This window comes from Urocampus carinirostris, chromosome 1, assembly GCF_059441175.1.
Source record: "Urocampus carinirostris isolate Australia breed hairy pipefish chromosome 1, RoL_Ucar_1.0, whole genome shotgun sequence".
NCBI lineage: Eukaryota > Metazoa > Chordata > Actinopteri > Syngnathiformes > Syngnathidae > Urocampus > Urocampus carinirostris.
In genome coordinates, this window is record NC_142349.1 from 62,365,264 (window position 1) to 62,437,352 (window position 72,089).

Sequence of the window (72,089 nt, forward strand, 5' to 3'; positions counted from 1 at the left end):
CACTTGCTCTTTTTAACCTTAAAGGGGACAAAAAGAGCTAATGGTTGGTGTCAGTCTGTTTTAGTGGTCCAATTAAAACACAGACATCTTAATACCGTGCTAAAATGTCCAACCTGAAGTCAGCGCAATGCTATTTTCTGGCACTAAACCTAAAAACTGTACTTTCCTCTTCCATGCTCCTGCAGGCTTCCCTCCGTCCCCGTCTTTCTCCCTCTCTTTCTCTCTCTCTGCTGCCTGCTGGATGGGAGGAGCACTTTGTTGCTCTCTTAGTATAAGAAGTGTGGAGCGTCCGACTCGGGGCTTCACTCAGCAACTCAGGAGAAACGAAATGATCTGCCCTGGAGACGCAGCAAAATGCTGGATGGACACCTACTCCTGGGATGGTTATCGTTCACTCTGGTAGTCCTCGTCTTCTGCTCGCCAACGCCCAGCACGGCCTATTTCGGGTGAGTGGACCCAACGAGTCGCCTTGATTGATGCTAATTAATTGCATAGGAGCGGTTGTTACATTTTGATAATAATAAAGGATTAATAGGAGAAGAAAAATTTATTTTTTGATTAAAAAAAATACTAGTAATCTTAATATATACATGTATTTTTTTATTAATTAAAACAACGTTTTTTTTAATCAATATTCATTAAAAATTCAATGGCTGGTTTGGACATAAATAAAAAAAAAGAAAAATAATAAGGAATCAGAGAATTGTCTATGTAAAAACAGGGTTTAGCGATCACAAAATGTAAAGAATGCTCTAAAACTACTGAAACAGTTGCAACAACGTGGGCACGCACTTGACAACACGCTGGCATTCATTGGCCGGTTCAGAAAAATCGTGTCATTATCTCAGAGAGGCGGGCGGTTTGTTTTCGCTCGTAAAGACCAAACAAAACTGGAAAGCAAAAAGGTGAGCGTACGTAAGTGCCCTGCCTCCGAAAGCAACAGCTGGTAACAATAAAGCCATCCAACTGACTGCACAGGACTGGTGGTGGCCCAAATGTCTGCTGTTGGGCTTGCGCGAAAAAAAAGAAAAAAAAAAGAGAGAAATCCCCACCGCCGACATCCCCCCCACCCGATCCAGCATAAACATCGCACACCTCAGGCAGCGGGAACTATTTTCTTTCTCGGCCGTCGCTCAAAAGAATGAAAAATAAAAGTCAGGGAACGTTCACGTCAATGTTTGGTGAGAGGGCGAAGGTGAGCGTCCGAGCACGAGGGAAAGATTGGGACCTGTCGTGACCTCTGATTGAGCACTTACGTGAATTGAAAAGCTGGCCAAAAGAAGAAAACCACATTACTGCGCAGAAGACCCCCGGGATATGACATTAATCCCTTCTGCAAAGGAGAATTGCCATATAGCGGGGGAGGGAAACCTATGGTAATCACATGAGAAACTCAGAAAACCCCAGATAAAAACATTGAAATAACTAAACAAAATACAGTGATAATAAACCTTAAAAAAACAACTCTGCACCTATTTACTCACAGCGAGACAATATTATCAATCTACGATGACATCTTCTTCTGCTACTAGTGACCGAGGTAATTGGGATTAGGAGCAAAATGGGCAAGATCAAACAAATTAACAAAAAAACAATTTAAATGTTATTTTCCTGTACAAAACAATTTGAATTTAAAAATCGTGTATATAACATTAACTAAAAAAGAAAAAATGGTATTGTATTTAACTTCAGTGTAATGTGACTTGAGCTGGTCCAGTGGAGTAGTCGGTGGATGCAGAGGTGGAAGGAGATGGCGACAGGGGATTAATAATGAAACTGATTCAAAACTTGCACTTTTGACGATTGTCGTTGCCTTAATCAGTCATTGGTTATAGCCATGTAACAAGGTTAATGATATGTGTGACTTCTTCAATTTTTTTGAGAATCGCAAGCTTTGTTTCCATGGCTATTACTGATCTGCTTATCAGTTTAGCATCACTTGCAAGCCTTGGGACCCATAACAAATAAATACTGTAGAAAAAATACAACATTGTAACGCTGGCGTCCAGTCTTTACGAAGAACACGCAATTCTGAACTAAATGAAAAAAAGAGATGAAGGCATTGTGGGAGGTAGTTCATCAAATCTGCATTTTCATGATCCTGTGACGCAAAACCACTAGCGAACCACCGATTTATGAAGTCGACCAGTAGCAGACAGGCAGGTTAGAGATAAAACTGGTCATACACACAAACACCGTAAAGTTTGAATTTGATACATTTCCGGGCACGTGAAATAATCTGTTGTTGATGTCGTATAGTGGGGAAAATTTAGTAGAGGGGTCGAGAAAAAATCGTATTCTGCACCTTAGAGTGAAAACAAGATGGTGACGCCGTATCCCAAGGGTCTACTGTACTTTGGAGACCTTGTCACTGCATATTGAGATTGTACAATTGATTTGTGCAGCTCAGGAACATGCCTCTTACCGTTTTGTTCTTGGAGGATGAAGGTCTTAAATAAGCGGTGATGAAACTGGCCTCACCTAAATCCTGCGGAAAAACAAAACAGTAAATTAAAAAGAAATTCCAATTGCAACATTTGTGTACAATATGGTAGTCAACATATGGTCCATGGGTCATATATGGCACATGTTTTTTAAGGTTCTGCTATTGAACTGTGCCTGTTTGACATATTTGGAGCTTATTGGATTGGCAGGTTCACTGCCAATGACAGTTATATACGTCAAATGTTTTAACAGGTCTAGCTATTATCACAGTATTTGTCTTGGACACGTCATAAAAGTCAGAATTTAGATGGACTGTCAGGACCAGAACGGAAACAGGACCCACTTGCGTGATGTTTACCACAAGTGTTTTTGAAAGAGAGAGGAAGGGCTGCGCCCACGATCCGGTGTTCGCTAGGCGCGGGAAGCAAGTCGCTCTTGTACTCCGGTTGTGATCCGAACACGGAAGTGGATCTTCCGTAGCGAGCGATTGTGGTGTCAAGGACGGGAGAGCAGGTCGATAACCAGGACAGGCGAGCAAAAAGCGGTCGGAGTCAGAAACGGGTCGTAAGTCTGGACGGGAGAGCAGACGTGGTCGGGATCAAGACGGGTCGTATGCCAAGGAGTGGGCACCTGGTAGGCTAGATTCCCGCCTTGATTGTTGGTAGGAAAGTGTCGCTTGGCAGGTTCTGCATGCAGTAAATAAGAATGAGCTCAGATGCCAAAAACAGGAGAAGCGCTCCCGATATATATATATATATATATATATACATATATGTATATATACTTACATGTATATATATTATTATATTTTACTGTTTTGCTAAATTAGCCAAAAATATTCCTTACAGGGACAGTGTGTAATAGTGTCTCGTAGTGGTACAGAAAAACCTTCATTCAAAAAAACAAGAAACATTGATTTGAATATTTTGCAAAAATACATTAACTATCCTAACAATGTTAATTTTTATGAAATAAAATATATCAGAAGTTGAGCAATTTGTATTCCTTAAACATAGTGGAATGCCGCTATGTTCTTCTTTCATCTTGCTGCTACACTGTGCTGTGTATCACTGGTTTTTGTTCTAATAACACAATACAGTGCTATCTTGTGGTCAAATATTACATACTGGGGCTTAAATTTTTTTCCAGTACTGCAGAATTTGAGGAATGTTTAAGTTATTTTAAACGTATTTTGTAGTTGGAGTATAAAATGTATTTTTTTTTGTAGAAATACATTTTTACTAAATAGTTATTTAAAGAGTAACCATTTTCTAATTTTTCAATATTAAATGTAACATTGCTTTCATTTAGAAAAAAAAAATCCAAAATATTTTTTGTGAAATTAGTTTTCTTTATTCTTCTGAAAAAATCTGCACATTTTTAACATATATGAAACGTATTCCTATAAAATATTTATCATATTAAAATACATATCATATATATATATATATATATATATATATATATATATATATATATATATATATAATATAAATATTTTCACAAAGTTGCTCATTTAAGTGATTATTTTTTTTTTATTTTACTAGAAAAAAATGTGATTAAAATAGTAGAACAAGGACTGATTTCCCATCGGGTATCATTAGTAGGAGCCCAGGACACACATAGACACACAACACGCATGCATACATAGGAACAATTTGGAGTCACCAATCAACTTTCACTACATATTTTTGAAATGTAGACGAAAATCGGAGTGCCCGGTAAAAACCCATGCAAGCACGGTGAGAACATGCAAACTGCACACAGGGAGGCCGGTAGTTGGAATTACACCCAGGACCTCTGAAATGTGAGACCTACGTGCTAACTAGTCATCCACCATGCCCATATAAATGTTATTATAATAAATATGTTTTTTGTTTATTATATACCAAAAATCAAGAATTACAACAAATTTTGCCGGACTAGTAGATTAAAGAGAAAGAAAAACAGAGATAAAGAAATAAGCGAAAAAGGGAGGGAAAAGGAGAGAGGGCGGGACAAAGAAAGAAAGAGAGAGAGGGAGAGAGCGTTAGAAATAAAAGATAAAAAGTCGTGAGACAGGGGAAAAAGAAAGGCAGAGGAAGAAAGAAATCCAAAGAGAAATAGAAAGACAGAACGAGAGAAAAGAGAAAAGAAAGCACGAAGGGTATGAAGAGAGAAAGAGAAAAGAGAGAAAAGGAAAAAAGGAAGTTAGAGCAAAAGAAGTTAAAAAGTCACAGAGAGAGAAAGAAACAAAGAGCAACAAAGGAAGAGAAAAAGAGAGACACAGAGAGTGACAGAGTGGGAGAAAAGGGGTGGAAAACAGAGAGAGAGAGAGAGAGAGAGAGAGAGAGAGAGAGAGAGAGAGAGAGAGAGAGAGAGAGAGAAATACAAGTACAGTGTCTTTGTGAGAGGCACCTGGCTTTGGCAACATCAAGTTGACATATTTCAACCTGCAGTTTGTTTTTCTCTTGCGCTTCTCTGAGTGTTGTCTCGCGGGCCGGATTCAATCCCTTAGCGGGCCAGATGTGGCCCGCGGGCCGCCTGTTTGACACCTGTACTCTACAGTATAGATCTTCATAGAACTTTGACCAGTCCCACACGTTTTTGACTCTAACTGACTCAAGTAGTCAGGAAACCAGTGGAGGTGAAAGGCAGATGTAGCAGTGTGATTCTTAGAGACTCCATTCTCATTAACTCAGACTTCTGGGGAGTGTTTGGTGGTGGGTCTGGCATGTATGTGGTCTTACCCGGGTTTAGCAGTTCATTACGGGCCTGCTCTCCTGTCGTCATCTTTCCGGTGGGTGTATGCCAAGGAGTGGGCACCTGGTAGGCTAGGTATGCTCCATGGGTCATATATGGCACATGTTTTTTAAGGTTCTGCTATTGAACTGTGCCTGTTTGACATATTTGGAGCTTATTGGATTGGCAGGTTCACTGCCAATGAAGGTTATATACATCAAAAGTTTTAACAGGTCTAGCTATTATTACAGTATTTGTCTTGGACACGTCATAAAAGTCAGAATTTAGATGTATTGTCAGGACCAGAACGGAAACAGGACCCACTTGCGTGACGTTTACCACAAGTTTTATTGAAAGAGAGAGGAAGGGCTGCGCCCACGATCCGGTGTTCCCTAGGCGCGGGAAGCAAGTCGCTCTCGTACTCGGGTTGTGATCTGAACTTGGAAGTGGATCTTCCGCAGCGAGCGATTGCGGTCTCAAGGACGGAAAAACAGGTTGATAACCAGGACAGGCGAGCAAAAAGTGGTCGGAGTCAGAAACGGGTCGTAAGTCGGGACGGGAGAGCAGACGTGGTCGGGATCAAGACGGGTCGTATGCCAAGGAGTGGGCACCTGGTAGGCTAGATTCCGCCTTGATTGTTGGTAGGAAAGTGTCGCTTGGCAGGTTCTGCATGCAGTACAGAAGAATGAGCTCAGATGCCCAGGACAGAAGCGCAGGTGACTCAGAGCCAGACCCCCAAACCCTCCGACTGCCTAGAAACCCGACACCGGTGTCATACCGGCTCGCTCCGGGACAAACAACCTGCAGGAATATATATTCCTCCAGATGGGGGCCTCCCCCCCACCGTCGAGTACTGATTTACTCCAAAATAGAGGGTCAACGTTGCATACCCAATTTCCAGAGTGCGGTGGAGCGTAAGTGAAACATAAACACAATCGTCTCCCGGCCGCGGAGGGCGGGGAGGGATTCCTGGCGTAGTCGGGCGCCCGCTTAAATTGTCATCCTTGGCCGCAAGAATGCGAGAGTTCCTTTTTTTTCTGTTGTGGCAGGTGCTGCCTCTCCTGCTAAATCAGTTATCATTTGCAATCAAAAAGAAGTACGTGGGGGGTTCATCGCTGATGGGAGCCTTAAAGATGTCTGGTATTGGTTTAAAAGTGGAGAAAGCGATTTTTTTGTTTTCGTTCTGTGGTCTTGTAAACTGCGCTGGATTGCAAAGGAGGCTATGGTTTGTTTTTATTTAGTCCATGTGAGACGTGTTAAGAGAAAAATCCAGCCACAGCTGGAATCACCAAACACAATAGGGCCACAAAAAAGTTTCGTTTACTTACGATTTCATGACCTTATTGCATTGGAGTTGATTTTTACTGCTAGTTCATGACAAAAATCCCGGTTCTAATCAAGTTTATCGGGGATTGTTTGAATGTGAACATTTCCGAGATGGGAGATTTTCTAAAACATTTTCTATAGAAATGAGAACTTTGGAGGCGGTGTTGTGAAATAGTGGTTAGCACGTTAGCCTAACATTTCAAACTAATCGATTAATCAACAAATAATCAATTGTGGAAATAATCACCAACTATTTTAATAATCGATAGTTCATTTGGATACCTCTTGGATTCAGAATTCTTCATGTTCTGGATATAATTTATTACAGAAGACTGAAAACAAATTATTGACAGTTTTGAAGGGTCTCGTTAAAATATCATTGTGGAGGAGGATTCTTTCGGCCAGACTCCAGTAATTTTATTTTTAATTGAGGAGAAAAAAAACACATTTTTGCTCTTTTTCTGATGGTTGAGCGACCAAACTGTTAAATAAACATATAAACATACATTTTTACAGTAAATCTTGTTTTGTTTTAAACACAGACTGATATAAAACATTATCATGTCGTCATAATATACATTGTTATATGCTATATAAATATATATATATATATACACATATATATATGTCATGGTTGCCAAATTGGCCCCGCCCGTGTGGCGCAGGCTGCGGCTTGTTGACAGATTGGATTCCCTTCTATTTAAGCTCCGTGCTCTCACTCGCCCATTCTCAGTCCGTCAACGAACCTCTGCCCCGCAAGACGTGGGTTTTTGACTCTGTCCGGTTCCCTGCCTGTGTTTCCTGTCCGGTATTGTTCCCGTCTATTTTGTCCTGTTTAATATTGATCTCCTGTTTCGTTCCTGTCTAGATTGTCCTGTTTAATTTCGATATCCAGTTTTTGATATCAACTCTGTCCGTCCCGTCCTATCTGGTATCGCTCCATCCGTCCGATATATGCTCGAGCAACTGGTATCGATCTTGTTGGCCTCTGGCTTCCTGTCATTCCACGCCAGACTGCTGCCTTACGTCTTCTGCCCAATGATCGCCGAATCACTGGCGGTTGGGTTAATGTGCATGATGTCCCCATTTCCCGTAAAATAAAAGCTTGTGTGAGAAACGTCACACATTTGGGTTCTCCCCCTGTTCTGGTTCTTGACAATATATATATATATATATATATATATATATATATATATATATATATATATAATATCCAATTAATAGAGAAAATAACTAATCAATTCTTTAAAAAATCAAATCTGGCGGTTGGGTTAATGTGCATGATGTCCCCATTTCCCGTAAAATAAAAGCTTGTGTGAGAAACGTCACACATTTGGGTTCTCCCCCTGTTCTGGTTCTTGACAATATATATATATATATATATATATATATATATATATATATATATATATATATAATATCCAATTAATAGAGAAAATAACTAATCAATTCTTTAAAAAATCAAATCTTGTTTACAATTACAAGAGCAAAGGGTAAGCAACGCCGTTACACAGATTGTTTCAATATTTTACATTAAACAAAGGATGATTTAATTCATGCCACTCAGCATATTCAACTTACTTGTTTCCTCTGTACTCTAAAAGTGTGCCCCATTACTGCGGTATGACTTGCCAAAGGACTTACACTTTATATGGATGGATACAAGTGTGACACCCACTATACAGTGTATGGATGGGTACAACAATGGCATTTTTCGCGGTGGCGGTACAAAATATAAAGGACTTGTTTCGGAATTTGAGTGTCATTTAACCATAAGTCCCACAGTGCTTTGCGGCATAAAAATATCCTGGATGAGTGAAACTACATGTGCACACAAGAAATCGGATTAGTTGAATGCTTGCACAAGCACAAGTAACAGCAATAATACGTGCAGTCGGACTAAGACCTTAATTGGATTTCTGTGTGTATTTACATGGCTTTACAGCTTTTTCAGGAGGTGCGACTTATACTATGTTGCGACTTATTTGTGCAATGATCAACACATTCTTTTATCATATAGTTTTAGATTTATATTACCGTTATTGTATATCGTTTCACATATTATCTTCAAACTAAGCAACAAGAGGGCGCTCTAGTTGTGTTGATAATTTCAACCTGCTGTGTTGTACCAAGAGCAGTTAGGCGGAGGGCATTACACGCATTCTTTCAATTTCAAGTTGACCAAAAAAGGCCAAAAAATAAGTCAAGATTCCGTAGTACTTTCATCACTCCTCCAGAGCATTTAAAAGTCACTGCCGTGTTTCATGTTGCCATTTAATAGCCAACACATAAACTTTTGGCTGGCAGCGGTTTGGCGGGGAGCTCCTGAATGATTACAGTTCATTAGGAGCGGCGCTGTTGCTGGGTAGACGGCGGCGGGGCAAGGAACGTGCTCCATAGGCAGGGATTTCCTAACTTGATAGGATATCCTGCGGTTGCAGCCCCACCTCCAGGGGTATCGCTTTACCCGGCAGATAGGACTCTCGCTCAGCACTATGGTTCTGATGTCACACGGACGTGAGAGCTTTTGATAGTAGGCAGATTTTTTTTTTTACTTTTGGACACACGTGGGTTGGCTTTGGATTTTAGCCAAACGCAGCAAGAGCATGTTAAGCTAGTCAACAGTGGAGGAACTCGAAAAGTCAAGATGATCATTTTGTTAATGCTATTTTCCAGTCAAGTCATGTTTATTTGTATAGCCCTTGATCACAAGGTGTCTCAAGAGGCTCCACAGACCACAGGTGATGACAAATCACAGACTATTATAACACCATCCCCTGATCTAAATTCTACATGAGGGAAAGGAAAAACTCAAAAACCTCAACATGAGGAAAATGAAAAAACCTTGAGAGGGAACCACACATTAACAAACAATACACAGATATTGTCAACATGAACTCTAGGTCATTCATAAGCTATATGTGTCACGACCAGAACGGAATCAGGACCCAAATGCGTAGCATTAACCACAAGTTTATTGATAGAAAGAGGAAGGGCAGCGCCCGCGATCCGTTGCCGCTGGACGCGGGAAGCAAGCCGGTCACACAATCCGATTGTGTTCCGAATACGGAAGTGGATCTTCCTAGGCAGGAGATGGAGGACAGAAAAACAGGTCGAAAACCGGGACAGGAGAGCAAAAACGTGGACGGGATCAAAAACGAGTTGTAAGCCGGGACGGGAGAGCGAACGTGGTCGGGGTCAAAGAACAGGCGTAGCCGGAGACAAAAGGGGAGATCAGGAAAGGACGGGTGGAAAGACGGGTGCAAAAAGCGGGACCGACGGGAGTCAGAGTCAAAGTGCTTGACTTGTAGAAACAGAGGTTCGCTGACGGACTGACAACGGGCGAGTGAAAGGACTTGGCTTAAAAAGAACAGGGAACCAATCAGGTAGCCCGCAGCGGCTGGCGCCAACTGGGCACAGGTGATACTAATCAGTCATCATGACAATATAAGCTTATAAGAGACCCCTTAAAACTGCTTTAAAATAGCCACATACTAAAAACAAAAATCAAAATATTAATAAAGCGTGTACCTAAACACCCATCATTATTTAATAATGCTTTTTGTAAAAATAAGGATTAATACACTGATTAAAAAGCTAAAACTATTCCATTTTTAGACCATTTACTGTACCTTCCAGTAGTGTTTAAATCGCAGACACTCCTACACAATTTTCGTTTTTTGTAATCAATCCTCGTTCTTCCCCTTATCGCTAACTTGCTTGGTGGCAAAAAAAGGAAATAAAACACAGACAAAAAAAACATACTAAAGTAAGATGTGGTCCCTCTCAAATGTGCCAATTGACTCAACAGGAAGAACTGATGGAGAAAAGCATTTTGGGCTTTTTGTTTGCATTTTTCATTTAAACATTCCATTCATGCATACAAAATGCCAAACATGAGTGATACGTCTCATTAGACCATTCAACATGAGTTTCTCATACACACTATAAACAAGAAAACCATGTATTCATTCATTCATTATCGGCACCACTTATCATCAGTAGGGTTGCGGGGGTGCTGGAGCTCAACCCAGCTATCTTCGGGCAGTGGGCAGGGGTCACCCTGAACTGGTTGCTAACCAGTCACAGGGCAACAAGAAAACCAATGTAAACATCCATCCATCCATCCATTATCTGCACTGCTTATCCTCAGTAGGGTCACGGGGGTGCTGGAGCCCATCCCAGCTAATCCACCCTGAACTGGTTGCCAGCCAGTCGCAGGGCACAGAGGGACAGACCACTCACTCGCTCATTCACACCTAGGGACAATTTGGAATGTGGGAGGAAAAGTGCCCGGAGGAAACACACGCAAGCATGGGGAGAACATGCAAACTCCATACAGGAAGGTTCGATCTTATGACATCAGAACTGTGCCGCACACGCGCTAACCACTGCGCCGCCGTGCTGCCCCAATGCACACATATATTTTTTAATTCATGTGACCCCTGTGATTTCTTCTCGGCCAATTGCTTCTTAAAGGAGTGCACCTCAAAGTTTGCCCAATTTCTTGACTCTGTTATTTTAGTACTTTCTTTATTTTACTAGAATCTTTTTTAATTATTTTTTTCATTCAGAAAAATAAAACACTCCATTTAGCATTATGTTTTCTTAATCTAATAGTTATTCGGTGAAAAATTTGAAAAATACTGCCTAAAATGAGTGAATTATTTTACAAAAAAAAAAATCAGTTAACTATACAGTAAAAAACGAAGAAAACGCAAAAATGATTTCTAAAGGAGTGTAATATTTCACTGGAACATTTTATGAAATTTAGATAAAGGTAAAAAAAGAAAACATAAGTCACAGATAAATAACCAATAATCCTTAAAAGAGCATAATATTTTACCAGAAAAATCTTTAGTAAAAAAATTAATGAAAAACGCACAGTAAAAAATGAAAATTAAATTAAATTGTATTCATAAATCTGTTTTTGAATAAAATAATCCCTCAAATTCGTGCTTTATTTGACTCAATAAATTGAATATACAGAATGTTGATATCAAAGAAAAAATTACCGACAATAAAAACAACATTTTACCTGAAAACGTTGTTAAATATACATTAAAACAACAAAAAACTACTAAAAATAAGAAACACGATCCTTGAAATAAAAGATAGATTTTTAGATCATTTTGCCCATCAAGGATTATTATTTATTTTTGGACTCTATTTTTAAACTTGGGTTTAAATAAAAAACAATCCTTAAAGTTTGCGTTTTATTTGACTTAAAAAAAAAATTAAAAAATAAAATTAAAGAAGACCAAGCATCTCAAAATTGGAAAATAGCACCTCAAATTAGCAAAAAATTATTGCCGTGATTATACAGTTATCCTTCGGTTAACTCTGTTAATGGGGACCAGAACCTGCGGGGAAACGTGAAAATCGACCATCAAAACTTAACACAAGTGTCACACTTACCTCGAGACTACGTCTTTAACAACTGAGAATATAACAAAAATATATAAAAGCATAAAAATAACAACTATAGATCTATAAATAAAAACAAAGAACACAAAATTGCATTTGAATGAAAGGTCTATTTTTGTCATAATATTGGAATGCTTATCATTTCAGTTGAAGAAAATAATTTAGAGAGCGTCTGGCTAGCTGCATGCTAGCATCGAATACTGAGTTGAGCCAGATGTGCTGATTAAAAAAACAACCTTCCCAAAAGTAGTGGTTTTCCACGAGTTGTGGCTCCAGTTCATCCGTTTCATGGGATTTCATAGGATCTCGCGTTAGTGAGGAATAGGATCGTCAAGAGTTGCTTAATAGTTATTAGCCGAGCCATGCTAGTATGCTAGTATGTTGTAGCCTCGCTATTGGGTCCTCTCCCAAAGACGCCTCAGTCTCTTCGCGAACCTGATCATTATCCACGGAACACTCGCTGGTGATGACAATTTCTTTGCTTTCTTCTGACTTCCCTCAGAGTCAAATATAATTGTAATGTAATCATAATTATAAAAGTATTGAACGGCTAAGTGCTAGCTATCATTGTTTGTTTTGGATAGACCCATTGACGAGCGCGCCTGCCCTGCTTTTTAACTGACAGCATATACCAGCCAATCATAGTCACGCACACACCCACACAACACAATAAGCCCTACCTAACCTTCCTCCCTATTAGCATTTGCTGTGTGCTGTCTGAACATATGTTTATAAGTATCATAAAGACAATTTAATTCAACGAAAATTCTGTAAAGCAGTGAACCAGTATTCAAGGGTCTCTATATATCAAAATAGGCAAAAAATAAATTATTTACTGAAAGTGATGACTATAGGTGTTAAATTTTTTTTTTTTTTCAGTGCCATTGATGATTTTTGACGTCAGTCCACCGGGCATTGCAGTTGACATAAACAGACAATTTGTTTAATGAAGGTTATAATGGGGCAGTGAATTTAGGTGGTAAATAGTTTTGAATATGACCTTGCTCAGGGAGAAAGATGTTTGACTTTGTCACATCAGAAAAAGTCGGGCGTAATTGGTCCACCGAAGAGAATTCCAAAGAAAAAATAAAGCAAAGCAGCCCCAGCTGTTCCCAGCATGTAGCGCCCGGGCAACGTCACAAGGCATGGCACGGGAATTCCCGTTGATGTCAAACTCTCGTTGAGATGATGTTTGACACTGTTTCAAGGTCAAGTACTAAAAACTGTTAGAAAAGTCATAAAAGACAAGAATTCTTTCAACACTGCAAAGTGGATGGGTCTTAGGGCAGGTTGTAGAAACCAATGGTAATTAGCCAATGCGTTTGAAAAGCACTAAACTTGTATATACAGTCCATAGAAAACATCCTGAGCTCCCTGTGTTATGCGAAAATCCGCAAAGTAGCTCCCACTCCATTCTAATTTTGAAATTCGCTCTGCTGGCCCCCACTCGCACCAATAGTAGACTGTGGGTAATGAATTGTGGACGCACGGGTGCTTTTGATTTTAAGTGGTAAGAACGGAAAAAAACAGCCGGCACGAATGACACAATGGTCACAATTTCATGCTTCAGCTGCCTAGAATCCCCTCAAAAAATGCTCTCTGCTGGCCCCTGCTCTCAAAAATAGTTGACCGGGGATAAAAAATGGCAGCCACATCCGTGCATATCATAATGGCACATCTCGTGATCAAGTGCTGTTTACCAGTCCCTGCCCGTTGCAATTTGTGATCGGGGATAATGGATTGCTGCCGCAATAGTGCAGTTGATTTTAGGTGGAAGTACAGTAACAGCAAAGACTCAGACAAGATTGCGCTCTGCCTGTCCCCGCTTGCAGCAATATTCAATTGGGGATAGTGGATCGCGGCTGCATGGGTGCAGTTCACTTTTTGGTGGATAGAACAAAAAAAAGCGCACTGCTACTCCATTCTTGCAGAACTATGCGATAGGAGATAATAGAGCGAGTAATATGAATAGTGAGGGATTATAGTATATAGTAATTACTACCTATACAGTATGTAATACTCATACCATAGTTTAACCAGGAGGTGGGCAAAATTTTACAGTCACGGGCCAGGAGTAAAATAATTATTGATTTGATTTTGTAATTCAGATACAGAGTCTTGATGCGAAACCTGGGCAATGCATGAGGAAAAAAGCAAAAAAATGTATTCATAAATTAATTTACTAATAGCGGTAAATATATTTTACATTTCTATCTGAACTGACTTAAACAGAATTAAAACAAAGTAAAACATGATGCCCGTTTTTAAACACAAAATTTAATATGTACAAAACAAACTGCAAATTTGCTTTATTTCGCACAGCAGTCGATAAATATCTTGATAAATAAAAAGATACATGATTAAAAAATGCATATTTAAAAAACTTATACTTAAAAATGACATCCATCCATCCGATCATTTTCTACACGGCTTATCCTCACTAGGGTCCGAGGTAAAATGGTATTTAAATTATTTAAATGTATACGGAATTTTTGTAAAAAATATATTTTGTATAAAGAACGGGGCTACAAAAGGACACGGAGGAATAGAGTGGCACTAAAACAACAACTTTTTTATAATTGTAGTATTTTTTTTTTATTACTTTTTGTTCAGTGGGCCAATTAATATGGTAGGTAGTGTCAGGACCAGAACGGAGAGAGGACCCACTTGCGTTACGTTGGTCTCGGTGTTATTGGAAGAAAGGAAAGGGTTGCCCCCAGGAGCTGATGATCACTGGGAGCGGGAAGCAGGCCACTCTGAACGCGAAATTGGGACTTCCGTGGCGAGTGATGGCGATGTCGGGAACGGAAAAAGGGGTCAGTAGCCGGGACAGGAGAGCAAAAACGTGGTCGGGTTCAGAAGCGAGGCGTAAGCCAGGGAAGGAGAGTAGACCTGGTCGGGGACAAAAAAAGTCGAAAGCCGGGACGGGAGAGTAGACGTGGTCAGGATCCAAAACGGGTCGAAACCGGGGGACAGACAGGAGCAGAAAAAGGTGGGAGTCAGGGTCGAAAAAGACTTGCCTAGTGATAACGGAGGTTCTTGGATGGACTGACAACAGGGGACAGATATGAGTGGGTTTAAATAGGGGCCTGAGGAATCACTGAGGAGTTACTGAGTCAAACAGCTGCTGTTTTATTTTTAATTCTTGTAGTCTCTCCTTAGAAAACAGGAACACCACGTTCCAGTTGACGTCGTATACGTGCTTCCTCAGAAAGATCAGATTTGGGATTCGTGCTTTGGACTCCCCGCAGGTGCAGCATCCCGCAATTGTGCTAGCGCAAGCCCATTTTGTGCCACAGTGTTGAGAGTAACGCGTTACAAATGAACCTTGCTACTTTTTGAAAAGAAGATCATGAAATATAATGTCTTTCAATGTGTAGCAGTTTCTCCTTCACTCGGGAAGTAATATAGAACTCTCACTGCGGCAGCAAAACAATGCTGTATAACACAAATTGGGTGGGCATGTTTGTATCAAAATACAGTATTACTAAGTACAGCTACAGTGGCGGGCGCTGTCTCAAGCACAGAATAGATGGATGCATAATTTCTCCTAACTGATATTCGGATATCCCCCTTACTGTGTATGCCCATATTCATGCTGCATTTACAACTACAAAATTCTATCTACCCTGGTCATAGCTCTCGAGAGGGGTGACCGACAGCAAGACAAAAACATACAAAAAAAGAAAATAAAAAAGGAAAAAGAAGCAAAAAACACACAAAATGCCCAAACACCCAAACAAGTTAAGCACCTCGGCACCCAAGTCGGTCATGCTTTCGTCCCTCCAGATGAAACGGGACACGAGAAAGCGGCCGTGTCACCCGGGTCAGGGTGACACAACACACTCTTCTGTTCAACAGCAGGGCGCAACAGCTTTCATTGGTTTACCCCTGCCGCATCATACAGGTGCCCTGCCCATTCCTTAGAACGCGTCCAAACATCCCACTCTCCTTTTAAAACACTTCTCCACTCATTCCTATTACCAACAAGAGCTCTAGCTTCCACTAGATTTAGACCTCTTCCCTGCAGTTCACTCATAACACCATCGTTCCTCTTGGTCTCCTTCCATTTACTTCTGCTCTGTAGATCCTCTTCAACATTCGCTCCTCATCCATCCTTTCCATGTGTCCAAACCAACCGAGTACTCTCTTGTCCACACACTTGCTCAGTTCCACTACTACTCCAGTTCTGTCTCTCACAATTTCATTTCTCAATCAAAAATTTTTTTTAAAATCAAGGGGTCAGTTTTGAGAGCGGATATTTGGTTGTGTGTTACCAGTAGAGAATGGTGGGCAGCAGGTGGGGAGGGGTGCGTGGCTTATACAGGAACAACAGAATCAATGAGGCAAACATGAGCACACGGTAGCATTTTGTCAATATAGTATGCCTGAAGAATAAAAGAAATATAAGAGTGGTTTGAAGACAAAAGACAAAATAGATATGGAGTGTCTTGGCTGTGTTAGTTCGCAAGCCCTCAAGATTGTCACATCCAGAACAAAGGGTAGACCTAATCGCGTACCGTTTCTCACAAGTTTATTGAGGAAGGACAGCGCCTGCCAGATGTGGAAAGCAAGTCGCTCTCGCAATCAGATCATGATCCAAATACGGAAGTGGTTCTTCCGTAGTGGGAGATGGCAGTGTCAGGGACGGAAAAACAGGTCGATAGCCGGGAAAGGAGAACAAAAACGTGGTCGGGATCAAAAGCGGATTGTAAGCCTGGACGGGAAAACAGACGTGGTCAGGATCAAAAACGGGTCGTAGCTGAAGCCAAATGGGAGCAAAAACGGGACAGGTGGGAGTCAGGGTTGAAAAAGGCTTGCCTTGTACAAACAGAGGTACGCAGACGGACTGACAACAGGGGATTGACAGGACTGGGTTTAAATAGGGACAAGGAGCCAATCAGAGCCCGCAGCGGTTGGCGCCAAATAAGCGGGCACAGGTGATTCACATCGGTAATCATAACAAAGATTGCACAAGCCAAGAAATATCATAGTTTATCGCATCCATAGGTTGGTGTTCCTTTAATATGTGGCATTTTTTAAGCAGTTTTAGGGGGTATTGAAGCCAATGTGAGTATATACAGTAACTTGTAACTAGACAGTTACTTACAGAGCAACACACTACTTTTGGGTGTCTGAACTAGGGGTAACACAATTACTTTTTAAAGGAAGTCACAAGTAACTGGAACTTATTACTTTTTTTTTACAGTAACACACCCAACACTGCTGAACATGAAGGGTTTTACGGGAGAGGTTTCATAAATCACGCGGGCCGTCGCCACTCGCCCAATCTGTGCCAGTCACACAGTGACCAGAACAGAGCCGCTGACCTCACAAGCGCACAGCACTTAAACCTCTTACTATGCCATACACTCCCCTTCCCAAACCACCAGGGCCGTGGATTAAAATCCAGCCTCTGCACAGACTTCCACAAAAAAAATAAGAAATGCATTTGGGTTGGGCGTGAGAATGGTCGTATCGAAAGGAGAGATTAGCAGTGGGGGGGCCGGGTTTTCTGACGAGGAGGTGAGGACAGCAGATGACATAACGCGGGGTCACATCCTGTTAAGTCATCCGAGATAGTGGACTTCCGTTTTGTCATACTTGGTGTCCTGATCGTGACTCAACTCATTGTGACACACAAGAAGTCATGCTACTGCAATCTCAGGGTAGGTGGGGGCTGTCAAAGAAGGGCTGAATCAAAATAGATTGTTTCTGAAAAGGATAAATACATTATTCAGTTCTGAGGAAGGGATGGCCAGGAGAAATTGTCTTTTGGCAGTTAAATTTAGTTAACTGATGCTTTCCTAATCCATGGCACCCCAGGTAAAACTATAAGTTGTATATGATACTAGTAGTTACAAAATAATATTTTGTAAGTACTACTTATATGTACTATATATATTCATACGATTGAATGCTATTATTAATAAGTACACATCTAAAAAGCAAAAACACATTTTATTTACCTTTCGTGTGACATAATTGGAGCTGGTACAGTGGAGTAGTGGGTGGATGCATAAGAGGGGGAGGAGACAGCGCATTAAAATAATAACAGATTTTAAAACTTCCACTTTCAAGGGTTGTCATGTCCTTAGAAGACTTTGTTGATATAAACCCCCCCGTATTCTTTAAACTCTAAAGGGACACTGAGTAATGTTTGACCTGTAGATGTTGCTGCATTGTGTAGTGCAATTCAATGATATTATAAATAAGTACACATCTAAAAAGAAGAATCACATTTTATCTACCTTTTGTGCGACATGATTGCAACTGGTACAGTAGAGTACAGTACAGTAGTGGGTGGATGCATAAGGGGGGGAGGAGACAGCGGATTAAAATAACAACAGATTTTAAAACCTACACATCATGACCTTAGAAGACTTTGTTGCTTTAAACCCCACTGTATTCTCTAAAGCAGGGGTCAGGAACCTTTTTGACCCAAAGAGCCGTAAAAGCAAAAGTTGTTTTAAAAAAGAAATTGAGAGAGCCACATCATATATTTTCAGACAAAATTGAAAAAACTGCCAAATACGCTCTTTGAACAAAAGCCAATTATTCAGCAAATTTTATTTCACTGTGTGTCATTTGATGATTTAATCAAATGTATGAAATGATAATAATGCAAAATCCTGTGTCCCAAATATTTGTAAATATGCCATTTACAATTCGTCTTCCACCTTCAGTTAAGAGTGTTGAGGCAATTTTTTTCCATGAAATTTGTCCTTAATAACGGTTTCAAAACAATGTGCATGCAAAGTTCTTTTGTAAAAATGTCACAAATTACTGCAAACGTTAAGCATATAGTCATATTCACTTTCGGTGTAGACTGCACTGAGCGAGAGAGTAGGAAGTGCCTTGCGCTGTGTGCAGGGATCCGCCCACCCGTACTACTCACCCAATCAAAGTCGTTTGCAAGCGTTTTTATTTATCAGTTTAAATGGTTTCTTATCGAACTTCTGCATGAAGTTGCTTCGGCTTTATATGGACCAAAATCGGGATGAAATCACTCGACTTTGGAACGCCACAGAGAGATGTGCAATAGTTACATTTTATATGTACTCATGAAAAGAGCCATATATGGCTCCCGAGCCATAGGTTCCCTACCCCTGCTCTAAAGGGTCGTTGAGTAATGTTTGACCTGTAAATGAAATGAAATTATCTGCATTTATATAGCGCTTTTCAAGTCAAGACTTCCCAAAGCGCTTTACAGTGTGCTTCACACTTCCCAATAGCGGCCATGCAGCCATGTAAGGCGCTAACCTGCTTATTGGGGGTATTAGGGGTTCAGTGTCTTACCCAAGGACACTTCGACATGTAACACGGAGGAGCCGGGATTCGAACTGCGATCTCTTGATCCCAAGACAAGCGCTCTACCTCCTGAGCCAATGCCGCCCCAAAAAATATGAAATGATCTGCATTTATACAGCGCTTTTCAAGTCAATGACTTCCCAAAGCGCTTTACAATGTGCTCCACATTTCCCAATAGCAGCCTTGCAGCCATGTAAGGCACTAACCTGCTTATTGGGGGTATTAGGGGTTCAGTGTCTTACCCAAGGACACTTCGACATGTAACACGGACGAGCCGTGATTCGAACTGGGATCCCTTGATCCCAAATGTTGCTGCATTGTGTAGTGCAATTTGTCCATCCATTCATTATCTGCACCGCTTATCCTCAGTAGGGTCGCGGGGCTAAAGGAGCCCATCCCAGCTATCTTTGGGTAGTCGTGGTTGCCAGCCAGTCGCAGGGCACAGAGAGACAGACAATCATTCACTCGCTCATACACACTTAGGGACAATTCGAACCGGCCAATTAACCTGACATGCATCTTTTTGGAATGTGGGAGGAAAATGATTGCGAAAATATATACAGTTGTACTAGAGACCTCCGCAATTGTCTTTACCCAGGTATCGCATCAAGGCAGCCCCAATAAATACCAACAAAATCGATAAACATATGCTTTCGTGTGGTCTGCTTTTGTAGGGTCTCTAACGCCCTTTGGCAGCCAAATTGGGTACTGCAACTCCTGATCGCTGGCCACTCCAAGCAGCCATTTTGCTCGTCTTTTGTGAAATGAGTTTAAATAAGCTGGCGCATTCCTATAAAGAGTCGCGTTGTTGGATGGCACTTGGGTTTTGGCGGGGCGCTCTGAAGTCGGTCCAACAGTTCCGTGATTTGTGCGCCACCCAAAAGAAAGCGAGTTCTAGGACACATGTGGACTTCAATCGCTGTTTGGACGATGATGGTTTTTGCTTGGGGGAGGCTTCGTGTGGAGCCCACAGATGGGCGGGATGACCGAGGTTTATTTAGAGTAATTGAGGGGTGGGAATAAAGGGAGAGTGGTGAGGAGGTGGTATTGGGGGGGTTACTGTGACCAGACCGGATCAGTTGATGGAGACATCTTAGCTATTATATTTGTTTTTGGGGGGCAAGGCAGTGACTGATTGGTTGTTGATTGAAATTAATAAGCGCTAGTGAGTGTGTAAGGCAAGTTTCACACTGAACAGTTTAATGCTCAATTTCGCTTTTTGGGTGAAATACGAAGTTTTTGTGAGATGGTATACATTTGCAACAAAATCCGATTGGTCAGCAATCTTTTGTGACTTGTATGCGATCTCCTGTGTAAACGCCACAAGGGTCCCACATGAGCAGAAGAGGACATGTGACATCACACGAAATGCTCTCAGTGTTTGCGAAAGCACTCATGGATTTAACGGCGTAGCGCATCTAGCATTTTTAAAGTAATTGTGCTACTGGAGGCAGTGCATGTACAACTTTATCATTTTAACAAGTAGATTAAGAAAGAGAGGCAGTATTTCGACTCTGGTGTTTTGTAGGGGAGTGTCAAATACGTGTGCCCAGAGAAACATGTGTTTGCAGTGTCGCAGTGCAGGTCGTTCACAAAGCATTCCAAAAAAAAAAATGTATCGGATTTAGGAACACATGTAAAAGTGGTCTGGTGAGAAAAAAATCAGATATAAGCCATTCGGAGAGACTTTTACAGATCGATACAGGTCCCGTTTGTGCAAAAAAAACCCAGATTTTCCTGCAGGTGGGAACCTAGTTAGCCTCAGTGCTGACATATTTAGCTCAAATTTGCTTTTGTCTCTGGTGCTGGGTTGGACTAACTTGGGTTAAAAACTTGTGGGGTGGGGTCAGGGGAAAAAAATGATTGTTTTGACTTCTGATAAAGTCTCGAATCAGATTCATAGGGAAAAGGATAATACGCTTATCCAATTTTTCACAGATGAGATCAATTCACATGCCGACATCTACATGTTTATAGATAGACAAATACATCAAATTGGTTTTGAAAAACTCAGAATTAAAGAAAAATTATATATCAAAATCCCTGTTTATAAGCACACATTTTGATCAAATGCGTATAAAAATTTCCAAACGCAAAGGTTTTTTCCTTTATATGTTATTTTTTTTACCATTTGCCAGCAGTGATAAAATGCATAGATGTGTCAAACATACATGAGTCACAATGGAGTATAAGTTAAAAAACAAAAATGAAGATATGTTTAATTCACATGACAGCTTTTTAAGTCACACACTTGGATTGACATGGACAAAAGTAAGTTCAGAAATCATATCAAAATGCATTTTGTTGATGAGCTGAATTTTGCTTTTTTAAGATTGAAAAAAAAACTGTCACAAGTGATCTTGGGTGGAAACAGGCTAAACTTTTATCCAACACGCACATTCTATTCTATTCTCCATCCATCCATTATCCGTACCGCTTATCCTCAGTAGGGTTGCGGAGGTGCTGGAGCCCATCCAAGCTATCTTCGGGAAGTGGGCAGGGGACACCCTGAACTGGTTGCCAGCCAGTCGCAGGGCACACAGGGACAGACAATTTTCTCGCTCAGGGACAATTTGGACCGGCCAATGAACCTAACATGCATGATTTTGGAATGTGGGAGGAAACCGGAGTGCCTTGAGGAAACCCACCCACACACGGGGAGAACATGCAAACTCCACACAGGAGGTTCAATCTCTCGACCTCAGAACTGTGCTGCACACCCGCTAACCGCTGCGCCGCCATGCTGCCCCTATTCTATTTTATTCTATTCTATTATTTTTTTTATTCTATTCTATACTATTCTATCCTATCTTATTCTATTCTATTTTACTCTATTCTATTCTGTTCCATTTTCCCTGTCATTGATACTTGACCCAAAAAATTTTTGTTTGAAGCCTGAAATTTGGCAAAAGGTTGAAAAGTTCAAGGGGGGGAATAGTTTCGCAGTGCACAGTATGTAGCATACATAACCGTTCCAACCTACAAAATTTTATATTCTGAACTTCATGTGCTAATAAATTACAAACAAACCAAAGTCAATTGCGTGTAACGGGCTCTAAAACGAGCGGCCCTACCAGAAGTACCAACCGAGGGTGACTTCCAGAGATGACGGTGAAGGTCAACAAGGGATGGCAACGGAAAATGAACGTAGCGTAAACGTCACGGCCGATGGGAGGTGCTGACACGCGCGGCGAATGAACCTAAACAAACCGGCGAGTGATAGACCGAGGAGGAGGCGAACGGGGAGTCTGTCCAGGCAAGTGCGTGAATGGAAAAACAAAGCTTCAGCAACCTTCTTCGTTTTTAGACGTCGGTGTTATATTCCGTGTGTAACTTCTGTTGCTGGGCCAACACCTCAAACAAAAACACCTGAGGGAAAACGCTCCGGGATGTGAAAACACGGCGCCGTGTTGTGAAGATCTTAGCAGGCGGCGGACGCCACTCGGCAGCAATCACGTTAACGTGTCTCGATAAGAGGCCGAGTGTGTGTTTGGAATCGAATTTAGCTGTCAGGTTTGACACGTGGCGGCCCGTTTCGATTGTGTTTTGTTATTTCTCGTGACAGGACTGCTAATTGCGGCTGAGATTGTGTAGATTAAGAGAATAGGTTGGGCGGATTTCATTGAGTAAATGATAGCAGGGATGAAAAAGGGGGTTTTCTCTGTGGAAGGCCATCCTACAACAGTGTGTGAATAGGATTAACAATATAAAATGTTGTATTTGATATGTTTCTTGTTTACTGTTTGAATATTGTCTATTTTTCGTTCCTATAAGATGTAACAACACCATGGTCTTTGTAGCCAAAATGTGTTATATTTTATAGTGCTGCCACAATTAGTAGATGTTGTTGACAAAAATTGGAAAAAACGGAAATTATCGACAATGAATTCCTACCATCGCTCATGAACAAGAGCCCAAGATACTTGAACTCCTTCACTTGAGGCAGGATCCCATCCCCAACCCGCAGAGGGCGTGCCACTCTTTTGTGGTTGAGAACGATGGTCTCAGACTTAGAAATGCTGATCTTCATCCTGGCCGCTTCACACTCGGCATCAAACCGCTCAAGGGAGAGCTGAAGATCTAAGTTCCATGGGTCATGACCGAAAGAACCATATCTCGGATAGAAGTGGCTGGAATGAGTTTCCTCTGCAGAGTGGCTGGGCTCTCACTTAGAGATGAGGTGAGAAGCTTAGTCATCCGGGAGAGCCGCTACTCCTCCACATTGGGATGACCCAACTGAGGTGGCTCGGGCATCTGTTAAGGATGCCTCTTGGATGCCTCCCACTGGAAGTGTTCCGGCCGGGCATGTCCCACTGGCAAGAGGCCCTGGGGACGACCCAGGACACGCTGGAGAGACTGTGTCTTTTGGCTGGCCTGAGAACGACTCGAGATCCAGTCGGATGAGCTAGAGGAGGTGGCTGGGGAGAGGGATGTCTGAGCTTCCCGGCTGAGGCTGCCGTAACATAATGAAGGGATGGATGAATTCCATTGTCGACAATAGTCGCCAGACACGTTCTTCCAACAGAGATAGGCATCGCTACATATATATTGCTGTTGAGAGACGCTTAATAGGTAATATACAGAAATGACGGTGTCAACATTTAGTACGCAAACCAAAACTTGGGAGCATTTTCGTTAGAGACTACTTGCAACACAGACCTTACATATCATGGTGGTAGCTCAGTGATTCACACACATTTAAAGAGAACAGTTGGACAATTGAACAAAATGGACTCTGAAAGGAGAAGCAGTCTAAACTTTTTGCGCTTCTGTATAATGCCAATTAAGGCTCACTCACTCACTCACTCACTCACTCACTCACTCACTCACTCACTCACTCACTCACTCACTCACTCACTCACTCACTCACTCACTCACTCACTCACTCACTCACTCACTCACTCACTCACTCACTCATTCAATTAGCTGACATGGTGGATGACAGATGAATGTGTTCAATTTCAGGACAATTGTTCTTATTTTATTAAAGCAAATTTAAAAAAAATGAACCTGAGAATAAGAAAATTTATATTGAAAAATTAGTAATACTAACTAGAATAGGACTGTTGATGCATAATTACCAATTCATTTTTAATTTAAGTAACATAGGTTGACTTGGAGAGGGATGCGCACCACCAGGCTGTACTTCCCCAAAACACACCACAGGAAATAGTGCCCTTACGATCAAAATTGGATAACGGATCCAACCAACCAACTAACCAACATTTTGCGTAATAGTATTCAAAAATAAATCTTTGAATAAACGGTCAAATAAAAAAACAATAATAATTTCGATATTCTGTTTCATTACCTGCCTGTCTGCCCCTTCCAGTCCGGTATCGACCCCAACTGTCCGAGATCTGCTCGGGGAATTGGAATCGATCTCGTCGGTCTCTGGCGTCCTGTCTTTCCACGCCAGACCGCTGCCTAACGTGCATGACTCCCCATTTCCTGTAAAATAAAAGGCTTGTGTGAGAACGTCACACATTTGGGTCCTGATCCTGTTCCGGTTCTTGACAACAATACTGCAAAATACAGTTTTATAATAATACTAATTTTCTTTTTTATCTAACTATAATTTCTAAAATACAAGAAAATAATATTTGAATGAGCAAATCTTTCTTAATTTACTTTTTGAACTGGAAATTTTGCAGCAAGACCAGACAAAGACAAGTTGTCAGAATCTTGTTGCCAAAAATGTTGGCAATCTATTTAGTTTTGCATGGCTTTTCCAAACCCTACCAAGACTATGATTTTGTCACTCCATAGCAGTGCGTGACCAGGCTCATCACCTGCATGAGGTGCAGCCGTTCACAATTCTTTTGTACAGGACTGTGACTCTTGACTCTTTTTGAAATTATGGATACATCTGTCCAACCATCCCACAGCAGTGTCTGCCTAAACGTGAGCAGGTGAAGGAAAGGTCTCACTTTCCTGTAGCAAAGCTTCTCATACCACGAGAGAATTAGTTGCAAATTAGACCGCGTCAATCCTTTAACTGTAAAATACAATAGGCCCCCCGGGTTTTTTGGCACAATGTTACAAAATTTTACCCACCACACAACATCAACAACAAATGATTTCTCCATGTTCTTGTTTATGTAGAGTTACATCTCTAAGATGCCGGTCCGTTATTGGTCGATGTCATGTAAGATGCTGGTCTGCTATACTGTATTTTTTGTGTATTTATGAAGATGCCGATAAGCGATTGGTTGAATTCCCACCTAGCATCCCTTTATACCTCTTCGTTGGGTTCAGAATCTTGTGCGCTTTGTAAAGACTTGGCAAGTAGCGCAATACTGTACAGTACTGTATTTTTATACTGTATTTATTAGCTATGGGTCCCAGACTTTAAGTGATGGTAAAGGGAGAAGCAAAAACATGATAACCATAGAAAACTAGGCTTGCAGTTATCAAGAAATACAAAGAAGGCAAATGGATCTTTACCTTTGGTGAGTAATGAGGCCATAACCAATTGACGATTTGGATTATTATTATAAATAAGGAGGAAAATCTAAGGGCATACAAATCTTCGCAAGTGGAAGTTTGGTGTTCAGTTTTTATTTTAATCCGCTGTTTCCTTTACATCTGCATCGACCCACTAACTCAATTTCAGCACCTCACGTCCCATTACTCCAGTGTTAACCGAAATACATTTTCCCTCACCTGCATATGTATTAATATTGTGATATAATCATATTCACATATTATATAAGTAGTACTATATTCTAGTTTTTCACTCATGTTTAATATGTTTATTAATCCATCGTTTATCGCAGGGGTTGCGTTCCAAAAATGAGCCACGGTTGTCAAAATCCACAAAGTAGGCCCATTTATTTATTATTTAATACTCTATCATACATTAAAACCAAAGAGCAAACGCTACTTACAGGCTCAAATATTTGTTAACACATAAAAGTAACTTACACAATAAACCTCTGCACTGTCAAATTATATTTACAAAAGGGCGGAAATGATTTCAGGACACTACATTTTTACTTCAGAAGATATTTTGTTGCCATCATGTAGATGTTTATAAAAAAGGCTTCAACCGTGCATGTTGAGAAGTCCACTTTGTTGGCGATAGAAAGCATCTTTCAACTTTTGAGCCTGGTTACAATCGGTAGCTCAGGAGGTAGAGCACTCGTTTTGGGATCAAGGGATCCCAGTTCGAATCCCGGCTCGTCCGTGTTACATGTCGAAGTGTCCTTGGGTAAGACACTGAACCCCTAATACCCCCAATAAGCAGGTTAGCGCCTTACATGACTGCAAGGCCGCTATTGGGAAATGTGGAGCACATTGTAAAGCGCTTTGGGAAGTCATTGACTTGAAAAGCGCTATATAAATGCAGATCATTTCATTTCATTTCATTGTCCAGACCCCATGATCGCTATTAGAGAAATGTCAGGACCAGAACTGGAACAGTTGCGTTACGTTTCTCACAAGTTTTATTGGAGAAAGGAGGAAGAGCTGCGTCCACGATCCGGTGTTCACTGGACGCGGGAAGCAAGTCGCTCTTGTACTGGGATGGTGCTCCAAACGCGGAAGTGGATCTTCCGTAGCGAGCGATGGCCGTGTCAGGGACGGAAAAAACAGATTCAGATTCAGATTCAGATCTAGTTTATTGTCATTCTAGTACACGTGTATACAGAACGAAATGTCGATACATCTGACCCGCACAGTTTCCTTGAATGTACAGATATAAATAAAATGTTGTATTGAGTTGGAGTATTGAGTACTAATAATATACTAAATAATTATGGCTATGTATAGTATTTTACAGTAGCGCAAATAGTGCAAGAGGAGCAGCTTACCAGATGTGCAAAATGGGCGGTCAGGTAAACAAGTCAGGTAAACAGTAACAATAACACTGTAACAATAACGCTGTAAGTACAATAGTGCAGAGAAACAGATGTGCAAGGAGTGGCTAGCTATAAAGAACTGACGTTAGCCGGGACTGGTAGAGCAAGGCGTGGTCGGGGTCGGAAGCGAATCGTAAGCCAGAACGGGAGAGTAGACGTAGTCGGGGACAAAAAGAGGTCATAAGCCGGGATGGGAGAGCAGACGTGGTCAGGATCAAAACGGGTTGAAGCTGGAGACAGACGAAAAAAAAAAAAACGGGACGGGTGGGAGTCAGGGTCGAAAAAGGCTTGCCTAGTCTTCACTGAGGTTCACAGACGGACTGACAAAAGGGGACAGACAGGACTGGGTTCAAATACTGACAGGGAGCCAATCAGGACCCGCCGCAGTTGGCGCCAAATGAGGGGGCACAGCTTAGTCACATCAGTAATCATGACAAGAAACTGGAAATTGAAAAAGATGCCTGTATGTAATTGTATTGACACGCAGGTTGACAAAAGCAGAAAGGGGGTGAAAAGTAAACTGCAATACAGTGAGGAATTATTGTATATAGCAGGGGTGGCGAACACGCCGCTCTGGAGCCACATGCGGTTCTTGGCCAATAAAAATGCGGTTCTTTGCTTCATCATATTTTCTATGTACTGTGGCTCTTTTCCTCGTTTCATGTTTAGGTTTTTTTCCCTCTTAAAACACACTTGAATCCATCAGAGTTAATAACAAATAATAAATAATAATTTGAAATTAATTTGGCAGATTTATTGTTTTTATGCTGCTCCTGACACATAACTGACTGCCAATCATCTGCGTGGGTTAAGTCAAATTCCGGTCAGTGCGTGGTGTGGCTCTTTGACTCTCACAGTTAAAAATTTCGGCTCAAACTTGTTCGCCACCCCTGGTATATAGAATATGAATGGTTTTTAATCTGTAGTGCAATAGCTTATTACAAGTTTCTAATTCCCACCACTCGACAATTTCACCTTGAGGTCCCCACCTCAAAACGGATTAATGTCGTATCCCGAGAGTCTGCTCTAATGTAGATTCCCCGAAATTTCCATCAAATCCTCCGGGATCAATAACGTATCCAAACGCCAATTTCCGAACTTCCGAAGTTTATACATGCGTGCGTCGAGCCAAGGAAATGTCACCTGAAGAAGACCTTTCCGGCTCATTTAAGCGCCTACGACCATCTTACACGTTTCCCTTCGCAAGTACGCCGAGAGAGCAGCCGGTGCGAAGACGGCGCTCGCCAGGTTTCCATTTCCAAATCTGTAGCTGTCAGACACGTTACGGCAAGGCAAACAGGCGTTGTAAAAAGGAAACCGTTTGACCCAATCCGAAAGCCGATCCCCGATGCGTCGACCGGGGCGGCCTGCGTTCCCAGGCATGCGGCGCGCACGCAAGAGCCTTAAGACAATATGGCGACGCATATGGAAGCCATTAAGTCCATTGGAATGAAAGTGAGGACTCCGGGGGAAACACTTCAGTCGGTTATTTGACTTAATAAAACAAATCTCTTGTTAAAGAACCCTGGTGACTTTGGCCCAAGCGCTGATAGTCTGCTCTGAAGGGCGGTAATGACATTGCAAGTGCATCGACGCTAGAGCGTTTAGGAATAATGCGGTTGAGCCCGTGGCCTGACTTCCTGTTTGCTAGAGTTACGCGTCACTTGACTTGATGTATATGCGCCGTATGAGAACGTTTTGCCTGTAGAGATGGCAACTGAGGGACCGTAGCAGAAAAGGATACGGCTAGACCAGGGGTTGGGAAACTTTTTGAATCAAAGAGCCATCAAAGCAAAATAAATTTAAAAAAAAAACAATGAAAAAAAAAACAATGAGAGCCTCATGTTTTTTGGGACAAAATCAAAGTTGCCAAACCAAATCACCAGAAAAAAGCAGATTCTTCAGGGCAGTTTATCTCATTGTGTGATGTTTTCATTAAATACTGTATACATAATAATAACCTGCATCATATGTCATGAACCGGAACAGGATCAGGACCCAAATGCGTGATGTTCTCATACAAGCTTTTATTTTACGGGAAATGGGGAGTCATGCACGTTAGGCAGCGGTCTGGCGTGGAAAGACAGGAAGCCACAGACAGACGAGATCGACACCAATTGCCCCAGCAGATATCAAACGGATGGGATTGATACCGGGGCAGGACGGGACGGACAGGATTGATATAGAAACAGAATATTGAAATTAAACAGGAGAAACTAGACGGGAACGAAAACTGGGGAGAATAATAAACAGGACCAAAATAGTCGGGAACGAAACTGAAAACTGATATTAAACAGGACAAATTAAACGTGAACAATACCGGACAGGAACTACCAACAGGCAACAGGACAGAGTCAGAACCCACGTTTTGCTGGGCAGAGGTTCGTTGACGGACTGACAAAAAGAGAGTGACAGGACTGGGTTTAAATAGCAGGGAAGCCAATCTGTCAACGACCCGCAGCTGGCGCCACACGGGCAGGGCCAATTGGGCGCCATGGCAACCGTAACATCATATATCAACTGGAGCTGCAACTAAGGACTATTTTAATAGTGGATTAGTCACAGACTATTGTAACGATTAGTCGAATAATCGGATAATTATTATGATTCATCAAAATTTTGCATTAAGTTTATTTAATTACGTGGCAAACGATGATTAAATTAAATAAAAAAGGTGAAGGGGCAGCACGGCGGCTCAGTTGTTAGCGTGTGTGTGGCACAGCTCTGAGATCATGAGATCGAACCTCCAGTGTTGAGTTTGTATGTTTTTTTCCGGGCACTCCTCCCACCTTCCATAAACATGCATGTTAGGTAAATTGGCCGGTCCAAATTATCCCTAGGTGTGAATGAGCGACCCAATTGTCTTTCCCTGTGTGCCCTGCGACTGGCTGGCAACCGGTTCAGGTTGTCCCTTGCCCACTGCCCGAGTATGGCTGGACCGGGCTCCAGCACCCCCGCGACCCTACTGAGGATAAGCGGTGCAGATAATGGATGGATGGAAAAAAGGTGAAGGTGATAAGTACATAATATATTGAACATTTTGCTAATTCATACAAAAATACATTAAATTGCCTAAAACCAATAAGGAAAAGTTCACAGTCTCTCGAGACATAAATTAATAAATAAACAATCTTTTAAGGGCAGGCTAATAAATGATAAACTAAACTCAACAGTACTATCAAATGCCAATCACACGGATTTATTCTTTTGTCTCTAGGCATGTTATTGATTCGAATTGCTCAAAAATCCGACTTCTGATCCCAGTCGGACAATTCCCTGCATGTGATTGCAAACCTGCTTGGTTAAAACACAATTAAAACTTACTCGAGTGTATCTTTGAATTCAAAGTAGCATAAATGAAGCGTAAAAACCCCCGCAGTGGCATTCAGTCCCAACACGTGGGCCTTTGCGACTCTGCAAATCCATTTATTCTTTGGTTTCACTCTCAAAGCGCAGAGGCTGCCAAAGATTAGACATAATGAGCGTCCCGGCTGCCAATCCAGTCAGTGGCGGCGACCAAAATGGTCGCAGGGGTGAGCGTCGTGTCCCCTTGCGTGCGACCTCAGAACGTCGGTCGTCGGGGGGCCCGCCAGATCTGCGGCCGGGCTTCGCTTGTTTGTTTTTGCATACGCTTCCCTTAAATAAACTGAGAGGAGTACGAGTGTGCCACATGTTCTCCGCGCAGCTGCAGAGCGTACTGACCCCGAGCACCGTGAATTCTCCGCGTTTGTTCGGGAATTCTAAAATGAGGGTAGATCTTGCGGTATTGGCTTGTTCGAATCCAAACATCGCAGCAATGAATGCCCCCCCAACGGTATAGTAGCAACACACGTCGCATTGTCTAATCTAATTCCAAAGCCAGTGCTCAATTTTGATTTGTTTAGGTATGGTACAGAAGGATTGGCACAATTATTGTATTTCCTCAAATTGTATCCCTGTTATAGTAGAAAGTCTCATTTGCAATCCATATGTATTCAACCCTCCAGTTGTGCTATCTGTCGAATAGGGGTCACAAACGTGGTGCCCTCTAAAAAAATTGTGGATTGATGACCTGTTCTGAAAATAGCTTATCTGTGATAGATCATTGTGATTTTTTTAGCACATTTGATTCCTTACCTATTTTAGCTGATTGTACCCCTACAGTGGGACCTCGCTACTTCGCGCTTCGACATTCGTGGATTCAGAGCTTCGCGGGCCTGAAAAATAATATATATATATATTTTTTAAGCATTTTTGAAGGGGCGTCGCTACTTCGTGGTTCCATGTTAGCGGGTTCAGAGCTTCACAGGTCTAAAAAATAATAATAATAAAATAAAATAATATATATATATTTTTTAAATTAATTTATCTATTTTTTTAAGCATTTTTGAAGGGGCGTCGCTACTTCGTGGTTCCACGTTCGCGGGTTCAGAGCTTCGCAGGTCTAAAAAATAATAATAACAGAATAAAATAATTAAAAAAAAAAAAAAGAAGAAGAAATTTTTAAGCATTTTTGAAGGGGCGTCGCTACTTCGCAGATTTTCACTTTTCGCGGGTGGTTTTGGTCCCCATTAACCGGGTCCCAAAAAAATAATAATAATAAAATAAAAAAAATAAAAATAAAAAAAAATTAAAAAAAATTTTTTTTTTTTAGATGCGCCGCTAAATCGCGGATTTTCACTTATCGCGGGTGGTTTTGGTCCCCATTAACCGTGATAACCGAGGTCCCACTGTATTTCTAATCATTACAACATGGTAATAACATAGGACCATGCAGTAATAAGATGATAAGTTCTTATTCAGAAATGCACATTAAACTCAGGAACAGAAAAGTAGCTCTCGGCTTTAAAAAGTTGGAGACCCCTTGTGTAGAACTACATAAAAAATAATTGTAGTCATAAGAATGATGGTGTATTATTTAGATTTAACATATTTGTGTCAGAACCAAAACAGATGCGTAATGTTTCTCACACAAGCTTTATTTTACGGGAATGGGAAAGTCATGCACGTTAACACAAACGCCAGTGATTCGGCGATGGCTAGGCGGAAAAAGTAAGGCAGAAGTCTTGCGTGGAACAACAGGAAGTCAGAGACGAGATCGATACCAGTTACACGAGCAGATACCGGACAGGACGGTACTGACAGGATTGATATCAGATACGTCTTGTGGGTGCAGAGGTTCGTTGACGGACTGACAAAGGGTGAGTGAAAACACTCAGCTTAAAAAGGAGGGAAGCTAGTCAGTCAACAAGCCGAAGCTGGCGCCAAACGGGCGGGGCCAATTGGGGCAATGGGCAACTGTGACAATTTGGTCTATTATGAGGTACAATAAAAAATAGAGACACCTTCCTTTCTTTGTGCTTCAGTTATCGCTGGTTCACTACTTTGCGGGAAAACAATTATTTAATGAAAAAAATGGTTGAGGGATCTCTGTATAAATATTTAGAAGCTAAAATTTGGAGATTTATATCAAAAAGTATTTTAGTCATTAATTCCTCATTTCAACCACCCACACACCTTCCCATCCATCCATCCAAACGATTAATTAATCAAAATAACAATTGTTAATGATCAGGTATTGTAGCTCTGTGGGAAATTGGCCAGTTTGGGCACATACCTTCACAATAACAATTTATATTGGTAATATTTTATTCAAAATCATTTTTATACCAAGTTTTGGATAGGCAGTTTGATTTCTCTCCTAGTTTGACTGATCAATGTTTTTAATAAATGCTGTGTCAAACACTTCTTGTACAAAGTATGGGAAAAAATAATGTTGCCTTTCAGTGTCTGATGCTACATTGTGCAAGTGTAGTAATCTTCTGTGCTAAAAACAAGCATCATAGTCTTGCCAAACATAAGCCATGTCTTCTTCTAAGCAAGATTTTTATTTTTTTCCCCATCTTTTAAAAAAATCTGATTCGCATTACAGAACAAATTTCGGACCAGAAAATATGGCACTCTTTAAAAAATCAGAAAATATGTAAATTAAATAGCAGATTGTGATATTGCCACAATAATTTCTGCAATCTGGACATTGAGTGAATCATTTAGAGCAGGGGTGTCCAAAGGGGGCCAGATTTGGTAATGTGTCAGGGCCGACGGTTTAGCTTGGTATTCCTTCAACAGCCTTTAATAAATTCACCCACTGTGAAAAGTGTGCAGTGCTTGGCGATCAGTGTAGCCACCTTTTAGCTCGCCTTTGTAGCATTTTCATTTGACTCGCAGGGCGTTGTGAAAAAGCGCTGCTGCGCCGTTAAACCAGCTTCCAGTTGCTTCACATTTTCACAGCGTTCATTTACAATTTGCTTTTTGTAGTTGGCATGTTTCGTTTGGCAGTGCCTCTTCATATCATGTTCTTTGGAAACATCTACAGCAGGGGTGGCGAACCCGGTCCTCAAGAGCCGCATGTCCTGCATGTTTTTGGAGTTTCTCTGCTCATTACAGGTGAGTCCAATCACCTGGGTCATCATCAAGCTCACACCGCTTGCTAACAAGCTTTAAATTTGCATCACCTGAGTTGGGAAAGAAAAAACTTCCAAAACATGCAGGACATGCGGCTCTCGAGGACCGGGTTCGCCACCCCTGATCTACAGTCTCTTGGCAAATTAGGCAGATTCTGTTGTTTCGGATTTCGGTGGAAAAATACTCCGATTTCCACTTGTCCTGGAAGCGACGGTCCTCACAGTCAACTTTCCTTTTTTTAATTTACAGTAGCGATGTTGGAACTAGGGTGGGCTAACATTCTCACTGAAATTCAAGGTGGCCAAAGGGATACTGGCATCATCTGGTAAAAGTGTGATCTTTTTTTTTGTACAAATCTGTTTCATACTGCGGTCAACATTACCGGCGGGCCACATATTATGAATTTTTATCACAGAGACCGTGGGCCTGTAGAAATTTGATCACGGGCCGTAACTGGCACCCGGGCCAGACTTTGGACATGAGTGATTTAGACGATACTTATATCTGTATCGGTATCCAGATACACGAAAGAGTTACACTAAATGTCGACCTCATCTGAACTTTGTTGCTTGATGTGACAAACATTCGTTTTTGTTCTTGTTCTGAGGAACTGCATAATGTATTTGTTTTCCCTATTCTAGACTATTTTATCTTCTGGAAGAATACTTTTTCGTTTTTTTCACACGTCACAAAAGACCACAAAATTGAAGAGATAAACAGTAGATTCCCATCAGCCCCTAATTTGTCAATTAAATACCTTAATTGGTGTGGCGGGAACATAAATATATCTGGCATTGTTTTCCAGATATTCTGCCTAGCTACAAGTGGCCGGGAATAAGTGACGCGTGTCCGGCACAAAAACAAATCTGAGCAATTCCACTGATGGATGTTGCAGCGTCTGCTAAATAGTTATCCTTTTATGTCTGTAATAAACTTTTATATTGAGCCTCTAGCGGTTTGAGTTGTCTGAGCGATTTATAACTTTGCCGTTGGAAGACAAACTGGAATTTTAAAAGGGTACGAAAGCGTACTGGCGTGTTCCTGGTATGTAAGCGTGTCTAATCAGTTGGTACTTAACCAGTTTTGTCCGAAAAGCTATTCACTGGGTTTGTCTACGTTCAGGCAATGATCCGATTGGATACAGAATAGTTTCATAATTCCGATCATGTAAAGCCAAGTAAATGCGCACAATACTCCGATTAATGTCAAAGTCTGACTGTGGGTATTCCAATTGCAATGGCTGAGTTGGACCTGTCATTTTCCGATTACCCGTTGGATTGCAGTAATCCGATTTCTTAAACACAAGTTCTTCCATCTAGGATATCAATTTGCCCTCAAAGCTCTGTGGGACTTGCAGTAGAGAGACGAATGAGCCACACAAACTCTTACACTTACTCGCTTAAAAAGCCTCACAATATTCTGAATTTCACAGTTGTATCCATCTGTGTGTAGTGTAAGCCGATGCTTCTGGGCACCAATGTAAGAGCACATCTTGAGGACACAAAAGACACAGTGATGGACGAAACAAGCATGTTTTTTTGATGAATTTTGTGAATGGCATGAATGAAACCACTCTTTGTTTATTGTCAAGTTAAACGTACATACGTCTATTTTTGTGACAATGTTGCTCCCGCTTCGCCCTTGTAAACAGAATACCACCAAACTCCAATCATACTGTGATCTATTATTTATCACAGTTTATGGGGACCAGAACCCCCCGTGATATGTGAAAATCTGCAAAATAGCCCCCATCCCCACTATTTTTTGCGCACTGCGAGCACATTGCAATAGTCAACCGGGGGGATAACAGATTGCGGCCACATGGGTGCTGTTCATTAAAGGTGGGCCACAATGGCAGTCTTCCTCAGCCTAAAGCATTCTGCTGGCACATGCTCCTGTGAATTTCCCTGCGGGGATGAATAAAGTATCCATCTATCTATCTATCTACCTATCTATCTATCTCATCAATCGTCGACTGGGGATAACAGACCGCGTCCAAAACCGTGCAGTTCAAACCAGAACAGCTTGCCTCCCAACAAAAGTGTCTTCTGCTGGTCCCCGTGGGCAATAAAATGGAATTGGGAATAATAAATCGCAGCCGCGTGAGTGCAGTTAAGTTTAGGCATGAATACAGTAACGGCAAAAACCGAGCCTCAGGGCCAGACAAGTGTGCTCTGCTGGTCAACGCTCACAGGATTATACAATCGGGCATAAAGGATCATAGGCTATCTACTGCAGTCCACTTTGTGGTTGGCAGTATGGCAAAAAAGAGCACTTTGTTGGCACCGATTTGCAGCAATATGCAAAGAATGAAGCGTTCTAGTGTTTGTTTCTCTCAAGACATACGCAAATTTTTCATTGGGATTGCTTCAGAAATCTACTATTCTGTTTCCGATTATATTATTGCCTGCATGTAATCATAGTCACTGATAGGAAGCCCTACTTCTCACATTTTTTTTTTTGGTCCTATGTGCGTTTCAGGTTGACGGGTAATGAGCCGCTGTCCATCCTGCCACTGAACTCCCTACCGGACGAGAGCGTGGGCCGGGCCCACTACAAACTGTGTGACCGACTCAAACTTGAAAAGAAGCAGCGCAGGATGTGCAGACGTGACCCAGGCGTGGCTGAAACCTTGCGAGAGGCTATCACCATGAGCGCCCTTGAATGCCAGTATCAGTTTCGCTTCGAGAGGTGGAACTGCACTTTGGAGGGACGACACAGAGCTAACATGCTCAAGAGAGGTAAATCTTTAATCGATGAAACTGGGGCATCCACTGTAGATGTGTGGTTTTCAACATGCGGGTAGAAAATACCATGGAAATGTTCCTGAGAAATCAACCGATACACATGAGGCTTTTGAGCAATTAAGCCAAAGTTTGCATCATGTAAATTGAATTGTGTTACGCATTGTAATGTTAAGTTCTCAAAGATATATCAAATGCACTTGATACATGTGGTTATATAACAGAAAACTGAAGAAAAACTATTATTTAATTTTCACATAATATAAAATAAAATATATCTATTGACTGATTACTGTATTGTCCCCAAGATAATGACAAACACTGCAAATGCCATAAATTGTCCGAACCGTGACAGGATCAGGACCTAAATTTGTGATGTTTCTCACACAAGCTTTTATTTGACGGGAAATGGGGAGTCATGCACGTTAGGCAGCGGTCTGGCGTGGAAAGACAGGAAGCCAGAGACTGACGAGATCGACACTAATTGCCCGAGCAGATATCGGACGGATGGGGTCATACCAGACAGGACGGGACGGACAGGATTGATATCAAAACAGGATATCGAAAATAAACAGGACAAACTAGACGGGAACAAAAACTTGAGAGAATAATAAAAAGGACAAAAATAGACAGGAACTAAACTGGAAACTGATACTAAACAGGACGAACTGACAAACGGAGAGTGAGAACACTGAACTTAAATAGAAGGAAAACCAATCTGTCAATGAGCCGCAGCTGGCGCCACACGGGCACATATTGGGCGCCATGGCAACCGTGACTTAAATAACTGCATTTGGGACTGGATTGTTTTTCTCCTGTGTGTTCTGGTGGGCGACACTGTTTCAAATGGTGGAATAAGTTTCTCGTGTTGCCTGTCTTGGTTGGCACATGTTGTCGGCAAACTTCGAACTCCTAAGTGGCCAAAGTACCTCCAAGCAACTGAAGCCTCGTCTGTCTACACTACTTTCAGAACGTTTTAAGTGGGTAGGCTGGGTGTTATCCTTCATCTCTTTATCCCTCATTTCGATCGTGTTGTAGTCCTTTTGCATTCACTGTGTGAGCCGCTCCACCACAATTCCTGCAAAATGACTGGCTGGTCCTCGTCACCCTGTATTTTCCTGTATGTTGGTCTAGAACTTTTCATTGCATTAGCGTCCCTATGTTTTCTGGGGTTTGGGTTGTGTAATGACACTTTAAATTAACGACGAATATCCATCCATTATCTGTACTGCTTATCCTCAGTAGGGTCACGGGGGTGCTAAAGCCCATCCCAGATATCCTCGGGCAGTGGGCAGGGGACACCCTGAACTGGTTGCCAGCCAGTCGCAGGGCACACAGAAACAGACATTTCACTCGCTTATTCACACTCAGGGACAATTTAAACCGGCCAATTAACCTGACATGCATGTTTTTGGAATGTGGGAGGAAACCTACGCAAGCATGGGGAGAACATGCAAACTCCGCACAGAAAGGTTCTGTCTCATGACCTCACAACTGTGCCGCACACGTGCTAACCACTGCGCCGCCGTGCTGCCCATCGACGACTATCGAAAGTCTTTATTATTCATTTTGGAAATATGACATGACGATAATCATCTTATTCGTTTTATTGTGCAGCCCTACGTGTGATTGCTGGTTTGCTTGGACTTTTTGCATGGACCTTCTGAGTTAATTACGCCCTACGTTCCTGCTTGGAAAATGCCAGTCTAATAGTGATTCCTAAAGCCAAGAAGAAATCTGCCTTTTTTCGTTGCCTTCATGTAGGTTTCAGATGAGGGAATGTTGTATTGTTGGTCTGTGCAGCCCCTTGAAACTTTTTCTGATTAAGAGCTATACAAAAATAAATATGACCTGACTTGGCTTAAACAGGGTTCCGACAGCTTAGGGCAAGTTAAATTCAAGACTTTTCAAGACTTTTTTAATGCCTTTTGAAATTAAATTTGAGACTAAGTCGACGAAAAACCCCACAATTGACACGAAACAAAGAAAAAAACACAAATATTTATTGCACACAACCTATTGTGACCTGGCACAGCTTTCAGCCATGACGAAAAACGTTCATCGGACAGCCACTTCATCAAATGTACACTTTCCGGGCATGATCCAAAGTAAACGTCTCTGTTCAAAGTTGCTATGTGTATTGTGGGTAGACCTAAGACATGTGTCTGCTCTAAGAGGCCCGACTGAAACCCGATCACTGTTTTGATACTTCTGTTATCACGGTCACAGAAAAATCAGTGAATCACTAAAAAAGAAAAATTGATAAATGTTACTAAATCTTTTTAGTTTTAACAAATATAAACTTATTCATGTGTTTACATTTTTAAGACTTTCGAAAATTGGATTTAGGAGGTTTTAATACCATTTAGGGCCTTATGTTTAGAATAACGAATTCAATCCCTTTGAGGACTTTTCAAGGATCCACTTATTTTTTAAGTAGTTTTCCTATAGGGTGATCTCAAAACGTTTTTTATTCTTATTTATTTAACTGAATGCCCCGAAAAAACAATACATTACACGCATAAAAGTTACAAACGATTGACATACCGGATGCTAAAGTCGGATGTTCTTTAAAAGGATTCAAGGAGACGGCCTTCCTGTACGCCATTTCTTCGGCTGGTCTGACGCACGCCATGGCCAAAGCGTGCAGTGCGGGTCGCATGGAGCGCTGTACGTGTGACGAAGCCCCAGACCTGGAAAACCGCAAAGCGTGGCAGTGGGGAGGCTGCGGCGACAACCTGAAATATGCAAACAAGTTTGTCAAGGACTTCCTGGGAAAACGCTCCAATAAGGATCTACGAGCACATGTGGACATGCACAACACCAACGTGGGGCTAAAGGTGAATAACATTTTGTTTTTATATAATATGAATTTAAACCGGACAGCAAAGGAAAATATCCAGATGTAGTTGTCCTGGTTCAGATTTATCTCCAATTAATCTGCCTTGTTCGGGTAGCCTATATGCAGGTACACCCTTGCAGAAGTACACATTTTTTCTATGATTTATTTGCTTTTATGTAATAAACAGATTAATCAGAATTATAGTGTACTGTTTCACCACAAAACAGTCCGACTTTTATTTTAACACAATGAGTATAAACTTCTATTTTCCTATTCATGGAGAATATTTAAAACAGCTCGTGGAATAGAAATTACAGGTGAGACCATTCAAATGTTAAAGTAGTTAAAGGAGAAACTAATAAATACATGAATAAAAAAATCAGAAGATTTGAAATGAACTTTTTATGAGAGATTTTTTTTCTTTAGACAATAAGTATACTCCTTAGTTTTTAATCAGTTAGGTTTGTGAAGTAAATAAAATAAAACTATATGGAAGTTGTCATATAAAAACATCCATCCATCCATCTATCCATGAGCTGCACTGCTTATCCTCAGTAGGGCCACGGGGGTGCTGGAGCCCATCCCAGCTATCTTCGGGCTGTGGGCAGGGGACACCCTGAACTTGTTGCCAGCCAGTCACAGGGCACACAGGGACAGACAATTCACTCGCTCATTTACACCTAGGGACAATTTGGACCGGCCAATTAACCTGATATGCATGTTTTTGGAATGTGGGAAGAAACCGGAGTGCCCGGAGGATACCCACACAAGCACGGGGAGAACATGCAAACTCCACACAGGAGGTTCAATCTCATGACCACGGAACTATGCCGCACACATGCTAACCACTGCGCCGCCAAGCTGCCCTAAATCTGTTAATATTAAATGTATTGAAGCTTTCAGGGAAAAGCTTTTTTTTTCCATCGTTCAAACGAAACATTTTTTAGAGTTAGGTTTTTTTTACATGATAGCGATACACAAGCTTCTCACATGAAAGCCCTGAGCCAAAATACACACAATAACCCAATGCTAATATGACAGATTTTTTTTTTTAGCTTTCTGATCTTTTTTTTAGTCAAACCTGCACCCAATTGTACATTTTTAACAAGTTATTAAATTTTCCTAAGTTATTACTTCAAGGTAGCACTATCCCAACAGTCTGACAGTTCCCAATAAAATTGAATTAGTTTTGGGCCCTGGTGCTTGCTATAAAAACTGAGCACACTCGGATTCAAAACAATCCGATTGTAAATCCGCTTGGCTTTTAAAGCACCCGTAGCTCTGTACTTTTCTTATCAAATTTACCATTAGCGGGCTGAAAAAGGTTCACAGTTTCGATTATAGAACACAAGGACGCACAGAATCGATGGAGCCAAAGCAAACCCAAGGATTCTGCAAATTAGCTAAAACCGACACTATACCCTAAAACCGGTGGGCCTGACATCAGACTTCGCCAAGTGTCATCCATGGAGAAATTCTATCTGCGAATAAAAGATTTACAATGTTGTTTTTAATAGGGTTTTTCTTTCTACCAAGTTTGAGGATCGATTCGCAAGAAGAACATAGAGGAATGTGCTGAAACGCAAAAAAACGCCGACCTGTTGCATTTTCCTTGACCCGTTGTCGTGATAAATGTTCACTTCCTGATCTCTTTCACAGTCGCAACGGAGAAACGGAGGTGCTATCCAAAATCCCTCGCTCCGAGACAATGTGTTATTGTCATTCGTTTGTAGATGCTCATTGCTTTTGACGACTTGTGGTCGGACTTTTTTGGCCGGGGCTAGAGGATTTTTTTTGACACTCTAAATCTTTCCCCAAAACTCAAATTGGGTTGAATATCAATGTTTCAATATTTTGATCTAATAGATACAACTTTGTACATTATTTATACATTACAAATAAACACCATTTGAGGATATTTTTCGTTTGTGTTATTATAATTAGAACTGTCTTTATTGTCATTGATAAAACATAGTGAATATTATTTTCAATGTGATTGGACATACTTAAGACTTAAAAGAGAAAATAAGAACGTCAGAATAAATAGGCAAAAATATTTACAAGGTAGTGCTTAAAGGCCGGCCAAAGTTGTAAGTGCATCATAATAAAAAATAAGGGAATAACATTTAGTGGAAGAAAAAAATCACAAATAAGTTGATAAATAAGATATAAATACTGATTTTCCATACAATGATTCAAAAAGAACTTCCAACCATGCTCTAACTACTGAACCATCAGTCCCAACCTCAATGCATGTGCAGTTATACAAAAGGTCCTACTGTCCTACTGAACTGACCGAAACCCCAGGCAGAATATATCCTAACCGAAAAATAGCCAGGTTTTATGGAGGAAAGGAGAACCACAGAACAGATTTCTAATTTGCGCATCCTAGGCGAGAAGTTTAAACCACAACAGAGAAACCTCGTCTTGGTGGATTTCAAGAAGCTGTTTGACAGAGTATGGCAAGACACTTTTTGGTCCACCATGCGGGACAACACCGTGGGCCAGAAACTAGTTCAGACTGTTGAACAGCTGTACACCAATGTCAGAATTGGAGCATGGTTTCAGACCACAGTGGGTATGAGACAAGGCTGCACTCTCTTTACAACTTTATCAAGACTTAACCTGGACTGAAGTCCTGGACCAACATTAAGGTACAATCAGCTTTAGAAACACAATGTCAGTAACCTCTGTTTTGCTGATGATTGCGAGACTGGCAGAAGAGCAGGAACGCAGGAACAAAGCACCAACCCAGTATGGGATGGAAATCAGCACAGAAAAAACTAAAGTAATGACCAACAACCCCAAAAATATCACCATAAACATCACCATCAACCACAAAGAGCTTGAACCTGTCACCAGATTTAGATATCTTGGATCTATCACATCAAAATCAGATCCAAAAGTCACGGCCAGGGTAGCTCAAACCAAAGACACTTTTGCCAGACGTGAACCCATCTGCAGAGACAAGAACATTACTGTGAAATAAAAACTGAGACTCATAAAAGCGCTAGTTGCTTCCATCTTGCTCTACCCTTGCAAGATATGGACTCTCACAGCAAAGCTGGAAAGAAAAATACAGGCCATGGAGATGCAATGATACAGGAAACTTCTAGGTGGCAGCTACTTAGCCCATGTGCTGAACGAAACGGTGCGCAACACCCTCAGAGGGCACATTGAATGCTATGAAGAGCTATTGTCAACTGTGCGCAAACGGAAACTTCAGTCGTATGGTCACGTCACAAGATCATCAGGACTGGCTAAAATATATCTCCAGGACACAGCCCAAAGGGGCAAGAGGAGAGGAGAGAACAAGTGTTTTTTGTTGGGGTTTAAAATTCAATTCAAACTGTAAACTCAAAATCTATTGGTATTTTTTTTTACTAATCCACTATTTCTTTGGCTTTAACCGAACGACTTAAATTGACATGTATTTATTTCATATTCTTTGCTTAAGAAATTGAACCCTAGCGTTTATAAACAGTCAAAACTATGCTGGACTTCCAAAGAATTCCTCAAACTCCCCTCCCTATTCATTATTCTAATCATTGTTATTGACTTTGATTAAAATACCAAAAGTGGCTATCAACCGCTGTAGTTATGAACTTGGAGAGTTATTTCAATTAAGCAGAACCTTCATCTTTCCAAACCCCAACAGTCTAGGTCACTAATGACAGACTCTTTTAAACTTCCAGTTACCTTATCCGTGTTCAGTAACCCGGAACCAATCACAGCTGACCTGCGGTTGAGTGGGCTAGGCATATTGATTAAAATTAAATGTCTCAAACGTCAAAGGTTAAAAATCGAACAATACTTTGCCGACACATCCTATGTCTATCCCCCAAATTAAATAATTATTTCTAAACACAAAGTACCAGATGTGACACTCAATTTTTCCTATAATTTTGGCTAATACTTTTCGGCGAATTCTTTAAAATAAAACTTATGTTGTCCAATGGTTACACAGAGACTCTTCCGGGACACACAAATAAATTCCTTTCTATACATTTAATACAATCCGGTTATTATTAGATGTTGTATTTTTAAAAAATGGTTTCGTATATTGAAGCTGTTGTGCACTTAACTGTTTGTAATTATCTTATCCAGCCAAATGCATGTGTATTCTTAATATTTTTCCTTGTTTTGTCTATCTGGCATTTCTGTGAAAACAAATTTCCCCCTGGGGAGAGGAAAAGTCTATATATCTTTTAAGTATTATTTTTCTTATTTTAGTAAAAAAAAATGTCCTTAAAAATCTTAATAATAATACAGTCAAGTCAAGTCAAGTCAAGTCATTTTTATTTGTATAGCCCTAAATCACGAAGAGTCTCAAAGGGCTTCACAGATTGTTACACTATATTACACAAACTATTTTCAACCGACAAGAGGAGTAGGTTATTCATATGCAATGGAGTAGAAGTGAGTTTTAAGTTTAGATTTAAACATTTCCACTGAGGTTGCAGATCGAATCTCAGGGGGAAGAGCATTCCACAGCGCCGGTGCCCGGATGGAGAACGCTCTCGAACCAGCAGAAGACTTTTTTGCTCTCGGGATCATCAGAAGACCAGCACTCTCAGATCGTAGGCTTCGGACCGGGACATAGTGGCAGATCAGATCTGAAAGATAAGAGGGAGCAAGTCCATGTATGATTTTGTACAATACTAAGAGAACTTTGAAGTCACATCTTTGGCTAACTGGGAGCCAATGCAGGTTAGCCAAAATCGGTGTTATGTGATCGTACTTTTTTGTCCTGGTTAAGAGCCTCGCTGCGGCATTTTGTACTAGCTGAAGAGACTTGATTCTGGACTTCGGGAGACCGGAGAGTAGTGCATTGCAGTAATCGAGACGGGAGGTAACAAATGCATGAATTATTGTTTCCGCATCAGACTGAGACAGTATTGAACGGATTTTAGCAATGTTGCGAAGATGGAAGAAGGCAGTTCTAGTAATTTGCTTTACATGCATCTCAAAGGATAGATCAGGGTCAAATATGACACCTAAATTTTTAACTGAGTCACTCTGTGTGATGTGACATTTGTCAATGTTCACAGCAGTTTTTGAGAATAAGTCCCGGCATTTAGAAGGACCAATGACTAACATTTCAGTCTTTCCAGAGTTAAGACGCAAGAAATTGAGTGACATCCACTCTTTTATCTCAGTGAGACAGGCCTCCAAATTTCCACAGTTTAGTGTGGAAGATTCCTCCAACGGAAGATATAGTTGAGTGTCGTCTGCATAGCAATGGAAGCTGATATTGTACTTGCGAATAATATCACCTAATGGAAGCATGTAAATGTTGAAAAGTAGGGGGCCGAGCACTGAACCCTGCGGAACACCGCAGGTAACATTAAAGGGCTCAGATGTCGTTTCACCATATTTAACACAGTGCGTCCTATCTGAGAGGTAGGATTTGAACCACGAGAGGACAGCTCCTGAGAGACCAATCCATTTTTCCAACCGTTCTAGTAGGATATTGTGGCGCACTGTGTCAAAAGCAGCACTAAGATCCAGCAGCAGCAAAAGTGATGAAGCGCCAGAGTCCATTGACATTAGGAGATCATTTGTTACCTTGATCAGAGCTGTCTCAGTAGAGTGGTTAGCCCTGAATCCTGATTGCATGGATTCAAAAAGGTTATTCTCGGATATGAAAGCATTCAGCTGCTGTGCCACTACTCTTTCGAGTACTTTAGAGAGGAAAGGTAGGTTTGACACAGGTCTGTAATTACTTAATATTTCTGGATCAAGGTTGGGTCGTTTCAGTGTGGGTTTAATAACGGCGGACTTAAAAGCTGCTGGAACTACACCTGAGGAGAGTGATGTATTTATAATATTTAGAACTGAAGGCCCAAGGACGCTAAAAAGACTTTTAATAAGTAAACCTGGGAGCGGGTCGAACTGGCAAGTTGTCGGTTTGGCCGCATTCACCACTTGTTTGAGATCATCAAGTGACAGTTCACTAAAACCGGCCATTTTCCCAGGGCAGCCACCCTGTCGTGCATCTGTAAATTTCAGTCCTTTAATACGTGTGGTACTAACAATATCTTTTGCAATTTCTTCCTGTATGCATTGAATCTTCTTAGTGAAGAAGACCATTAACTCCTGAGCAGAGTGTGTCGAACTGTCTGCGATAGGCTGTTGCCTTGTAAGCGATGCTACAGTGTCAAAAAGGGCTTTGGGGTTGTTCTTTTGAGACGCAATCACCTTCGAAAGGTAGGCCGATTTTGCAGAGGCAAGGGCCGCTTTATACTTTAACAAGCTGTCACACCAGGTTTGATGGAAAACCTCAAGCTTGGTAGCGCGCCATTTTCTCTCCCATTTCCTGCATTCTTTTTTTAGGGTTCTAGTTTCATCAGTAAACCAAGGTGTGCGTCTTTTAGGACGTGATTTTGGTTTTATGGGCGCTATTGAATCCAGCACACTAGTCAGGGTGGTATTGAACTCATTCATGAGTGAGTCAATCGAGCCATTGTATTTAGGAAAGGACGCAACTGCTCCAGGAAGGAGTTCAAAGAGCTCAGAAACTGTGCCAGTGCTTATATTGCGTCCGCTAAATCCCTCATCTTTATTAACTCTACATTTAGTTAGCACCTCAAATGTCACTAAATAATGATCAGAGATAACAGTAGTACACGGTAGCACCATAATGTTTGAGGTTAAAACTCCTCGAGTCAGAATCAAGTCTAGCGTGTTCCCATTTTTATGGGTTGGCAAGTCAACCAGTTGAGTAAAACCAAATGCATCAATTAGAGAACTAAACGCAATAGTAAGTGAACTGTGTGGGGAGTTCATATGAATGTTAAAGTCTCCCAGTACATGTTGATTTTCAAAAATCATAAAAGTAAATATACTGTCAGGACCAGAACGGAAACAGGACCCCCTCGCGTAACGCTTACCACAAGTTTTATTGAAGGAACGAGGAAGGTGTGAGCCCACATCCGGTGTTCGTTCTCGTACTCGGCTTGTTATCCGAACACGGAAGTGGGTCTTCCGTAGCGAGCGATGGCGGTGTCAGGGGCGGAAAAATGGTTGGTAGCCGGGACTGGGAGAGCAAGACGTGGTTGGGGTCGGAAACAAGTCGTAAGCCGGGACGGGAGAGCAGATGTGGTCGGAGTCAAAAACGGATCGTAATTCGGGATGGGAGAGCAGACGTGGTCAAGATCAAAACAGGTCGTAGCAGGAGACAAACTGGAGCAAAAAAAAACAGGACAGTCAAGAGTCAGGGTCGAAAAAGGGCTTGCCGTGTAAAAACAGAGATTCGCAGATGGACTGACCAAAGGGGACAGATAGGAGTAGGTTTAAATAGGGACAAGAGCCAATCAGAGTCCGAGGCAGTTGGCGCCAAAGGAGCGGGCACAGGTGATTCACATTGGTAATCATGACACAAACAAAATCATTAAAAAGGACAATGTAATAATAATAATAATAATAATTTCCTTGCATTGTCATTCTGTGTAACAATGTACACAGAACGAAATGTCGATTGCACCTGACCCGTTGTAGCGAGCCGATGCAGCCGCAGCCAACAGAGGGCGCCGCCGACCACTTTTTAAGTCTTAGGAATGACTCGGCCGGGGCGCGAACCACCGACCTCCCAGTCTCAAAGCGGGCGCCTTACCATCTAGGCTACTGAGCTGGTGTTATTTACCATCTGCCACACCTGATAGTTTTGCTCATTTTAAGTATTATATTTTTATTGTAGTAAAACAATTATTGTATACATCTTCAAAATAATATGAAAATATTGTTGAACATTTCATAAATAAGAAAAAAACTAAAAAAAATATGTATATTGTATTTGTAAATATTTCTCTTTTTTTTTTTTTTTTTCCCTAGTAAAATTGAAAATCAAACATACTACAGTTAACCAAAATGATCATTTTGCTCATTTGGGGAGTTATTTTTCTTATTTTACTGAGATAGTTCCTAATAGTGTCTTACAAAAAATAAATAAGAAAAAATCAAAGATCATTTATGGTAGTTTTATCATTTTAAAAGTAAAACACAAGTTAAGAAGACGCAGCACGGCGGCGCAGTGGTTAGCGCAAGTGCGGCACAGTTCTAAGGTCTTGGGAACCTCCTGTGTGGGTTCAAATCCAGCTACCGGACTTACTGTGCGGAGTTTGTATGTTCTCCCCGTGCTTGCGTGGGTTTCCTCCGGGCACTCCGGTTTCCTCCCACATTCCAAAGACATGCATTACAGGTGGATTGGCCGGTCCAAATTGTCCCTAGGTGTGAATGAGCGAGCGAGTTGTCTGTCCCTGTGTGGCTGGCAACTAGTTCAGGGTGTCCCCTGCCCACTGCCCGATGATTGCTGGGATGGGCTCCAGCACCCCCGTGACCCTACTGAGGATAAGCGGTGCGGCTGATTAGATGAGATGAGACAAGTTAAAAAGTAAAAATAAATGTGACAGTGCCAGGTAATTTTGCGCATTTTAAGTATTATGTTTGTATTTTACTCAAATACCTTTTTAAGTGATACTGCGATTGGCTGGCAACCAGTCCAGGGTGTCCCTTGCCCACTGCCCGATGATTGCTGGGATGGGCTCCAGCATCCCCGCAACCCTACTGATAAGCGGTGCAGCTGATGAGATGATGAGACCTTTTTAAGAAAATCTTAAACTAATAGAAAAAAGATTCTCAAATAAGTGTGAGTAAAAAATAAGTAACATTAAGAACAGATAATAATTGAATGAAGTAATTTTGTTCATTTTGGGTATGTATTTTGTTGTTTGTAACAAATTTGACTTTTAAAAATCTAATCAATGATAGAAAAGTATTCTTAAATTATAGCATTTATATTTGTTTTCTGATTTAGACGTATACAATAAGTTAAACAGTAAAATATGATAGTGACAGATAACTTTGCTCATTTTATGTATTATTTAAAATATATATATTTCTAAAATCCTCAAAATAGGATAAAAATATTCTTAAAAAACATGTTTTTATTCTTAAAAGTAAGTAAAATAAGTAAAAAAAACATAAGATCATCCAAGCTAATTTTGCTCATTTTGGGTATTATTTTTATTTTTTTATTCTACTTCAAATGTACTTGAAATAATTTAAAAAATAGTCTTGAAATAATTCATTTTTATCTATTTGAAAAAAATATAATTTTACGAGATAAAAAATGAACAAAAAATATTTTTGTGTGTTTTCTAATTTATAAATAAGTTCATAAATTAGTCAAAAGAAATAGATATATATTATAATGCCATATCATTTTGATTCTTTTGGGTATTATTTTTCTTATGTTACAAAAACTGTTTTTAAAGAAAATCTAAAAACTAATAGAATTTTATGGGCATGCTCTAATCATGTGATACTTTGGTGTGAGCCGTGGCCAACAGCAGCTCAATAACAATTGTTGTAAAAGAGGATGTTTTACCGTTCTGAGAAAATCTATTCAAAAACAAAGGTCACGATAAATTACAAATTTATGTGAGATGTCATATAAAATAGATGCTGCCCACAAAGAAAATAAATGCAGCATGGGGTTCATAAATCAAGATGCCACAATACAATCTGTCTGCAGGTCATCAAGGCCGGCGTGGAAACCACCTGCAAGTGCCACGGCGTCTCCGGCTCCTGCACCATCCGAACCTGCTGGAGGCAACTCAAACCCTTCCACGAGGTGGGCAAGCTCCTCAAGCAACGCTACGAGACCTCTCTCAAAGTGGGCAGTTCCACCAACGAGGCCACGGGGGAGGGTGAGGTCTCCCCCCCGGGCCGGAGCCAGCACTACCCGGCGCCCCCGGCGCCACCCTTCCTGCAACTCAACGAGCAGATCCCTCGCACGGTGGGCCTGCTGCACATCGAGGACTCGCCCAGTTTCTGCAGGGCCAGCAAGTACTCGTCGGGGACGTCGGCCCGCAAGTGCTACAAAGACAAGAACTGCGACGCCATTTGCTGCGGGCGAGGCCACAACACGCAAAGTCGGGAGGTGACACGACCATGCCAGTGCCAAGTGCGCTGGTGCTGCTACGTGGAATGCAAGCAGTGCACGCAGAGGGAGGAAGTGTACACCTGCAAAGGCTAAGCCAGCCAACACAGGAGCGGTCACACTGATGAGCACTTTGAGGGATTTTTCTTTTTTTTAAATTCAAAGACAGACTTCTTCTCAGACAACTGGGTGAACATCTCAAGCCTTGACCGGACTGCCCTGACTCAAAATTGTTTCTAACACAAGAGCATAGACTCAAGTGAAAAGGACGACGGGGTATGGAGGACCAGTATGTAGAAATGAATATACTGTATGATACATTTTTACCTACAAAAATATCCCATATAATTAAAAGAACACGTTCAAAAATGACGTAATACCTGAAACATATGATACAACTGCTATTTTTTCACATATTTGTGCATTTTTTATTTTAACTATTTCAGCATTTATTTGGTCATTTATTTTCACCAATAGCCCATTTGTTCATCACTGATTAACCAATGGGTGGAAAGCTCAGGCAACTGGGCCGCACATTTGAAATAAATGACAAAACATAAGACAAAGTACACACCCAAATAAATGACAAAATAAATATTGAAATAAAGAAATAGCAATAAAAATGACCGAATTCATAAAAGGATGAATACTTACAAATTATCTATTTATCTATCCATCTATCTATCTAGATATATCTATGTATATAGATATATCTATGTATATAGATATTTCTATGTATGTATATATATATATATATATATATATATATATATATATATATATATATATATATATATATATATATATGGATAGATAGATATTTATACCGCAAATGACGTAAAACCTGAATATATTTTGTCGTATATGTAGTTGTGTGTTTTGGCGTGAATTTTGGCATTTATTTCCTAATGTATTTTGTCCCAAGAAATTGTTATTCAAATGAAGGGGCAGGTCAAACTGGCTGAGCTCTTCACCGATTGGTTGATTGACAAGTGCACCAATGATTCATCACAGATCCACCGATTGTTAAAAAGCTCAGGCAACTGAGGCTGCCTCCATAGTTAGAAACCCTATTGTTGTGACAAAATACACAGCAAAATACATGAACAAACAAAAAAGACAAAGGAAATGACAAAACTAACAACAAACTACATGATAAAATACACAATAAAACACATTAAAAAATGCCAAAATACATCACATGACAAAATGAAAGACTTAATAAAATAGACGACAAGGTAAATATAAAAAAAATAACTGACATAGTGCATATAGGTATAGGTGTATAGATGGGTATCTAGCTATCTATCTCCCCTGGTCACATCCCTCGAGAGGGGTGACCAACAGCAAGACAAACACATACAAAAACAAAGAAAATAACAAGGGAAAAGGGAGCAAAAAACACACACAAATTTTTTTGGACCATGGCCAACCCAAATGCCCAAACACCCAAACAAGTTAAGTACCTCGGCACCCAAGTATGTCATGCTTTCGTCCCTCTAGATGAAACTGGACAGAAGAAAGCGGCCATGTCACTCGGGTGAGGGTGAGACAACACACTCATCTGTTCAACAGCAGAGCCCGACAGCTTTCACTGGTTTACCCCTGCCACATCATACAGGAGCCCTGTCCATCCCTTAGAACGCGTCCAAACATCCCACTATCCTTTAACAACACCTTTCCACTCATTCCTATCACCAACAAGAGCTCTAGCTTCCAATAGATTTAGACCTCTTTCCGGCAGTGCACTCAAAACACCATCCATCCACGTCAACCGCGGCCTTCCTCTTGGTCTCCTTCCATTTACTTCTGCTCTGTAGATATATTATAGGTATTACGTGATTCATTTGGGTGTTCATTTATTTATAAATCATATATTTGCTGGTATTTTTTCATTCATACATATATTTCTACATATTGCAGGATTAGCCCTTCATTACGGGGATCCATCGACAATTTCCAACAAAAACCAAGACAGGGTGTGAGAATTTAACTCGACGCGCACATATCTACGTGCACACATCTAGTGTGTTTGCATACCCCGGTGTACATAATAACTTTTTAATGTTCCTATATAGTTAAGCCATTGTACAACCCACTTATCTTATTTTATGGTAAACAAACCACTAACTGCACAGATGCTTTGCTGTTTGTGCGACTGTTCCCGCCTATTAGAAGTTTTGGATGAGGACTTTGACTTCATGAGGCGAGGAGGTGAATTGAAATGTTGTTTTTTTCGAGATGATTTGCAACCGTAAGTTGCACACATACCCGGACACGTTACACAAGTGCCGATTAAAAGGATGTATTTAGAGTTGTGTTTTTAGATTCAGATGACAGAGGATCAATAACAAGGATTTCTTCAAGTCAACCCATTGGCTTAGAATAATGAAACAAGGAGCAAAAAGAGCAAACGAAAGGGAAGATGTGGCCATTTAAAACTGCAAAAAATAACCAAATTTTGGTCTATTCGCAGATACTTTTGCTTTTTAAGGATTTTTTTACTCATTTTTTAATGCAAAACATATATTTGAAAAAACATTAAGTGAAAAATAATTATAGATTTGGCATTTCTTGAAAGTTTGCTTTATTAGAAAAAAACAATTTTAGTACTGCAATAGTAAATAAATCAACATGAATTGTTAGTTATTTTTCATTTTAGGGATTATTTTTTGTACGTTAATGTAAACTTTTCTTTTTTAAGTAAGCAAATATTAGCTTTCTTTTGAAAAGGATTCCTGAATTTAGGATTTTTAGAATGTTTTATTAAAAAAAAAAAAAAAAGTAAAATAGTAATTATAGTGATCGATATATGTTTGAATAAATAAACAGTACAACTAGCAAAATATATACTTTCTTATCCCGTCTTTTCTCATATAAAGATTTTTTTCTATTCTAATACAAAAAAAGATTTAAATTAAGCTAACGTTATTCTTCCTTATTCTATAAAAAAAAAAATCCAAATGATCTGCCATATACAATTAAGATTTTTTTGTCTTACCAGAAAAACAGCTAAAACTGTAGCAATAAGCGAATAGATGTATAAACGTACATATTAGCAAAGAAAATAAATAATGATTATTTTTGCATTGGCAGATCGTTTTAGAAATTTCAAGGATTTTTTTGTCCCATTTTGATATACAGATGCTTTAAAAAGGCAAACAATATTCTAAAAGTGATCCAATTAATCTAGAAGTATTAGAAGTTTTGATTTAATTATTTTTCTAGAAAAAAATTAAAAACAATGCTAAATAAATTAAGAAATGCATGAAAATTAAATGAGCAAAATTATCTGCCAAATGGACATAATTTTTAGTTAGTTTTTCTGTGGAGCTCAGACTGAGTTTCAGCATGGTAAAAATGTTAATACTTTTTAATTTCATGCTAAAGTAGGCACACAAAAAAAGAGCGAATGTTATATATTCAGAAACCCGTCTACTTTTTCTTGTTCGAGTTTAACGACAGTCCATCTATCATTCTGCACTGTGCTGCCTCTTACAGTTCAGTCTTGGTACTGCAACAGATTGTCTAGCGTCGATAATATAGTATAGTAATGTTCATCACGCATTGTGTTGATCATCGTATACTGTACAAGAGCGTAAAGAACACACAATCATTTTTTAGACGTTGAATATAAAATATACAGCTGCCCAACTATGACACGGTTCAGATCTTGATATTTTGGACAATTTTACATTAGAAAAGTTTAGGTTTCGCGTACCTTTCGTCGTGACTGATGGGTAGCAAATGAGGAATACAAATACAGTGCATCCCTCTGCCTTTACCCCAAACATTGTTCAGGGAATAACTCAAACCACTATGATCGTTTCGAGGTAAACCATCCATCATGAAGACGACAGCGGCCTTGCTAGAAAAGTGTGGACGGACGTGCCCGCCATATTATTACAGTTGAGCCAGATTCCTCATTTGCATAATCACCCAGTCATTTGCTGCCTTTATTGTAGACCGTGAAGATTAAAAACCTTCTGTATTTCCTGCACTTAGCTTCTGGTAACCTTCTATTAGATATACAGTATATTGGAACTTGTGTATGCCTTGTTTGTGACTACTGAGTGAGGGGGGGGACCCAGCTTTGTATAATAGCCTTCATTCCCACACTGAAAAAAAAACACCTTGTTAAGTATTTTGTAATCTATATTTATGGATGCACGGTTTTGATGTTATTCAACTGTAAATAGGTTTTCTCACATGTGGTAAAAAGGCACATGCTAACTTTGACAAGATATGAGCAACAGTGGTACCTGACAGTTCCTCTCGACAAAAATTGGGCAATGTTTAAGCTAACATGATTAACTGTCATAAAGTTGGCAAGTCAAATAACAAAATTATTAGTAACAGTACACACTCTACACACCCTGGAAGAGTTATATGCTTATGTCATATATTACGTAGCTAATGCTAGCTAGCATGAGGACCAAAATGTAGCGATCAACTCTTAACATTTGCTAATATTAGTGTCAAATAGTAAAAATTCAATATTTAAAACAAAAGCACACACTTCGAACACTTTTGGTCACTTTTGGCTGCTAGCATTAACCTAGCAATATTTATCTTCACACTCTTCTCATTTGCAAAGTATTCTTTTAAAATTGTAACACACCTTTTACACTATTAGGTGAGTTAAAAGCAGATAGCCAATCGATTGCTAGCTTGACTTTCTAATGTATTTCTGTACAATCATTGCAGGCATGCCTTTCAAGATATGTGAACAAGGAACTTACCAAAATAAAAGAAACATTTGAAACTTAAAAATAGATATTTCAAATTCAAACCAAACTTCTTAGTCGATTAAAAATAATAATCCTGAACTGGCTCAGAAGTAAAATTCGGTAGTAAAAATCTGTCAACAACAAAAAAACAGAATGTACAAAACTACAAAAATAAAACTTAATATAAAATAAATATATAGACTTAATCTGCATTAAGAGTCAGACAACAGCAAAATAAAAGTCATTTTTCTGTACAAAAAGTAGGACAAAATTGGCTAAATGTCATCTTTGGATATATTAAAAAAGAGACTTAAAAAAACGTACCAAAATAAAGCACATGATGCTTGGACATATTCATTGTAAAAAACAACCCACGTCTCTTCTCAAAACCATTTCAGAGTTTAAAATTCCCACTAAAGTTTTCAAGCAAAAAAAAGAGAAAGAAACTCAATTAAAGAATTATCTTTTTATTTTACAAGAAAAAAAACAATTATAGCAACAAATAAATAAATACATATATAAACCTTAGAATTAGCAAATAAACAAACCATGTCCAATGGGCAGTTTATAAGTTATTATAAACATGAATTTAATTTTTAATAAGCAAACGTTTTTTACATGTTTTGGTAAAAAGAAATATGCTAAAAATGACCCAATAATAATATAATTTTAAGATGTATTTTTCATGATTAGAAACACAACAAAGAATATAGCGATTGATAATACTAAATTATAAAAAATACTAAAATGGGCAAAAAAAATTGAACTATATTTTTACAATACAAAAATATCATTTAAAATAAGCAATCAAATGCCCAAACCCAAAATTTGAATCAAAATAGGAGAAAAAACAGAAGTATGAGTCTTTTGATGCTATCGAGAAAAAGCACATTTCGTTAATTGTTTGCACCGCCTACATACGTTTAGCCAAAACTTTTCAGTTTGGGCGAAGGGACGTTAGGCTACCACTGGAAATAGATTATAATCATAGACACTGCACCATGCGCCGTGGTCCAGAATTTGAAGCATTTCGATAAGCAAATCAAAGACACCATGCAAACCATAATAACCAGGCGGCGCAAATGCCTGCTTGCCACAGCACACTTTTGGTATGCGCCCCCTTCCGCCGGGAAAAACGCCTACTCTCCTTGGCTGGTGAACACATTGAAGACAAACAGGAGTACCAAATGCCCTCTGAGTGCATTCTGTTTATAGATTGTATATAAAGAGAATACTGAAGCAAAAAATGCTGATGCCACAAAATCCAAAACTCTGCACTGTTTAGTTAGCAGAATACCATGTACAAAAAAAATCTATTTTGTAGAAAGAAAATAAATTATTTTTAAAGTATATTGAGCATGTGTTTAGTGTAAATATGACTAAATTGATTTTTATATCCTGTATTTTATATTTTCCTTTTCAACAAGCATGAATTCATATGCAAACATGCCGTTTTTTTCCAAAGCACTAACAAAAAAAAAATCCTAACAAATGTGTATTCATGTGCAAAATATTTCTCTTTTCTTGGATTGGATCTGTTTGTTTAATCTGCTATTTTTGTGAAAAGCCTCCGGATAACGTCACGTTTGCAATTATGTTTTTGATAGGGTTTGTGCAGCGCGTGGACAAACACGATTCCCGATAGCAACACACCCAAGGTTTTTGTCATGTCTTATGGGAACCCTAAATTATTGTCCTCTACCTCATGTGTATAGCTCATAGACGTAAGCAGATCACAAATGACTGGTAAGAATGTATTTAAGTTATTTAACATCTTTGTATAACAAAGGCGAGACGATAAATTTGAAATAATAAAAAATGAATTTTTAAATTATATTTGTATATTCCTGGTGAGTCATTTGGTTTTGACTGATGTGATGATCTCAACTAACAAAAAATTGGAAGGTTTATGCATTCCCTATTGAAGAGTGGATTGGAAGATGGATTGGTGGATTTTATGGATAGATGGATTGAGAGATAAATAGATGGAATGATGGATGGATGATTCTGTTATATATATGGAGGGATGATCGATGGAGGAAAGGATGGATCAGAGGACTGATTGGAGAATGGATGGATGAAAGATGGATGGATGAGGGATGTATAAGATGCGTGGATGATCCTTGTACAGATGGAGGAAAAATGGATTGAAGGATGGATGGATAGATGGATTGAGAGATAAATAGATGGAAAGATGGATGGATGATTCTGGTATATATGGTGGGATGATGGATGGAAGAAAGGATGGTTCAAAGGACTGTTTGGAAAATGGATGGATGAAAGAAGGATGGGTGAGGGATGTATAGATGGGTGGATGATCCTTGTACAGATGGAGGAAAAATGGATTGAAGGATGGATGGAAGGATGATAAATTGATGAGAGAAATTATGATGGAAGAAAGGATACATTGACGGATGGATGAATGAATGGAAGAAATAACAGCTTCTAAGATGAAAAAGATGGAGAGATGCATAGATTCAAGGATTGACAAAAAGGTAGCTGATGGATGGAACCATAAATGGATTGAAGGAAGAAAGTATGGATGCAAGGATAAATGGATGATGGCGATGGATGATGATTGGATTGATGGAGGGAAGAATGGATTGATTGAAGTATGGATCGATGATGAATGGATTGAGGAACTGATGATGAAGGGAAAAAAGGATTGATGGATGAATGGTCCTGAAGAATGATTAGAAGAAATGATAGACTGATGCTGCTCGGATAAATGGCTGGGTGGATATTAGGATGAATGGATAAACAGACAGATAGACATAAAGATAAATGAGTACCCCAAATCCCAGGATCGATTTTCACCTTAGCTCCCAAGAAGTCAGCGGGAAATCAAGCACATGACTCAGCTTTAGCTCGTCTAAACAGTGCTTAGACATACATTATACGACCACGCCGGTAAGGGAATTACCCCCGTGCTGGAGCGCTATTATTAATTCAACATTCCTCCTCCGCAGCGGGCCAAGGGGAGATTTTGGGGAGTTTTCTCTCTCAACAAAACGTGGCTTATACAAACTCAATCGTTGAGCTTCACCAAAGCAAAACATCTTTATGGATATCTGCGCTAATACAGGAATAGCAAATCCCCGTGACACGTGTACCGAAATTAGCAACTTCGGGAGCATCTTCGGCCGGCTTCCCGCAGACCCCTACCCGGCCCCCGCCGGTACCAGGCTGCTAATACGATATGCAACTTTGCGGTACGCTGTAATCCGACAAGGTTTTGACAGCTGTTACCATGAAGGAAGTGGCTGCAGCTCAAACGCACAGACGAGGGCAGAAACATGGAGGAATCTTCACCTTCTTTCTAACGTGTAGGATTGTTTTATAAAACTGAGAGAAAGAAAGGAGTGGTATGTTCTTTTTCCAGCACAAGATTGAATATCAAGCCAAAACCCTAGTTCAAAACACTAGCGGGAAACTCTAAAAAAATTGAAAACCCTGATTAAATGGCAAGACCCTAGTTTGAAACCGAAGGTAAAAACACCATAAATGCTTTAAAACCCTAATTTGAAGCCCAAATTTTCATGTTAAACCACACGTTGAAACACTAAAATAGCTTTAGAAATCCAATATCAAGCCAAAACCATAGTCTGGAACCCTAGCTTGAAACCCTAAAAAAGTATTTGAAACCCTATCAAGCCAAAACCCTAGTTTGGCGGGAAATTCCCAAAAGGCTTTAGAAGCACAACAAGGCAAAGCCCACGTTTGAAATCCTGGCTGAAAAAAAACTAAAAATAAATACAACCCAATCTTGATGCCAAAACCCTAGTTTAAAACAGTAGCGGGAAACCCTAAAAAAACTTTAAAACCCTGATTAAACGGCAAAACCCTCGTTTGAAACCGCAGTTCAAAACCCCATAACTGCTTTAAAACCCCAATTTGAAGCCCAAGTTTTTGTGTGAAACCACACTTGGTTCTGAGTTTGTGTACTGCATTTGATTTTTGCAATCCGGAGATGGAATAAGAGCTTACTCTGTCCACTCCACGCATCGGCCTGGTATTGCAGTACCTTCGGGAACGGTGCATTCGCAATGATCGCAGCAAGGCTTTAGGGCTAGGACCTTAGCTTGGCCTTTTGGCTGAGAGTAAGTGTCCCGGCTCCTAGGCCTTGTAGCGTATTATGAACTGACCGATAACGAATAATGGATAATGAATAACGAAGATTGAACAATAACCCTTAAAAACCCCAAAACCCCACTAAAATAACTTAACAAAACTCCAATATTAAGCCAAAACCATAGTCTGAAACCCTAGCTTAAAACCCTAAAAAATATTTGAAACCCTATCAAGCCAAGACCCTAGTTTGGGTGAAAATTCCCTAAAGGCTTTATAAACACAACAAGGCAATGAAATGAAATGAAATGATCTGCATTTATATAGCGCTTTTCAAGTCAATGACTTCCCAAAGCGCTTTACAGTGTGCTTCACATTTCCCAATAGCGGCCTTGTATTGCAGCCATGTAAGACGCTAACCTGCTTATTGGGGGTATTAGGGGTTCAGTGTCTTACCCAAGGACACTTCGACATGTAACACGGACAAGCCGGGATTCAAACTGGGATCCCTTGATCCCAAGACGAGCGCTCTACCTCCTGAGCTACTGCCGCCCCAAATTTGAAATCCTGGCTGAAAAAAAAAAAACAAAAAACGTACAACCCAATCTTGATGCCAAAACCCTAGTTTAAAACCCTCGTTGGTTGGTTGGATCACTTAACCACTAGGGTCATAAGGACACCATTTCCTGTGGTGTGTCTTGGGCAAGTACAGCCTGGTGGTGCCTATCCTTCTCCAGGCCAACAAATGTTTCCACCTGGTCCTGAACCAGGGACAATACGCGTGTTAGGCGAATGTGCTAAACACTGCACTACAGAACCCTAAATTCCCATTTGAAGCCGAAACCCTTCGTCTAGGTCCATTGCACTTCACTTGTGGGCTGGTTGCTACAATGCTCAACCATGACTGTATAGCTTTTAACACCAAAACACACAGCTGCGGACAGACCACTTCGGAATTTTGACAAATTACTCGATTGTTGTTTTCATTAGAGTTATACAAGGAGAAGCAGATTTTTTTTTATGAGGTATGCGAGAAATATGATAAGTCAGCCCGTACCCTAAAACCGGAGGGACTTCATTCCTCTCCATAATCACAGCTTAGTTATAAATATGTCACTGTACGGTTACGTTTCAATGTATTATTTTTAGCGTACATGCCATTGGCCATTAATTTTAATTCTTTATAGCAAGTCTCTGTGTGGTCTGCATGTTAGCGGTTATTACGCTAGCCTTTCATTACCTCATGAAAGTTACATTACTTTAGATACAGCAAAATACAAATCAAAAAACAGTCAGAGAAAATGTTTTAATCATAATTATAATTTGATTTGATAAACAAATATTTGTAGCTGTAAAAATAGTTTGTTCTTTGGTTTTAGTAGAGTAACGAATTGTATAATAACTTTTAATACATTGTAAATATAGGTTTCTACTTTAAGGATTTCTTCTATTTTGTTTTTCTGGAAACAAAACCCACGCGGTAAACAAAAGTTTTAGTTTGTAAATACAGCTACTTCGCGCTTCAGTTATAGCTGATTCACTCTTCGCAGGGAAAATAAAAACAAGGAACGTTTCGGACATACAAAATTCTCACCGATTGGCCAGTACCTCTTGACTTGAGATCTTCGATGCTGATTGGACAATTTATATCCAAGTGTTTTTCATACAGTAATGTGACCGTACACCTGCTCTGCTTTCTCCTACATCTCGCTGAGAAGAATTGGTGTCCCCCTCCTTTCGTCATGCCGCCTAAACGATGCACATCTCTCTCTGTCTCTCTCTCTCTTTTCTTCTCTCTCTCACACTGTCTCAGAGGAATGCAGAGGCCACAATCACACCATCCCCTAATCTGAAACCAACAAGCGGGCAAGGAAAAATTCAAAACCTCAACACAGGGAAAATAAGAAACCTTGAGAAGGGGCTTTTCAAGTGGTATTCCCCCTTCAAGGGTGACAGGGCTGCAAAACAAAGTCAACATCAATACGATAAACATTGGTAATATGTAAGAATTTTCCCAAAAGACCATGACAGTCTTATCACAACTTCTTTTTTATTTAGCGAAGCACTTCGTCATATGATGATAGTATAGCTTTTTTTAGCTATAGTGCAATTACTAGGATTAGTAAAAATAGTTAGTGCTCTAGCATTTGTCATTATTCATCCGTCCATTTTCTTTCGCTTATCCAGGGTCGGTTTGTAGTGGCAGCAGCCTTAACAGGGAAGCCCAGTCCTCCCAAACCACTTCATTCAGCTCATCTGACGGGATCTTAAGGCGTTCCCAGGCCAGCCTAGAGAAATAGTCTCTCAAGCGTTTCTTGGGTTGTCCCCGGGCCTCATGACGGTGGGACAAGCCCGGAACACCTCCCGAGGGAGAAGTCCAGGAGGCATCCTTATAAGATGCCTGAATCACCTCAACTGGCCCTGCTAAATAAGGCGGAGCAGCAAGTCTACACTGAAAGTGCCTCTCGGATGACCGACCCTCTCACCCTATATCTGAGGGAGAGCCCAGCCACTCTGCGGAGGAAACTCATTTTAGCCATTGAAATAATGTTCTTTCATGATCCATAGTTCATGACCATAGGTGGAATGTAGAACGACCAGGAAATCGAGAGCTTTGGCTCAGCTGCTTCTTCACCACGATGGACCGGTACAGGGTCCGCATGACAGCAGACACTGTATCCATCTGTCGATTTCCTGTATTTGAATAATTTTAGCCACAAAATGGGACTTTGCAATTATGGATTCCATTTTTGCTTTTTCCTTTTTTGTATTCTGACAATATATGTGCTTAGATTTCTAAATGTTTAGCCTTGTTTATATTTGCTCACATTCGGATTAGTTAAGCTGACCTTAGTTGTACTGACAAGTTACTGATTTTGCATTAACATTAGTACTATTAGGTACATGAAACATTGAAATTAAAGTTTTTCCCCCCTTAATTGCAATGTTACATTTTTTAAAAATCTGGTATTAGCATTAGAAATAACTTTACGATTAAGCAATATTAAAAAAAAAGTTTTGAATTCTGACAATTTTTATTCTCTGCCAAATTATGAGTTTTGTTTTAATTTTCTCGCATATGCACTAGTTAAAAATCAAGATTACTTTATTTCTCCAAAAATTTTGAACTTTTTCCACAATTAGATAGATAGATAGATAGATAGATAGATAGATAGATAGAGACTTTGTTCATCCCCGAAGGGAAATTCACATTAAATCTTGTTTGTATAAATTATATTAAAAAACACACGTATTTGTTCAAAATACTAAGCTTATTTTGATTTTCACCTGTGGGATACCTGTCCTAAAATGCTAAATACAAACAATTGAATACATGGATATTCTATTGCTCTGAACTAAAGGCAAGATACTAACTCATAGTGTCAGAACCAGAACAGATGGTAGACCCAAATGAGTAACATTTCACACAAAGCTTTATTGGAGAATCCAGAAAGAAGTCAGGTGCGGGGAAACAAACAACAGCGATCCGCTGCTCACTGAGCAGGAGGAGCAAGGAGCTCACGGGATTGGAGCGTGGTTGGAATGCAGAAACGAGTGGAGTTGCCGGGATGGGTGATCGGAGCGCGGTCGATGTGCAAAAACGGGTCAAGTAGCCGGAGCGGGAGATCGGAGCAAGGTCCATGGGCAAAACGGGTCAAGTAGCTGGAGTGGGCAATCGGAGCGTGATCGGTGGGCAAAAACAGGTCAAGTAGCCTCAAAGATCGGGAAGTCAGGGGCAGACGAGCAAGATACAGGTGGGGATGGGACAGACGGAGCCAGAGTCAAATAGTGCTTGCCTTGTGTATACAGAGGTTCGCTGATGGACTGACCAGGAGTGAATGGAGGGGAACCAATTAGGCAACGAGCAACAGCTGGCGCCAAATGAGCGGGCACAGGTGAGGGCAATGGGTACTCGTGACGAATAGGCAAAGTTGCAGTTAAAATCTGAGTCTTGTTTTGGTTAAGTATGCATAATGTAAATTAAAAAAAAAATCTAAAGTTTTCAAACTTTAGCACACTTTTTTTGAAGCATTTTCGAGTTGCAATTATGCTCTTTTCATGTTAATATGCTACCATATAAGAGTTTATATTTTAAGAGGAGTTATTTTACGTTTCATATTTTTATATGTTTGGTAGAAAAATTCCGAGAACAACTTGGAGTTCAACCAGCATAATGTTAAACTTGTTCCACCGCAAACATCAGGTTGTATGAATTTAATACACTTGGTTCAAGTCTGTGATTATGAAACAGCAGAACAATAAATCTTAAGCGGCGTTTTGAGATAAACGATAGGCCATAAAAACAATTCCTGACTGGAAGAAGCGAACAGCTCCATTCTGGACGCCGCCCACGAGGGACAGCGCCTTTAAGGGCCTCACTGCAACCTGGGGCCGGATAATGGAGGTTTTCAGCACTCACTCGGAGTCGTAAAAACGTCCGCTTTGCACGACCAAGCTCGTTTTTCACTTCGCTACATTCCAACCGCCACGTTCCCTATGTGTAAATCGCTGCGGTACGTCGAAACACGGCAAACAAACAACAAATCAATACATAATAATTATGACGGCTTATCTGGGTTCATCACTTTGGCCAGGAAGGGCTTCCTGGGACCTCGTTGGGGTGTTTTGGAAATGGCGGGTAGGATCTAAGCAGGGGCTTGTGATTTTGGTTAGGGAGATTCGGAGAGGCTCACAGCAGAGGTGCAGTGTTGAAACAGTTATATTCACTACATCCTTATAAGCCATTATTCATCCCAATACTGTACCTTGTCCAACAGAGCGTGGACACCATAAAACAAGTCTTATGAAGGATCTGTCCGATGTCTCTAATGGACATACTGTGTTCCTTAAAGTGGAAGAAATTCGAGTTTTGCATCACCTCTGTACAAATGTGTGAACCATTTTTATGTAGCTGTAAATTCATCCATCTATCCATTATCTCCACCGCTTATCCTCAGTAGGGTCACGAGGGTGCTGGAGCCCATCTCAGCCGTCTTCGGGCAGTGGGCAGGCGACACCCTGAACTGGTTTCCAGTCAGTTGCAGGGCACAGAGACAAAAAACGTACTCACTTATTCACACCTAGGGACAATTTGGACCGGTCAATTAACCCAACATGCATGTTTTTGGAATGTGGGAGGAAACCGAAGTGCCCGGAGGAAGGTCATGCAAGCATAGGGAGAACATGCAAACCCCGCTCAGGAAGGCTGGTAGCTGGATTTGATCCCATGACCTCAAAACTGTGCCACCAATGCTAACCAGATAAATTAATCTATTTTTCTATCACAGTAATTTCAACCAATTCTCAGTTTTCCAAAACAGGGACTTCAATAAAACTAGATGAATTCACATAATTTAATCATTTCTTGATTATTAATTTTTTGCAGTCCTGCTGCAGAAGTGGGGCCTTAGTAAATCTCCATTTTTGGTATGCTGTAGGTTCTGGAAGCGGGGTTGGTGTGATAATTATAGTCGATCATTTTTTGGGAGGGAATCTCCTTTCAACTGTTATTTTAAGGACAAGAGAAAAACTCAGTTAATTCTAAATTGAAGTATGTGGTTGCCATTGACCAGAATATTGTTTCAGTTTATATTTGTTGGACAAAGTATTTTATTCACTCAAGTATTACAAAAATTGCTTTCATAACAATAAACAAATGAATGTTAATCTTAAAAATGTTTCTTGTTTTGTCTTACTGTCATTTTGGGCTTTATTAGAGCTTCTTGGTGTTGTCCAAGCCTGACTATGTTCCCCATGTCCTTCTACTTTCATGGTTTGTTCAGTTAGATCCAGTTGGTTTTCCACTGAAACCAGCTAGTTAGTGTTAGACTATTATGTAGTTGTTCTATTTATGAATGAGTATGTCCCGAGCATCCTTCTAAATTTATCCATCAATCTATTATCTGCACCGCTTATCCTTAATAAGGTTGCGGGGGTTCTGGAGCCCATCCCAGTCATCTTTGGGCAGTGTGCAGGGGACACCCTGAACTGTTTGCAGACAACTCACTCGCTCATTTACACCTAGGCACAATTTAGACCGACCATTTAACCTGACGTGCATGTTTTGGGAATGTGGGAGGAAACTGGAGTGCCTGGAGGAAACCCACGCAAGTATGGAAAGAACATGCAAACTCCACACGGGGAGAATGCAGAAGCTGGACTTGAACCCTGAACCTCCGCACCTTAGGGCTGCGCGCTAACCACGCATCTGCCGTGCCGCCTCCTTCTACATTCATATTTTGTTCAATTAAAATCACTCGTCATCCCACCATATCTTGCGTCTCTCTTTCATGTTTTGTTCAACGTTGATTTTTATCTTGATGGTGATCAAGTAATATAAGACATTTGAAATTGTATGAGCGACACCTAAAAATGAGTCTGTAGGATTAAAATTTCTAGGTTATGGGACATTAGATTATTTAAAGATTAAAAAGGATTATGTGTTGATTACTTTCAAATAACATGCTCTTTCGTTTATTAGTTTTCGTCCACAGTGTCAGCTTCATTTATTAGCTTGGATGACCTAAAGAAAAATTGAGACAAAGACTGTATAGAGAAATTTGGCATACTTGGTGAATGCATTTAAATACTCACATTTTAAAGCTTTAACTGAGATTGCATTAAGCAACCAAACAACGCAAGATTAGCTAGCAATGGTCAAACTTTCCATAAGTAACCCTCCGTCCTGTCCGTCAAAGTGTCCCTCCCATCGTCACTGGCCGTTTTATTCATCATGATGAACGACTTTTTAACTACCCAGATAAATGTTGATGCTAAAACAACATGAGGGATATCATAAGTACGCAATGACCTGGGAGTTTCTATCAGCAGCTGCGTCCAGCCTGCAGCCAGCGCACACTCCGTCTGGCGGGGCTGGGGTTTGGGGGACAGGCTGATGAAAGCCCAAGGGGGCTACAGAGACAGTGAATTGGATGTCCAGCTCATGCCTCAATTGCGCAGTAAAGATTCCCCAGCTGTCCTCGGGATTAGCCTGTGTGCTTATGTGATTAGGATACATGGCACCGGGGCTAGACCCGGCGCCTCTGACCCGGCGACAATGTAGTGTGTGAGGACGAGAGACGTGGCTGATGCTGTGTGAAAAGATGTCAGGGATGGCCGCCGCACTGGACTGGGGTACAAAACCATCAGCAAAAAAGGATTGGGGTAACTTGGAAACTGCAAAATATGATTCAGTTGCTATCAATTTCATTTGGGTTATTGGGTCTGAAACTCAATTAAGGATCTTGCCTCGAGTGGCGAGGGAGAGTCAAAAATTGTGTGATTAAACTCAATAATTATTCAAGATTTTGCTAAAGATATAATAAAAAATAAGTCACAGCATTTTCCCTACTATTTGTCATATACAATTACTTTGTATATGACGGTGAGTCATTAGCCTCATTTGTCCCTCGAACGCCTGTCTGCTATTGGTCAATGTCAAATAAGTGCCAAGAACCAGAACAGGATCAGTACCCAAACGCGTGACGTTCTCACACAAGCCTCTTATTTTACAGCAAACGGGGAATCATTCAGCGGTCTGGAGTGGAAAGACAGGAAGCCAGAGACCGACGAGATCAATTCCAAATGCCCCAGTTGATATCATACAGATGGGGTCGATAACGGACAGGACGGCACAGACAGACAGGATAGATAATGAAACAGGATATCAAAAATAAACAGGACAAACAGGACTGAGTCAGAACCCACGTCTTGCAGGGCAGAGGTCCGTTGACGGGCTGACAAGGGAAGCGTGACAGCGCTGAGCTTAAAGTAGACAGAAAGCCAATCTGTTAACGAGACGCAGATGGCGCCACACGGGCGGGGCCAATTGGGCGCCATGGCAACCGTGACAATAAGATTATGGTCTACTTTTGGTTTGCCTCACAGCATCATAAAGATACCAATATGGGATTGGTTGAACTCTGTCCCATAATGCTCAATTTGTCTTTGTTCAGCTCAGAGTATTGTGTAACAAAGTTGCATCTGTTTAGAGATGGGTCCTAAGACTTAAGTGAGACTATAACTGTATGGAAAAACATGATTACCATGGAAAAAAAGCTTGCGATCATCAAGAAAAAACAAATAATCCCAATTCAATATTAGCCTTGGTTGCGTTGGATTCCGATATTTTTGGATTACTCCAATACCATATGTGCAAATAAAAGACAAAATAAACTAATCAGATATACAATTACAAAATTTTGTTCAAGATAAATGAACAATGTAACGTTGAAAAATAAATAGAGGAAACCAAGATCCTGTAGTTGTTTGTACACAAAAGTGCTCACATTTTACCCACATAGTACAGTGTAAGAGCAAAAATACAACTTTCTCTATCACATTGTTACCTTCGCTAAGCAATATTGTTGTAACCAATCGACTACCAGGACAATTATTGAGAATAAAAAGCCGATTAAAGCAACAAAGTTATCTAAGAGCATGACAACCCTAGCAAGTGAAAGTTTTACAATGAGATTTTTTATCTGCCGTCCCCTTTCCCCTCTGCATCCACTCAGTAACTCCACTGTACCATCTCAAGTCACGTAACTCCAAAGGGAAACTAATTCCATTTATCATTTACATGTACAGTAAATGAATCGTAATTTTATTTAATCAAGCACAAAAATACTAAAAAATAAGTAGTGCTTGCTATACACTATTTTGTCATAGTAATAAAAAAATCAGGGTTTTGGAACATTTGGGTTAGTTACCGTAGGTTTCTATCGCCCGGATACAGAAATGTCCCTTTACGACCCTTACCCCAAGGGAGATTAAAGTTGTATACCGTGGGTCTACTGTACGTTAGAGAGAAATACGCATTTATTTGTCGAAAATATTTGTAATACATAGAATAATTAACATTGCTTTACTGGTCTGACTTAGAAGCAACCAAGAGAGGAAGATAAATCATAAAATACGAAGGTATAACTGGAACAGATTTAGTTATGGTGTCATGATTACTCATGACACTCACTCATGTTGTTTCCAGATCAGGGGATGGTGTAATAATAGTCTGAAAAAACAGTCTGTGCAATAACCTGTGCAGCCCTTTGAGACTCTTTGTGATCAAGGGCTATACAAATAAAAATTACTTGACTTGACTTGACCTGTGCCCACTGATTGGTTCCCGTCCTACTTAATCTCAGTCTTTTCACTCGCCTGTGGTCAGTCCTTCAGCCTATGTTTACACAAGGCAAGCATTTTTTACTCTGACTCCCTTCGGTCCCGTTTTGTCACCTGTTTTACACTCTTCCGTTCCTGATTTCCCTGTTTGTTCCGGCTACAACCCGTTTTTTGACCACGACCACGTTCTGATCTCCCGTCCCAGCCTACGACCCGTTTTTTGACCCTGACCACATTCTGATTTCCCGTCCCGGCTAACGACCTATTTTTTTCCGTCTAACCTCGCTACGATATCCCGCTCCGGAAGATCCACTTCCGATCCCGTGAGCGGCTGGATTCCTGCGTCCAGCAAGCACCGGATCGCTGGCGCGGACTTTCCTCTGTATGTCGATAAACTTGTGAGTAACGTTACGGATCTGGGTCCTCCTTCTGTTCTGGTCTTGAGATATGGCACAGTAAAAGGCCAGCAGTATATGGTGGTAACATTATCGGATATTTTCAAATTATTAGGCTGTTTTAAAAGAAGTCTAGACATATATTTTCTCCCAAATGGGAGGGGATGCGGAGAAGCGGAGTTGCTTGTTTTTTCATCACCTCTACTACCACTTTGGATGTGTGGGAATGCGAGCCGAGCAGATAGTTTAATCCTCTCGGTAAATGCAAGAACGTTTGCTCCGAGTCGATTCCCACCCTTGCGGCCTTTGTGACGGGCTAAATTAAATCTCCAAAGCATGGCATCGTTTCATCGGGGGTCCATAGGCGCATTCAACAGGAGCCTCTCGGTGGATCAGTGACACTAACTGACAATTTTGCTCGTTTCTTGGACCGAGCAACCGCATTAGCATCGGCGGCGTTGCATCGGAGCAAGAGCATGTTTGTGTATTTGGTTGGGCTAAATAGCTAATCCGTTGATTTGGTTGGAGTTAACACACTGGCCCAGAGCCAAAAGAGACTTAAGTTTCAATTGGAGTCGGTCGGGTGCATAGAGGGGAGATTGTGGGAAAGTTGGATTGTCTCTTTTATTGAACAAAAGGAGGAATTAGAAAAGGAAATTGAAACAACCGACTGCGGTCCTTGAGTTCCTAGGACAAACTTGTATGTTTTTGAGACAATCACAATCGAAACATTCAGTTGTTTGGACTTTAAAGTGATTGTGCTGATTAGAAACCGTGAAAAAAATCACTTATCATTCTCAGAGTTGCGCAAGAAAAAAATGTGAAGGTAACGAGTCCCTGATTTACATTGAATATCTTACTTTACAATGCCAGTGCCAAATTCACCATTTTGTCAGAAGTGCACAATCGGTTGTCCATGCACAAAGAGTACCCTACTTACGACCATTCGATTTACGAAAAACGGTAGATACGAGCAATTTTTTCAGGATTTCGAAAAAGCGCAGTGGTTGACCATGCAGTTTACAGCTACACCTTCACTCCAGTCTGAAAAAGTGATGTGCCACTCAATTAGTGAGTTCGTTCACAAAAGAAACATCTTTCTCCCGGAATTCTGTGTTGTTAACCAATTTTTTTGTGTTTAAAAAGTTAGAAGAATTATTTTGAATTGTATTTGTAAGTATTTTAATGTCATGACCAGAAAAGAATCAGGACACAAACCACAAGTTTATTGATAGAAAGAGGAAGGGCAGTGCCCGCAATACGGTGCTTGCTGGATATGGGAAGCAAGCCGCTCATGCAATTGGATCGTGATCCGGATACGGAAGTGGATCTTCTGGAGCGGGAGATGGCCGTGTCAAGGACGGAAAAACAGGTCGATAGCCGGGACAGGAGAGCAAAAACGTGGTTGGGATCAAAAATGGGTCATAAGCCGGGACAGGAGAGTAAATGTGCTCGGAATAGAAAACAGGTTCGAGCCGAGACAAACGGGGAGATCAGGAACGGACGGGTGGAAAAACGAGTGCAAAAAGGGGACAGGCGGGAGTCAGGGGTCAAAATGCTTGCCTTGTAACAGCAGAGGTTCGCTGACCGACTGACAACCGGAGAGTGGAGAGGGAACCAATCAGGTAGCCCGCAGCGGGTGGCGCCAAATGAGCGGGCAAAGGTGATCCAAATCAGTAACCATGACATTTAAATTTAGGTTTTATTCGATGTGTTTTACTTAACAAATGTAAATTTTTTTCTTGTATTACATAGTTTGATTGTTGATGCACTGAATAGTCAATATTTTAAGTAACATTCTGTAGTGTGTTTTTCAAAGATTCAGAGTTAAAGTTGCTTGTATAAAAAAGTTCAAAGTTTAAATGAGTTACACAATATATGTTGTGGTAGAGTGGAAAAATACCAAGACTGTTTTTTTTTCATATTCTATTTTTCTCCGGGTTTTTTATTTGAATTTACTTGTTCCTTTTTATATTTTCTTTTTTTGTTTATTGTTTGCTTTATTTCTCCCTTTTTCAAATCATTACTAGTCTGAATCAATCAAACCCTCAATAACTCTTTTATGGCTATAGAACATTTGTAGCAACCACAGCTGCGGTACAGAACAAAATCATCAACATCATAAATATTACTTAGGATTATAGCCACACTTTACTCACCCAATGTCAAGAATCGGAACATGAGGAGGACCAAGATGCGTAACGTTTCTCACACAAGCGTTATTTTACGGGAAATGGGGCAGTCATGTACATTGACTGACAAAGGGTGAGTGAGAGCACTGAGCTTAAAAAGGAGAGAAGCCAAATGGGCGGGGCCAATTGGGCGCCATGGGCAACCCAAAATAATATTCATTTGAGCACAAAATTCATCCTCCTGTCTTTTCTCAAGAGGATTTTGATAACACTGTCCTACAGATTATCAGTGCGTTTAAGTTCCATCAAAAAGGTTCTCTAGGCCTCCAAAATTCGACCTTTGGACCGATTCGAAATTTGATTGGCTGAACCCACAGCTATATCACAGTGATGTTGTGCTGCAAGGACGCCTGCACATAAAATATTGCAGGCCAATGGGCATATTTCTGAGCCAAGCAACAAGTTATCGTGTAATGAGATTGGTTAAATGCTGAGATATGAAAGCACACATCTGGAAGCAGCACACTCAGGGGAGAAGCAATGAAAGGAAGCTGATGATTTGGAATTACTGTCTTCTGTGTTTGCTATCATTTGTGGCGTTATTTAGGCAAAACACACAAGAAAACAGCATCAGTCATTAATTAAGAAGTATTATTGTTATCCATTATATGCACCGCTTATCCTTAGAAGGGTCGTGGGGGTGCTGGATCCCATCCCAGCTATCTTCGGTCAGTGGGCAGTGGACAGCCTGAACTGGTTGCCAGCCCGTCGCAGGGCACACAGGGACAGACAACTCACTCGCTCATTCACAGACCAATTAACCTGACATGCTGTCAGAACCGGAACAGAATCAGGGACCCAATCGTGTGACGTTCTCACACAAGCCTTTATTTTCCGGGAAATGGGGAGTCATGCAAGTTAGGTAGCCGGTCTGGCGTGGAAAGACCGGAAGCCAGAGACAATTCCAATTGCCCGAGTTGATATCGGACGGATGGGGTCGATACCGGACAGGAAGTGACAGACAGGATAGATAACGGATTAGGAAATTGAATATTAACGGGAGAAACTGAACGGGAACAAAAACTGGAGAAAATAATAAACAGGACAAAAACAGACGGTAACTAAACCGAAACCCGAAATTAAACAGGACAACAATAAACTGGAACAATACTGGACTGGAGATATCACATGAAAACAGGACCAAGTCAGAACCTACAACTTGTGGGGGAGAAGTTCGTTTGACGGGCTGACACTGAAGCAAGAGAGCGCTGAGCTTTATATAAACAGAAAGTCAATCTTTTAACGAGCCGCAGCTGGCACCACACGGGCGGGGCCAATTAGGCACCATGGCAAACGTGACACAAATGGGCGGGGCCAATTGGGCACCACAGCAACCGTGACACATGCATATTTTTGGAATGTTTGAGGAAACCGGAGTGCCCGGAGGAAACCCACGTAAGCACGGGGAGAACATGCAAACTCCACACAGGAGGTTCGATCTCATGACCTCAAAACTGTGCCGCACACGCGCTACCCACTGCGCCGCCGTGCTGCCCTAATTAGGAAGTATTGATGGACAAGATATACAAAACATCGCTTGACTCGGATATTTCTTTAGGCTAGCAGAGAAGGCCTTGAAGGCCCTCACGGCCTACCATTGGGTTAGCCTGACCCGACGGCACACTTTCACACTGACATCTGCTATGCCGCGTTGACTAAAAGCGCCGGCTCAAAGAGCAAAGAGCGCGCTTGCTCAACCTGTCGACAGCCCCTCCATAATTCGCCGGTTCGTGCTGGAGGGCCGGTTCGCTTTTAGTGTTCTTGCGCCGTGTGTGTGTACGTTTGTCGACTCCCCTCTCCTCCTTTCGCGGTAATCTCGGTCGACTCTCTCACCAAGCCCCATGAAGGATAATTGAAAACACAAGCTTGAAAAAACAGCGCAATTACTGACACAAGGAATGTTTCTTTGTCCACGGACGACGACGCTCACGCCGTCGTGTTTTAACACGTTCCAAGAATTCTGTCGTCTTGTCCGCGGGTCAAGCGGTTTGACGGTGTGCCCCCATCTTGTTGTTTGCGTCGCCTTGGCAACAATTGTTATTTTTATTTTTATTTCAAGTCACTATATTTGGTCCCCTCAAGGAAATACATTTTACCCGAATGTACCGGAGGTACAGTCAGTGCTGTCACAGTAGAGCGTGCCCCAAATGACTTCTTTACAGCGCCTGGTGTTCCCAGGCTGTCTCTCATCCGAGTACTAGTCGTCCCTGCTTACCTTGCCAAGATCAGGATGATATTAAAGTAAACAGCTCATACAAAACAAATCTCTTGTTAAATCTACGTTTCGCTACAAAATTGTGGTGGAAAATTAAAAATATTGATTTAAAATCAAGCAGTCGCTCAGTAGGTAGAGCGCTCATCTTGGGATCAAGGGATCCCAGATCGAATCCCGGCTCGTCCGTGTTACATGTCGAAGTGTCCCTGGGTAAGACACTGAACCCCTAATACCCCCAATAAGCAGGTTAGCGCCTCACAATGCTGCAAGGCCGCTATTGGGAAATGTGGAGCACATTGTA

At 40.7% G+C, this 72,089-nt stretch overlaps 1 protein-coding gene and 1 pseudogene across 1 annotated transcript; both read left to right on the forward strand.

Annotated features, from left to right (window-relative positions):
- Window positions 1–279: 279 nt before the first annotated feature.
- wnt9a (wingless-type MMTV integration site family, member 9A) lies at window positions 280–49,630 on the forward strand. The gene is made up of 4 exons (XM_088348025.1): window positions 280–446; window positions 36,018–36,277; window positions 38,858–39,120; window positions 48,658–49,630. The coding sequence occupies exons 1-4, from the start codon at window positions 355–357 to the stop codon at window positions 49,159–49,161; spliced, it is 1,119 nt and encodes a 372-aa protein (XP_088204151.1). The 5' UTR covers window positions 280–354; the 3' UTR covers window positions 49,162–49,630.
- An 8,037-nt stretch (window positions 49,631–57,667) lies between these two features.
- On the forward strand, window positions 57,668–57,841 carry LOC148376495 (U2 spliceosomal RNA; annotated as a pseudogene).
- Window positions 57,842–72,089: the final 14,248 nt, after the last annotated feature.

Bases quoted from the DNA above. Each gene is read 5' to 3' on its own strand.
- wnt9a (XM_088348025.1), top strand. From the start codon at position 355: ATGCTGGATGGACACCTACTCCTGGGATGGTTATCGTTCACTCTGGTA. The intron at 447-36,017 runs GTGAGTGGACCC...TGTGCGTTTCAG, and splicing joins CCCAGCACGGCCTATTTCGG to GTTGACGGGTAATGAGCCGC. The intron at 39,121-48,657 runs GTGAATAACATT...ATCTGTCTGCAG, and splicing joins ACACCAACGTGGGGCTAAAG to GTCATCAAGGCCGGCGTGGA.